The 72,089-nt window shown below is 37.9% G+C and overlaps 1 protein-coding gene across 3 annotated transcripts; it reads left to right on the top strand.

The window, feature by feature from the left end:
• Positions 1-12,753: 12,753 nt before the first annotated feature.
• On the top strand, positions 12,754-44,158 carry LOC149800333 (uncharacterized). 3 transcript variants are annotated; one of them, XM_089959932.1, is made up of 9 exons: positions 12,754-13,605; positions 14,343-14,433; positions 14,985-15,078; positions 17,519-17,656; positions 18,526-18,666; positions 20,962-21,099; positions 21,999-22,139; positions 43,038-43,197; positions 43,608-44,158. In XM_089959932.1, exons 2-8 carry the CDS (start codon positions 14,385-14,387, stop codon positions 43,168-43,170), a joined length of 834 nt encoding a protein of 277 aa, XP_089816058.1. In that variant the 5' UTR covers positions 12,754-13,605; positions 14,343-14,384; the 3' UTR covers positions 43,171-43,197; positions 43,608-44,158. The 3 variants fall into 3 exon arrangements, with proteins under 3 accessions (XP_089816058.1, XP_089816056.1, XP_089816057.1); XM_089959930.1 differs by having other exon boundaries at positions 12,755-13,557; positions 14,336-14,433; XM_089959931.1 differs by having other exon boundaries at positions 12,755-13,605; positions 14,336-14,433.
• The last annotated feature ends 27,931 nt before the right edge of the window (positions 44,159-72,089 follow it).

The raw sequence follows: 72,089 nt of genomic DNA, 5'->3' as shown, positions 1-72,089 counted from the left end.
CTTGCGACAGTCAGCGATGATCGCGTCGAGGATTTTGTTAAATTATCGACGCTGGTAGAAAAAGCTAGGTTGATTTTATCAGAAGCATATGAATCAAGAAAAATTACAAGTTCACGCGTCAGGCAGTTGAAAAAACTGGTCGAAGAGAGCAAGGCCAAGGAAATTTCTGATCCTTGAATCTTCCTGAAGAAATTCCACAAAAAAAAACAAAAATTAAAAAAATATATTAATTTTGAAAATTTCCCTGGATTTTATTTATTTTTTTGGCCCATTTTTCCCTGGCAGACAGAATCGAAGACTCTCACGATCTTACCAGCAGATTGATACTTAATGTTTCACCGCGTATATCAAGCAAATTTCCGTCTTGATTCGTTAGTTTGAAATTTATCCTTGATAATAATCGATTGTGGCATCGCAGATAAAACGGATTTACTGGCTCTTTTATTATCAAATAACCGGGAGAGACGCTAGGTGAAAACGAATACAAGATAAATCCCTGCTGCACCTGATTTGACTCTGACGAATCAACATTATAGCTGCCTTCGACAACATCCGCGTGAAGATAAATCGCGATAACTTCTGTTATATTAACGATACCAGGTGAAATATGCCGTCCTTGCCCCACTCCGTCGTTGTTATGCTGCAAAACCGATTCTGCTTGTAATTTTTTCTTAGTCCACGCATCGTGTAATTTAGGAAATAACTTATCAGTGGTATCAGTGACAAATTTTCTCATTTCATTAACGTTATAACCAGGAAATTTGTAACTTAGCAGTGTCCTCTCGGTTAAGTTATGTCTTTGCATGAATGCCGTAATAATATAACCAATACCAAAAATTGCGCTGTTTTGTATATTTTCCGTCGCTAGGTTGTTAATGAGTTCCATATCAGCGGCTAATTTATTTATTCGCTCTACTGTTATGGTAATTTCGTTACATGAAGTTTGCACGTTAAATATACACTCCTGGAAAAAATGATCTAATAATTTTTTTTGTTTCTCGTATTCGTTAATAATTTCACCAAATAATAATTTGATACTATCCTCGAACAAATCCAGCATATACACAGAACCTGAAAGAAAATCGAGGCTTTCTTTCGTTTTTTCATATTTATCGATGTAGTTCAAGCTGGTTCCGTGATAGTCTTTTTTATCGCTGATAAAATCTTCTTTTTTTGGTTCTGGTGTTATTATCTTCCCAGGTGGAATTTCAGGCCAACCCAATACGGTCCTAATCGACGAATGATAAATATCTACCATGTAAGGCGATGATACCTCGATGATCGATGATAGCGTTGGATCATGTGAGGATATCTTTATTCCTGGAGTAGCATCGCCGGTTATATTTGATATCCTGCTGGTAAATTCCTTATCCAGCTGCTCAATTTCGTAACTGCCTGTTGGTATACTAACAGTGAACCAATCGGGAGATCCATCGGCGCGTTTTTTATTAGCGATAACAAGTGAATTGTTTGACAATAATTTACCAAATGATTTTGATCTGATATTAGGCCAACTGTTGTAGACACGCAATTGTGTTAACGCAATTTCTTTGACGCTGATTGGTGTTGGAAAATTAATACTAAATTCTGGATTAGTTGAACTTAACGATATTAACGTCGTTGTCGGCGGTGTCGTGTTTGTCACGATCTGAGCTAGTTCGGACATTATTGATATTCATTTGTTCCATCTCCGAGTAAATACTTATCATTGCCGAAAATTCTAGATCGGAGATAACGCCATCGTTGAGACTTTCAGAAAGTAACGATGATAATTTCGAATACGCGTCGTTGACCTGGGATAATTTATTTTTGTACAATGATAACTTTTCACTCGTGCACGAAGATATCTTTTTCGCTACGATATTTAGAACGCCAGCGATTGTCGTTGTTGACGAGATTATTATCGTTGCTACGATCGGCGCTATCGTTGTTACCGCGGATAAAATTATTCCCGCGCCGGCAACTACCGCGGATACTGTGTACACAGCGACGTCAATGATAACTAATCTACGCTGGTATTTTTTTATTTTTGTTTGATACTCGTCGAGGAGTTTTTTTAGCGAATCCTGCCATGATCGCGCCTGATTGTAACGGTAATCCGATGCGGTCATTTATTAATCTACGATAACAATTACGGATAATATGGCGTGTGTTCGGATAAAAATTCGAAAATTACAGAATAATACACCGGTCCCATGGTGGTTCTGTCTGGCGGTTCTAGCGTGAATGTTTCCTTAGAATTTTTCTCCATGGCAATAATAAAAAATCCAGGATAGTATTCATTAATACTATAAAATTTGGCTGTTACCCTGAATTTTATCTTGGAAGTATATTGTACTCGATATATGCCACTAAACGGCGCGACAAAAGTATTAAAATTTCTCTCGGGCGTCCATATATCTCCCTTTCTTTCTACCACAAGTGGAATACCATAAATATTATCTTCTGTAATTAATTCCACTGGTGTAAAAATACGCGCAAATCTTTCAATATTTATTGGCGATATTTTTGTGTTGATTTCGTTAATTTTTTTAGTCGCATTGATAAGATCCCCGCTCAATTTTGATACTTCACAGAGGTAAATGAATCCGTCGACCTTTTCATTCACTAATGCGCGTACCGCGTTAATATCATCGTTAATTTTAGTAATATCCTCGTTGATTTTTCTTGTTTTCTCGCTGAGGTCGTTATGTGATGTTCTATCGGCTTTTTCGTTTACGATTTGGCGCACTGCGTTAATATCATCGCTGATGGATTTTGTTTTCTCGTCGTGTGATGTTTTATCGACTTTTTCGTTTACGATTTGGCGCACCGCGTTAATATCATCGTTGATGGATTTTGTTTTCTCGTCGTGTGATGTTTTATCGACTTTTTCGTTTACGATTTGGCGTACCGCGTTAATATCATCGCTGATGGATTTTGTTTTCTCGTCGTGTGATGTTTTATCGACTTTTTCGTTTACGATTTGGCGCACCGCGGAGGTTTCCTCGGATATTTTAGTAACATCTTCGCTGATTTTTTTTGTTTTCTCGTGGAGGTCATCGTGTGATGTTTTATCAACTTTTTCGTTTACGATTTGACGTACCGCGTTAATATCATCGCTGATGGATTTTGTTTTCTCGTCGTGTGATGTTTTATCAACTTTTTGACTTACTAATTCACGCATCACATCAATATCTACGCTGATTTTAGTAATATCCTCGTTGATTTTTCTTGTTTTCTCGCTGAGGTCGTTATGTGATGTTTTATCGGCTTTTTGAAATATTAGTGCACGTGTCGCTTCAATATCTTTGTTGATTTGGGCGATATCCTCATTGATGAATTTTGTTTTCTCGGTAAGATCGTCGTAGGCATCTTGACGCGACAATCCACGTGCCGCTTCAATATCTTTGTTGATTTTGGCAATATCTTCGTTTATTTTCTTTGTTTTCTCGCTGAGATCACTGTATAATACTTTATCGCCTTTCTTATTCATTGTGGTTTTTATTTCGCCAATATCAGCAATAATTTTAGTGATATCATCGTTGATTTTTCCTACCTTATCGCTGAGATCATCGTGTAATTCTTGATCAACTTTTTTCCTTGCTAGCTGATCTGCGACGAATGAAATATCAGTGGATTTTTTTATATTCTCGTCAACTTTTTTAATAAATTTACTCAAGGTATCGTCAAGTTTTTTAAGATCGCTAGTTAGCTTATTTAGTCGTTTTGTAAATTTTTCTTGAGCTTCGTCGTAGGTTGCCTTATCGACTTTTAGCAGCAACGCCGCTGATAATTCTTTGTCGGATTTTTCCACATCTTCGATATTGGCCTTTGATGGCAACTTCGCGATAAGATCAGTGACGTCAGCGATGGATTTTGTTACCGAATCTGACAGGCGAGTAAACTGCTCGATGCGTTCGTTATATTCGTCTCGCTTGATTATATCAGCTATTTTGACATTGCTAGTTTGTAACCGCCCTTCGGTATTTTGAAAAATAGCAATTTCGCCAGGATCTATCTCTGACAATGATAGGAGATTGTTAATATCGCTCTTGGTTGCGAATTTTGATACATCGACGCCTTCTATTTCCTTTTCCTTTTCCTTCCTGAAGAGGGATCTACCGTAAATGTCAACCATGATATTTATCTACGGTATATTCAAATAAAATTTTGTTATAAGGGCCGGATGATTTTGAAATCGCATCGAGGACGTTAATTGACTCTGGGCCGCATATTGGTGGATCTGCTAATGTTTGTGTTGGAAGAGTCGAATACCAAACCGGAAGTTTCAGTTTGACACGTAGTTGATAAATTCTTTCGGTGGTGCTAATCCGTACGAGTCAAAATAAACGACTTCGCGAGGATTAATCGCGTAGGCAACCCAGTGCGTACCAGGGCCGGTATTTTCATCGAGATTTATTATTCCTGTCTCGGTAGGGTTTGGTTTTTCTGGTAGTTGATCTCGCATAAATACGCCTCTGAAAAATTTTATTTTTTTATTCTTTACTTCGCTAAGTAGATCTAAATTTGATAGGGGCGTGTTAATCTTAGGCCGGATCCGTACAAGGGGGTTCGTCCTAGTCTTAGGCCGGATCCGTGATGATATTTTTTTTTACCGTATCGTCCTCCTGTAACTTTTTCTAATAATTTTTTAGCCCCGAATCCACCCAAGGCCGATACTGCGCCTGCTATTAATGGAAACAGGAAAGGAAGAAATCCGCCTACCTTGACCATGTCTCTGATGGCGCCTATGGAGAGACTCACATGAACACCGGAATTCGCTGATTTGGCTCTGGTAAATCGTTCACGTTGACCTCTAGTTAGTGATAGTTTGTTAGGCCCACCGTGAATCTGATTGTTTTTCAAGGTTAATTTCAAACCGCTTCGCTTTGCTGTTGCTGATTGGAGCTTTTTTATCTGACCCGGGGTCAGAGTTACACTGACGTGTTCGTATGGCATATTAATAACCGCTTAATCTAAATTTAGAATTTGTCACATGTTCTCGACAGGAGCATCGATGACTCTCATTCTGCCGCTGATTCCTTCCAAGATCATTGTTCTATCACCGAGAATCACCGCGATGGCTCTTGCATTTCCACCTGTGTTAATTCTGGCTTTGAAATGGATATCGACAACGGATTGTTTTACCAAGTCGAGATGTTCCAAGGAAAAGTAATAGATAGGATAAAATTTATTAAAATCCAGCTGTGATATTTGCAATCCGGTATCGATATTTTGATCGCGACCCATGAAACTTAGCAATCGATGATACGCGCGGGCCGTCGAATAGTTGGCAAAATCAATTGATATTTCCTCTGATGGTTCCTGTTGGCCGTTTATTCTCAGTGAAACGTTTGTTGCCTCGAATTGATCGAATATCATATGACTGTGAAGTTGATCGTATCTGTTTGCGGCTTGAAGAGCAACAAAGATGTGTCTAGGTGCCGAAGCGCCCTGTTGTGACGCAATTCGCCAGGTAAATATTCCGTTGATATTAACATCGCAGGAGTCGGTCATCGTTGTCAACCAGGACATGACGGATTTTCCGCCTTGATTCATGAATGATAATAATTTTTCTTCCTCGATCATCGATGGAACTATCGCTGGCATCCACAAGGTAAATTTGTTTAGGATTACCTTGCCTGCATCACCTGCACCCGCGCCTGCTTCTCGCCAGATGGCTTTGTCATCACCAGTGGCGTCTCGAATGAAAGTTATCGTGTGTTTTGCTCCATAAATAACTTTTCTGAAATGTCTGCAAAATCCAAAAATGTGAGATAGCGGAATTGCACAGGAGAATCTTTGTTCATTGCCAGTCAACATGAATTTCCGCGTGGCAAATCCAAGGTTATAATCGGGATTGGCGTTTATCAATACAGCTTCGACGTCAGCAACATTGGCAGCGTTTACATTTTCGTTCGGTCGTCTGCGCAAATACTGGATATGATCAGCGTGATCAGAATTATCTTTGGCGAACATCATACTAGGACCGGCTGATCTGGTAAAATCATCCGAGTATCTGGCCAGGCCTATTATCGTCGTTGCTAAATCAACGTTACCTGTAATTGACTCTATTTCTCTTCCATCGATCATATAAGTGGCGCTCTTGAATAAAGCCATGATGCCGTTGTTAACGAATCCTACTTTAAAATCTGCTCCATAGGCGATATTATTTGTCCTAACAATTCTCCCAACAACCTCGATATATGCCTCAGATGGAAGAAAATATCTTGTTGTATCGTGGACTTGAATTTCCAAGCGATTATTTGTATTTGGTTCAACTGCATCGTACGAGAAATACTGGAAATCTCGCACGGATGTGTCTCTGCCTACAGGCTCGTCCATGTCGAACACTTCATTTGACACTTGTGCGAACATTTATTATTAAGAATATCATCTAAAACGAAGACCACTACCTGAAATGAAGCTTGTATTAGCAACTTCATTTGCGAGATTTGTCTTAGCAACTTCCTGCGCTAAATTTGTCTTAGCAACTTCCTGCGCTAGATCGTTTATTTTTTTATTTGCTGCGTCGTTTATGACTTTGCTGATTTCGGGTGGCATTTCTCTGGTGCTAGGTAATTTGACGGGTTGTTTTTTGCGCATTAAATTTAATATTTTACTTTTGACAACATTAAAGCCCTTGCTGGCCAAATTACCGATACCAGAAATGGCAGTCTCGCCAATCTTTCCTATTGCTTTTAACCCGAGCTGTTTGACCACGGGTCCGATCTTAGGTATTATTCGCGTAACGAGACTTCCAATGATATCGCCGAATCCATTGCCGTGTATATATTTGTACACGGGCAATCTAGAGTTTACTATGCGGACCTGTTTGGGTCTGCGTTGATGCTTGTGAACAATCATGTTATTTCAATTGTGTTGTTTTAATCGATGAGCTCATCGACAAGTTCCTTATAAATGTGAGAATTAATGATGCCACCGCGGAATAATCGCTGACAAATATCTGAGGCTTCGTTAATTACTTCGCGAGAGTTATTTCCTGCTCGTTTTCCTCCGATTAATACCTCGAGGCGAGATACATCGTTGACAACACTGTCAGGGCAAATGGTATATCCGCTTCCTGTTTTTGGTTTTGTTTCATCTGACGATGGACCTGGCGAATCAGACGACAGTGGTGAATAAACTTGTAGAGGTGAAGGGGGGGAACCCTTAAAAAACCAACCCTCTGCTGGATCAATACCCCATCTTACTTTGGGAGAAAGTACGGGACTCTTCCAGATTGTCGGGTCATACGGTTTTTTAATGTCTTGGTATTCACTGGAGCGGGGGGGGTGATGATTCTGAAGGGAGGTGGAAGGAAGGGGGGGGAAACTTGGGGATTAACGTATCACTCGCCATTGTAGGTGACGGAATTGTCCTTATCTTCATTAATGATTTATATTTACTAACATCCGATAAAAATTTTATAAAATTTTCATCAGAATATTTTATTGGTTTTCCTGAACTACCAAAATAAATTATAGCCAGCCAATCAACTTCTTCGACTTTATCAGCAATATCTTTTTTCAAAAATAATCTTTTATTTTCCAGAGAATTATCCGCAGCCATCTGAATTTTTGAATCATAGTTACTGAGTAAATGCAACAAGTTCTTGTTCAAATAATTATCAGCGGATATTCTAATATCAATTAATCTTGGAGGAAGTTCATATTCTTCCTTCATTCCTATATCTTCGGGAAATTGTTCTTTAGGTTCTGCTGGTTTAACTATCGGTGCCTGTGGTTGAATATCTTCTTTTTTCCTTCTTGATTTTCTCTCTTTTTTCTGAGGTGTAATTTTTTCTTTTGGTCTAGCTCCTAATTCCTCTAGTTGAATTATTGGTTCCTGTGGTTGAATATCCTCTTCCTGTGGTATTACTTTTCTCTTCCGTGTTTTAGCTTTTTCTTCCTTTTCCTGTTGTTTTCTTTCTTTCGCTTTCTTCTTTTCTTCTTTTTCCTGTTGTTTTCTTTCTTTCGCTTGCTCCATATTATATTTTTGTGTATCTCTTGCTGCAGATATATATCTCCTGTAACGCGGATCCGTTGTCTTCCTTATTGATGTTGTTTCTGTGTAAACTTTATATACCATGTCATACCAACTGTCGCGAGTTGCATATTTTTTTTTCCTATTGCAGTCAGAAATGTATTTCGATTGCTAAAATAATCTTCCGCAAATTGGCCAATTTCATCTATATTATACAGTGTCGAGATCGGTTGTGATATTATTTCCCATCCCTCATCGGTGAAATTTTCTCTTAAATTATCGATATTATATTTTCCTTTTATCATTACAGTTTTTCCTCTTCCAGGTTTTCCTTTACTTGCTCCAGAATCAATTGCAAGTTGCCCCTGTTGTGCTGCTGCTATTGCTAATCGATCGGGTAATGTTCGTGATTGTTCCTCAATACCTTTCAACATGGGAAAAATTCCCCTTTTCCTGGTATCTGGATCTTTTTCGTCGCCAAATACAACTTGCTCGATTGTTCCGGTAACTGGCTTCAACCATTTCGATGATACCTCGGAGATTCCATGTTGTACATCTTCGTAACCACGAACATTTCTCTTAAATAATTGTTTTGTCGGGATAAGCTTCTTTAATGCCGCTAATTGCTCTCGCGCTAATCTGGCAGAATGAGGCTCTCCAACTGTACTAGCTTTCGGACTCATATTATTTTCAACTATATTGTTTTAATGCGAGGTAAAATTAGGATCAGCAGCCAAATCCTGACAAACTTCGTCGACACCAGAATAAATTTCCCCCCCCCCTAAAATCTTCGTTTTTTACTTGTCCAGAATCATCGATTTTGCACACAAAAATTGCACTCGGTGACGAATTTACGCAAATTAATTTTCGTAGGAAGGCTTATTTTTGAAATCTGAGGCTTCTACGGAGAAAGTTCTCGTAGGAGGCTTTATTTGGTCTGGAACGTCTGGTCTGTAGAACTTCCCTGCTGCTTATAAAGAGAAAATAATTATAATCTGAACTACGAGTCGTATGGATCCACAGATTGATGGACAGGCAGGTATTTTGATAGCAGGTATTTTGATAGCCCGACATTTATTTCTGAGTAAATGTATGGACCCACGAGGGTGTCACCTTGATGTCTGACATATCAATTAACGATGAACATAACAACTGGACAATGAATAAGCATCCTGCGGTCGCCCATTAATTATGTGAATAATAATAATAATAATAATAATAATGATAATAATGAGGACTTTGTATAGCGCCTAATCTTTAGAAGCTCTAAGCGTTTTACAACATTAGACAACACCTATAACATCAAAAACATATAATATTACAAAAACAAACACCATGAAATTAGAAAAACATTAAAAAAATAAAAAACATGCTGAGAATATTTCAAGTAGGAAACATTATTAGGTCCTTAAGTTTGTTCTTGCAGTCGAAATAAGTGAGCTTTGAGAGCCCTCATGAATGTGATCACTGTGTCTTTGTGTCTAAGTTCAGTGGGCAATTCATTCCACGTTGCTGGGAACTGGTATGCAAACGAACGCTGTCAATATGACTTTGTTTTCATACTTGTAAAAATGAGTATACGATTGACAGAAGAGGAGAGTAAGTATTTTGTTGGTGTGTACACACGGGTGAGGTCGGATAGGTATGTCGGACTAAAGTCCGAAAGTGAAACGTAGCAGAGAACAAATTTTGTGTTGATTCTGAATCGAATGGATAGCCAGTGTAGGGTACAGAGCAGCGGGGAGGTGTGCTCTGCTCGTGGTACTCTAAGTATGATCCGAGCAGCTGTGTTTTGAACTTTTTGAAGTTTCTGAAGTAGATATTGAGATGAACCAATAGCCCAGTCTTGAAAGTACTAATGAACACACAAGTGTTTTAGTGGCATCAACTGAAAGATATTTGCGAATGGAGCTGATGGTTAATGTTCGTTATTAGAGAATGTACCAAAATATGCTGAGAGCACTAACTCGATGAAATTAAATCGTTCATCATGGACTACTAATGTTTACTATCTTTTCATGATCGGCTGATAATGTTTAATTTCCTTTTAATTTTGCAGTAAAAGTGATTCCTCTTTGTCTGTGATGTTACATTGTCTACAGTGTCGGTTGTTTTTTTTAAATCAGTATATTAGTTATTAATTATAACTGACACCTTAGACCTATTGTCCATGATGTCAAATCTTCCGCCGTTTACACATGCAATGTCAATCAATATTGATTGTTGATACTATTGATTGCTAGAACAAATGTCCTCGGTTTTGGGGTTCTATATATGAGTACTCGATATCCGCAAAAAATAGAATATATGCAACTGTGTGCTTCGATTAGATGGTGGGGCCTCGCTGAAAAAATGAAGTTTTGCATAAGTGAACACGCGACTGCAAAGATCTTTTAGTGAATTGGGAAATGATCTAGACGGGATGGGTGGGATGGTATGTGGATGGGATTGTATTTCATCACTAGATCAACTGGGAAGACAGTTTTGTTGTTTATGTGGTTATGCTCTTCACTCATGTTTCAGTAAATATATTTACTTGACGATCCATTTATGTTCCCTTAGTGCGGCAACAAAATTAACAATAACAACAACAAAAACAATATGACACAACTGCTACAAAATCGATACAAAATGTATCATCTTCCATGGTTTGCTATTTATAATCTCTACGCTTTTCATTGTATATTCGAAACCTGCCACCTTTCATACTTTTCCCGGTCCTCATACCCAACAAAAGACCATGACCCGTCAGTCAAAAAACAAAACCCATCATATATATTATGTGTTTATGTGTCTTCCTGTGTTGGCTGAATACATAATGTGTTTATCAAAATGTTCTAGAAACTAAATGTAGTTTATATGTATACAATATAATCTGTATTGTAGGTCGAGATAATATTAGCGGTAAGCCAGGAAGTATTCATAGTACAAGGATCTGTATTTAATACATGGTCATCTTAGTTTCAATATAAATGATATTGTCTAATTTAAACCTGACATAGCAGGACCGATATATACGGTTGACAGGATGATTATATACGTGTTAATGCCCTGTCAAATTAATTAACAGGGATATGCTCTGGCACTATAACAAGAATATTGTTTCGGGTGTGTACATAACCAGCTCTGTCATTAGAAGAAACTGAATCAGTACCATTAGTCTATATCAAGAATGCACAACCCCCGGCCCGCGAACGTGTTCTGTTCGGCCTTCAGGGCAAATTAAAACAACAAGGAAATCTGGCCCGTGAACAGTAATTATATTAAAGAAATTAGTCTTTGCGGCCCTCTAGTGGTCTTAGAAAATGCAATCTGGCCCTTGGCAGAAAAAGGTTGTGCACCCCTGGTCTATATATTAGCCCAATGTGTCTTTACTGTATGATTTGTCAATTAAACTCTTACATATAGAAAAGCTCAAATGTTGAAATGTAAAGACAAATCTGTCAAAGGTTGAATTTATGCATATTTATATACATTTGTCTCCCAAAGGTTGTTTATCTCCACAAATTAAACATTGTGCCACGAAGGTTGCTACTATTCATGAAAGATATACAAAGTCCCTAAACGGTTCTCGTTTTTCATGAATGTTTTGTCTTCGTTTTTTGTTTAAATTTCCTTGTTGAGGACGTACTTTTGGGGACGAAACAATATATTTTTTATAACTTCCGTGTTTATTGAAATATCAGTACGAAATTTTCTACATTGCTTACGGACACTTTTAATGTTATTATGAAATGATGATTATAACAAATATACGCTGTCAGGGCATGTACCCCAATGTTTACATATCTGCACTGGTTACTCAATGTGATGATGGCATTCGTGACTCATATATATATATATATATATATATATATATATATATATATATATATATATATATATATATATAAACGTACTATTTGATTTGATGTCACAATTGTTCTGTAAAATGAATTATATAACTCCTCCAAGTGGTTTGTTGCACCATCCAGCTAATCACAAACGTCTTTGTGAAGAAATGTCCAAAGTGAGAAGCGTTCCTTAGGATTTACGAAGGTGTGATCTGCAGCTATCCCACCTTGCGAAGATTGCATTGGGCAAATACGTCAATACTGTACTGTCTCTGGTAATCTTCCAACCGGAAACTTATCAGAAGATAAAGGAGTATAGAAACATGTCTCTTCATCAACGGTCTGGAGTGCAGAACGAGTGATCCTTCGTACTGGTAACTCTCACCCTCTCTCTCTCTCTCTCTCTCTCTCTGTTCCTTCGAATTCACAATAGTTCACATAAGATTGCTTGATGCTTGGTGTGTAAATGATATCAGATACGAAACATTAAACTTAATTACTCTTCAGAGAAAAGAGCTAACACTGTAACGTTATCAATTAAAATTATTACATAATCAGACTTACGTGACGCCATGCACTTTCATGTCGCCATCAGTATTAAACCATTGGAATCCCATACTGTCTAAGCGTAACGACATTCATTTTTACAGATTCCTTTCTGTTTGTATTTCATACAGGATTTGTATACATGGCAATTAATCCTATACCCGTAAGCATCATAATGATAGTGCACCATATTCTTCGTCTTAAACCCGTTTCGCTTCCTCCGTCAAATGCTTTCGGAGACGACTCTTATTCCGTTGCCAATTATGAAATGCTTGTTCTTTTATGGAATACTATTTTGTTGTATTTAATTATGGCGAAATATAATTAGTTCGTTGATCGTATTAAACCGGCAAGACTAAACTACTTTAATATCATTCAGACATGATGTTGCTTGCGACTACTCTCTAATGTAGATGATTTGTCAGAAAATACATGAGTATGATCATAGGTTTGTTGCACAGATGTGTTTCATGATAACTTATGATGACATTTTCAAGTACTAGATCGATATTTTTGAAAACGTAATTTTTTCCAAAACTTTTCCTTATTCATTATTACCTCTACAGACAAAGAACAAAGTGTTGCTAGGAAACATAAGTAATTTATGTGGCAGTTGTTATTTATTTTAACAATGTTTCAAAGTCCTTTATCTGAACACATGCGCATAAAGACAGTTATAAATAACAAATGACCTAAAAATTAATTGTACTTCTAATAATAATGCCAATATTAGACGCGTTTCTTGTGCCGGAGAAAACGTGTATCCTCTTCAGGAATCATCACAAAAGATAAATGAAATGCGTAACAATAAATTCAATAACTGTTTTTCTATGTTAAATCCGTCATAAAAGCTGAGGGAGAAATTAAATAATTGTTCTTTTTCATATTGATCTCCATAAGTTATGGTGAGTAATTTAAATTGCTTAGTGATACATTTTAAATTTTGTGACATGATTTTCTTAATTCTTTTTTACCCGTAGTGTTGATTGCGTTTTGACAGTTGTACTCGCTTTTCTCTGCACAGGACGAATACATTATTCATGTGTTTATGAAGGGGAATTTCATTTACATGTTGAATGCTAGTTTTATTATAGATTTTGTTCATAATGACATTGTTAATAAATATCTGAAATGATATTTCTTTTCAGTTTTGAAAATTAAACTTAACGCAGTTCTCGAGCAGTATAAATTTGAAAAACTAACAAAGAAGGTAAATTGACGCCTGTTAGGGACAAGGGTTACTGTTTTGTAATGTATGGTGAGTTATTCAAGTCTAGTATTTGTTTACTCAGAAACATGCTTTGTCAGGTAATTGAAAGCTAGTATTTGAACAGTCATCTGCTATTGAACACATGCTATACAGATTACTCTAACAAGTTTGATATTACCGATGATGTAAATAATTTCATAAATGTGCTTTGAAAAGGATCCAAGAAAAATTAGTTAATCAGACAACTGTTATAACGTGAGTACGGACATAATAATTTCAAAGACGAAGTATACAGCATGCAGTCCGTATTCATCGTAGCCTACTAGGCGTTTTAGCTATTGCGTGTGAGAAAGCCTGAATTTTCTCTCACACAGAAAAACACAATACGGAAATTGTCACGTATAGAATTCATTGCAAACACGTCTGGTATTTACAATATTTGCCCCTTATGGTTTATTATGTAACAGGTAATTCGCTAAGTATTGCAGAGTATAAAACTTTGCTGTATTTTTTATTAACACGCTTTAACGTAAATTTATATGAAAATTATAAGAAAAAGATATTACACGAGCATATTGAGTAACATTTGAGAGATACAGTTCATCCATTATTACTTGTGGCTCATATCCTAATCAAAACAATAACCTATAGAATTCTGTAATGTATACCCTGACATTACTATCTCTGGAATAAAATGGACGGTGAAATCAGTACACCTGTTTCAAAGTAAAGTTAAATTGTTTCTACAATTTTTTTAACTGTATGCTTTCCATTGAAGTTTCTAGGTGTGATATACAAGTTTTCTTTAAGAGACAGAAGTAGGCACCATGCGGACTGTATTCTTTGTAACCCTAATAGTCCTTGTGGCACATGCAGGTGAGAACACCTAAAAACTCTCTCTCTCTCTCTCTCTCTCCAAACAAAAAGCTATACGATCAAATATAGTGATTATGTTTACAATTTACATAATGGCAGATATGTTTATGGTCATTTCATTTGACATTGAAGTGACAACTAAAATAGGTTCCATATTATGCGATTGAAAAGTCCAAAAAATACAATCATTTATAAAGCGTCACAAAGTCCTTTTTAATATAAGGACAAACATACACATGACCATAATCATCCTTTTTTTTCTTCTAAAGACTGGCAGTAGATTATATATTTGGATTTTTTATGGATTTGTTATTAGAGTCATAGTTTTCAGGTCCTTTATTTATATTTTCCAAAACTATTTCAGTATTAGTAGAAAAAGAAAAAACATCTTTTGGATTTCACTAATTTTAGAAACATATACCAACTTTCTAAAACATATATTCCTACTCTGAACTATATATTATTGTATGTTGCGCTATTTCAACGCTTAACTCTGCAAGTCTTTTGCAGCAGATAAAAACATATGCACCAAATACGTATTTCATTTCCAGGCGGAAACCCATTTTGTTCTTGCACCAATGAGTACATGCCGGTGTGTGGGAATGACGGTATTACGTATAACAACGAGTGTGAAATGGGGTGCAGGTGATGTCAATACATAGTTAAACTTGTCAATATGTCTAAAAATCGATCTCCAACAAGGCTATATAAAATTTTATACAAGGTAAAATGAGCGTGTTTTCATATTATAACGTAAGAATAGGCCGTATCGACTACTTGGTGTGTCCCTGGGTTATGCACTTCATTCCAACTGCCACGTCACGAAATAACATAATAATGCTGTTTTGTCATAGATAAATCAAACGAAGCCAAACCTATTCTACATATACATGATAAATGAAGTGAAGAGCAATATGTATGATGTCAATGTGTCAGAAGCAAAACTACCTTGACATTTTTTAACTCGAGGAAATTATTGCGACTATAGGATGTTTGAAAAACTAAATATGAAAAGGAATGTTAGTTATTCTAAGTAGTACGTGAACTGTGTATTCAGCTTGATACTAACATTATGTGACTTTAACATTTTTGCATGCTAAATTTGTATATGGTCCTATGCGTTTTGCAGTTGATTTGTAATCATATGATGTAATATGTTCTTGCATTTATACTGATATTCGATATCACCCTTGCGTGTAATTAATTGAAGTGCCTTTTTGTCGATATCATCTCAAAGAAAGTTGCATGTAACACGTTTTCAGAATACATGGAACAAAATTGGCATGAGCTTTGTAAACATCTATATGAGATATTCTAGTCACGCATAGTTTATTTAGTAAATCAGACATGTCTACGAATAAGCTCCAACAGCAGTTAAGAAAAGGGGGAATTACTGCATCTATGCCATGGAATTCAATCCTGTGTGGCATAGATTGTCACCCTATGGAAACGAATACTTTCTCAGTGCAAGTAAGCTTATCAATATTTAGGTCTTGAAAACTGCACGCCGGAATCAAATGTAACTGATCTTCCCACAGAAAATGTAGAAAATATTGCTTGCGAATATAACACAGAACATATGGAGAGAGTAGAAAATCTCTTTCCGTTGGAAGATTAAACAAAAGAATGCATGTTACAGAAAGAGTATTAAAGATGCTATTGTTTCGTATATGGTTCTTGTTATTCTGTTTGTTATAAATGCACTACCACGAAGGATGCCTGAAACAATATATTGGCTGTTTCAATGATTTATTGATTGCACCTTTACTGGTTTTATTATTGTTATCGGATGATTAATGTGGTTATCTGGCTATATATGACAATACAATAAAACGAAACGATGAAATCGTTGGCCATTTGATTTCGTTTCAAGGTTACAAACATTCATAGCCATAATGATTTCAAATTTAGTTTTGCTTCAGATAACCTAATACAACCGGGCATCAATTCGAACAACAAAAGGTCTTAAGTTCATTCTGAAACTAAGCCAATGCATATGTCAATTGCAAGCCAGACTTAAATGTCAGCCAGTCAGACTATGTGATTCTAGAGTGACGTCAGATATACTAATGTAATCCAAGGCTACACTTCTTAAATCTAGATTATACAATCTTGCGTTTACAATATTATTAACTTAAACACATTACATATTTAGCTCAAGACATCCTTACATGCATATTACAAAGAAAACCAACTCTTGTTGTATTTAACGTACGACTAATTTCTTCAAAGATTATTTTGTCATACTGAAAACAAAATGAAAGAATATGAACATTTTCGTAAGGAAGGAACAATAACTCCGGTTGTGTCTGAATTGGTTCGGCTTCCTGACATTAATAACTCTTGATCATATATGTTATGAAAACAATTATTTCACGATTGCTCTGATTTGTTTATCTCCATCCATAGATGATGACAAACCAGCAGCATTAAAAAAGCACATTATACCAGGATCCTTGCTGTAGAGCTTGTACAATTCTGTTCGCCGAGTGGTCTAAAGCGCTCACCGTTACCAAAGATTGCCATCTCACCTCTTTCTGCGTGGGTTCGAATCTCGGGTTCGGCCAAGGTGTGTATGAGAGAACGCTTGCCTATAGCTTCTCGTGGATCGGTGATTCTTTCCAGGGCTTTACTGGGTCCTTCCAAGACCATTCATACTGGCCAAAATGTATAGCCAATCTTGTGCTGACGAATGTACAATAACTACAACAACGGCAATTCTGCTCAACATTTATTTATTTTAGATCCAGTTCTTTGAATTTATCTAAACGTTTAGTAACGTCGACGATTTTGCAAGACTTTCATACCTTGATGTTTTCAATAAAATTTCGTCAAAATACAGTTTAGCGCTTTATGATAGCATGTCCTATAAAATCTCTTTTCTTGTTTCGTTTGGACCAATACACACATCGAATGGACAGTCTGAGTCGAACATCCCTTTACAGTTTCCAGCCATCAACAGACTCGTTTCACAGCATACACTTAAACGAAAATGTTTTCAGTCACAATGCTGAACGAACACTAGATTTATTGTAATCCGTGAGTACATCATTTGTCACGCATAATAATATATTTATATTTTTAGTCGTGTCGAGTTGAACGCTGAAGGAGAGTGCAATATGAAGCGTTCAGATTACCAGGCCTGCATATGTACCATGGAATACAACCCTGTGTGTGGCACTGACGGTCGCACCTATGGAAACAAATGCGCTCTCAAGTGCAAGTAAGCTAACCGATATTTAGTTATTGACAAGTGTTACTAACCATCTCAATTCATCTCAAAGGCGGCTTCTATTTGTAATATCACAGTTCTAGACCTTGTGTAGACAATACACGCCTAATGCACCATTTGCTGAATTTCTATACAACATGTAGCTGACTAACGTTCATGTATTTCATTTGTTCCCATCGTATAAAAATGGTCACATCCTTGCATATCTTAACACAAAATGAAGATAATACTTGGAAATATTATCTGGACATTCGATGGCAAAAGCCAAAGAAATCATTCGTCTACTAGATGTCATGTTGAACTTAAATATTCGAGTAAGACAATGCAAACATTTAAAGAATGGGGGTGGGGTTCCTTACTTATAGCATTTCCGTATTTTAGTCCAAAGGAATGCTTCATGCAAGCTATAACGAAGCTATTTCTCTTGTGGGAGGAACAACATAAAATGAAGCAATAAGGTCAAGCAAGAAAGCAAAATCAAATACCTAATTAGTTTGTTGTTTGTTTTTTTGTACACGCGCCTTTGTACTACCAGAAAAATGCGAAGAAAGAAAGTTCCTACCATCGTTCTCAATAGTTGGATCAGATCGTTGTGCAATTTTGCTTGGAAAATAAAACTAGTTCATATTTTCCAATACATATCGAATTACCCATAATTTTTGTATAATACAAGTATTTCTTACAATTAATTTAACATTGTAGGTGGTTCTGTGCAATATTGATCCATAATACATTGCGCCATACTGCACAATATGAAACCGTGTTTGCGGTGATAAGCGTATATGAATATTAAGCCTAAATGATATAAATCTAGCATACAATGGATGGGTTATAGGATATGTGTTATTTTCCAATCTCAGAGGTGTTCCAATGGCTCACGAAGGTGTATGCAAGGATAAGCTGCACAGTAATGGCTGCGGCTGTAGTTGTCCTAAAATCTACAGGCCTGTGTGTGGAAAAGATGGACAGACGTATGCCAACGAATGTGAAATGAGTTGCTGGTAAGCCTTCAAAAATATTACCTAATTCAATGTAGGGTCGCCGCTTGGAATAGGGACTATATACTTGTTCACAGAGTCATTTGGAGGTAAATATTTTCATATTAATTACAAAAGATCAAACAGTTCAAACAGCGTACTGTCGATGTCTACCGCTCGATGTCACCAACTTAATGCATGTATAAATTTATGCAGACGTTTAAAACCGAACAATCTGATTGAAAATTAAGTCTCGTGTTTAACCTTAACCAAGCAAATGGCCAAAGTCACTAAATGATTTTAAAATGTATGTTATTGATATGGGGGTAATTGCTTGCGTGATGTAACCTATGACTGAAGGAAACATATAATCTTTAAGTCCATAATTGACCAGAATGCATACAAATAGTAATATACCCATCTATATATCTTTCTTTCTACCGATCTTTCTGAAATTTACCTCAGAGAATAATGAATTACGGAATAAGCGGAAGCATACAATAATGTAATGGTTCACTATTGAACGTGTTTGTCTCTGAAAATATACACGTTCTTATTGCACATACATTGTTGCTAATTAAATATGTATCCTGAAAGATGATTGAAGCAATTACTCGATCGTTGATTGATAAGAGTTCATTGATTCCAACAATCACCTAAGACGATTGATGTATATTTGTATCTGGATATGCGTTACGGTTAAATAAGATGCAATTTCTCGTCAGACTAGAAACAGATTCTTAAAACCCGATGTCGTTGTAGAGTTCGAGATATATATATATCTCGAACTCCACAACGACATCGGGTTTTGAAGATCTATTATATATATCGAACTCTACAACATCGGGTTTTAAAGATCTGTTTCCAGTTTGATATATAGCACGGCTTACTGCAGTTAAATCTACAATAGCTCAATTAGCTTAAAATGGAGTCAACTGTACATGTATATATGACCATATTGATATAAAGAGTTGTGTAATCTAAACTTGGAAAGGACAGGTGTCGTGTCTTGAGTATTACAGTTGTTATAACCAATAGTTGCTTCAACGTGTCTCCAATTTGACCAAAATAAATCTTAAAGTCAGTTCTAGACACGGTTCATCGGGTCTGTCAGTTTTAATTCAAATTGTAATTTCAGCCAATCAGGTTAAACGAATCCAGGGTAAAATGTGTGCCCACACGTCAGTTATGCTGGTGAAATCCAAACTTACACCCACCAAAGCTGGGTCATATAACCTTGCCTATAAAATAACTCCTTACATATTTAACTCACTCGACCTCTGCATACTGAGAAGAAAACAAGTTTTACTTATCTTGATCGTGTCTTTAGATACTGTAATGTCGTACTGAGACAAAAAGCAAGAGTAAGAACATTACCAAAAGAAACAAGCTGTGGCTCCGGGTGGGTTTGAGATCGCTCATCCTCCTGATATCAATAAATCTGGATCACGTGTGTCATGCAATCAATTGTTTCAAGGAGTTTCGCATCTGTTTATATTCACCCGTATCTGATTGCACATCAGCCTAATTTGTCCAGTACAGAAAGGACTTTTTGCCAGGATTTTAGCTGTCAGTGTCTGTCAAATTCTGGTCAGCGTTTGTTTGTTAGATTAAGATATTTGAATGTAAACTTTTAGTAATGTTAGGCACAATTGACATTATATCACCGACATACACACGTAAATATAAATACCTGTGTTATTCCATTTTTTGTTTTGAGTAAACTGAGTTTGAAAATTAACCTATTTTACCAACATTTGTCAAATTGACTAGCAAATCGGCGTTTATTTTTTGTAGACATTTAATATCTTTACACCAAGATACCTGTTTGGGTATATTTGTATTCAATTTCTATATCCATTCAACTGTAAGGAAGGGGGGGGGGGGGCTTCTAAAGTTTTCTTATCTTAGTTTTGGTTGCCTTTATCATGACGGAATGGTTTCGCTTTTAATGATTTAGAAAGACATCCATGCCTTTTAATGCCTTGACGATTTTAATCAAACTGCGTCAAAATTCTGTTTATTGCTTTATGAAGTTGTTTACGGTCATTTGGTTGCTTTCTGTGTATTTGCTTCAAAATCAAATAGATGGTCTATGTCCAGCAACACTTTACAATCACCAACCATCAATAGGTTCGTCTCACAACTGGAGAAGTTTGGGATTTTTTATAGAAACTATCGTTAAATATTCTTCTGCTTTCTTCTATGTAAATTACTTATATACGTAAACGTTTTCAGTAGCAATGCTGATTGGAAACGGGACTTTTTGTAATCGATGATGATATTATTTCGAAATCAGAATAATATATTTGTTTTCAGTGGTGTCGAGTTGGATCATAAAGAAAAGTGCAACGCACAGTCGTCAGCTAAGCACGCCTGCCTTTGTACACTGGAACACAGTCCCGTGTGCGGCACGGACGGTAACACCTATGGAAACGAGTGTTTTCTCAAATGCGAGTAAGCTAATCGAAATTTTGTCTTTGACATAACTAATATCACAAATCTTGAACTCGTATAGACAATACAAGCCAACTTCAGCATTTACTGACATTTCCATAAATAGATGTAGCTGATAAACATTAGCGAAATTCATTTCATTATCCTCACCATATACAAAATGGCCAATGGCCAAAGCCTTGTCTAACTTAAAACAAAATTAGTCTAAACATAATAATTGAGAAACATATTACGTGTGAATATCACACCACTGAAAGTTTGTAAATTTGACATGAAAAGCTAATAAAAACATTCATCATTTCCATTTTTGGATCCACAGTCTTCATGCAGGCTCACACGAATATAGTCTCAAGTGGGAAGCCAATAGAAAATACATAATGTCAAACAAAAAGACAAAATCAAATAATAAATTAGTTTTTGCATCATATTAACTATTTTCAAGATTCAGATATTGTTCAAATCCACGTGCAAAATACTGATCAAAATTGTCAAAATGTTTGATAAAATTATCGCCTGAAGTAGGCTTTAAAAGACATCGACAATGTATTGTAGAAACAAGTCCATCTCAATGAGACCTTCTGGTATACGACGGATTAAATAGTCGACGCACAATATATGCGCCTTAACGCCACTAGAAATAAGGAGAATGATTACACGTTTTTCCGCTCCTTCTCAAGACTTTGACACAACGTTGTGCAGTACTGCTAAGAAAACAAACTCGTTAATATGTTCATATATAAATGTAATGTGTGGAACTGATCCATAATGCCTTGCGTCGTACTTCATGACATGATACCACGTTTGCGGTAATAACCGTGATTTAAATATTAAATTGAAAACACATACATCTACCTTAATTTGATCGGATTATTGAATTAATGTTATTTTCCAATCTCCAGACATGTTACAATGGCTTACAGAGGTGCGTGTAAGGATATGAGGAACAGCAATGATTGGGATTGTCTATGTCCTGCAATCTACTCGCCTGTGTGCGGAAATGATGGAAGGACGTATGACAACAAGTGCATAATGGAATGCAAGTAAGCCTTCAAAAATATAAATTAATTCATTGTAAGGATCAAAGCAGCATCTGTAGTAAATTTACCCTGTCCATTATATAGTTTGGTGATATATATATATATATATATATATATATATATATATATATATATATATATATATATATATATATATATATATATATATATATATATATATATATATATATTAACAGCTTGTAAATCGTACTCCTTACATCTATCGCTGGATATAGCGAACATATTTTACGCATAGATTTAAACTGATTTTCAGAACCGATTAAAATCTGATTGAAAGAATTATAGCAAGTGAATAGACGAATACAGTGGCATATCGCAGCTGTCAAACCTGCATGTAGACTGTTTAAACCTAGCAGCAGGGGGGGCGAATCGGACATTTTGTCCAATCGTTATTTTGCTTAATTATTACTTTCTGCAACTCAACGATCTAGTGTCGTCAGCGCCTGGTAAAAAAAAAACGACGACGTCTTTGGGGGATCGTCGCGTCGTCATTTGGTTTAATTAACACCTTCTGCGCGTCGATCCCCAGCGTCGTCAGCGTCCGGTAAGCACATCGACGACCGCGTCGATGTCATTGCCCCCCTCTGCTGCTATGATCTTACAAACAGAGTGATCACTAACTCCTCCTCTTGCAGATCAATTAGGTTATTTGACTGATCGGTAAGTCTGAAATTAATTCTCGTTAAAAACCGATCATGGCATCGCATATAGACCGGATTAATCGGACTCTCAATGATCAAAAATCCCGGAGGGGCTGTTGGTGAAAACGAATAAAGGATATACCCCTGTTGAGCTTGATTTGATTGCTTGGTATCCACCTGGTAACTCCCTTCGATAACATCACACACTAGATTAATCGCTATCACCGATGCAATATTTACGTTGTATGGAGCAATATGCCTACCACCATCTCCGTTATCGTGTCTGAGGATAGTTGATGGGGGGGTGTCCGCGGGTGGATTCTTAGGCCATCCTAGTATGGTTCTTATTGAACTGTTATAAATATCAACCATATACCCCGGTGTGCTTATTTCAATCGTCGATGATAACGTCGGTTCATGAACCGTAATAGCGATTTTTGATTCCTTTCCTGTGATCGATTTTATCCTGCGTTGAAATTCTTTATTGATTTGTTCTATTTGGTATGACCCAGTTGGTATTGTAACCTCCTCCCAGTCTGGGGTCCCATCGGGTTTATTTGTCCGTGCAAAAACCAGCGAGTTATTAGGTTGTTGTCCGTTAAATGCGTCCGCTCGGATATTAGGCCAACTGTGATATACTCGCAATTTTGCCAGCGCTATTTCCTTCACTGGAACCGGCGACGGGAAGTTCACACTGAATTCGGGTTTCGTTGATGTTATCGATATCATATTTGTTTGTACCGGAGTGGTGTTCTCCGCGATCCGCTGAAGTAATTGAGACCCTTCGGGGTTCAGCGACATTATTATTATTCGTTGTTTTTAGTGTCTAATTTTAACAACCAGGTGGTTCCGGCTTCCAGTTGAAAATCCTCGATTTTTGACATCGCGGAGCTATACAACTGGACCATCGTGGAGAATTCAACATCGGATACGAACAAATTATCAATCGACAACGAGATCAACCCGGATAATTTCGAGTATGCGTCGGATACTATTTGATGTTTTACTGTATACTCGTTGAGTTTTTTCTGAAAACACGATGATATCTTCCTAGTGATTGCGTTGGCGACTCCAGCAATTGTTGTCATCGCGGAGATAGCGATTGGAACAGCGATCGGGGCTATCGTGGTCACCGTGGATAAAATAACACCGGTACCGGCTACTATACCCGACACCGAGTACACGACCGCGTCGATGGCGGTTATTTTTCGGCGGTATTTTTTTATTTTTGCACGGTATTGTTCGGAAAGCGTTTTTAAATTCGCGGAGAATTCTTTTGCGGTATCGAATCGATATTGATGTGACGTCGGTGATACCTCTGATTCAACTTCCTTGGTGGTCATTTTTATTTTAAAAGAGCTAGTGTTTTTAATTACTTAGATTCGCTGCAAATTCCACATACCATGTAATGTTTGCCCGGGCTAGATTTCTATCAACGGCATAAATTGTAAACTGTTCAGTTGCGTTCTTGTCTATAATTGTTGATATTGTATTGTTAAACCCGGATGAACTCGACGATAATATATTAAACTGCATCATTGAAACCAGTGTCAATCGATAAATGCCCTTAACAGTTGCGGTGATATTTACTGTATTCTGTGTAGGAGTCCAATCGAATGATCCATGCCGAATTGTGTATACTGTGTTGATGATGTTCTCATGAGGGGTTTTTATTTTTTCGAATTGCTCTGCTACTCTCGGTAGTCCGTCTTTAATCGTTTCAACATCAGTTCTGATTATTCCTACTTCCCGCCAATGCGCGTCTACATTATTTATGATCGTTACAACATTAGTTTTGATTGTTTCTATTTCCCGTGTATTCTCGGTCATACTTTTTTTGTTCGCTGCAACATCAAGTTTGATTGTTCCTATTTCATATGTATGCACGTCTATACCTTTTTTGTTCGCTGCAACATCAGTTTTGATTAATCCTATTCCCCGCCAATACGCGTCTACATTTTTTTTGTTCGCTTCAACATCAGTTTTGATTGTTCCTATTTCCTGTGTATGCGCGTCCACACCCTTTTTGTTCGCTTCAATATCAGTTTTGATTATTCCTATTTCCTGTGTATGCGCGTCTATATTATTTATGATCGTTGTAACATCAGTTTTGATTGTTTCTATTTTCCGTCCATGCGAGTCTACATTATTTATGATCGTTGCAACATTAGCGCCGATTATTTCTATTTCCCGTTCATGCGCGTCTACACCCTTTTTGTTTGTTGCAACATCAGTTTTGATTGTTTCTATTTCCTGTCCATACGCAGTGATATCATTTATAGTTATTGTGATTTCATCCGGCTTGGTATTTTTTTTACCAAGGAATTTATCAAAGTTGTCATCGATCCTGTTAACATTTTTTCGTAACGTGTAAAATTGGCCCGACAGCGTCGTAAACTCCAAAATAGTATTTTTTATTGTTGCAAGATTTGGTTCGAATACTATCGGGTACCCAAAAAATCTATCGATAGTTGTTTTCACATGCCCTTCGAGTTCGATTATTGATCTATTCAACCTTATAACACCGTCTTGGACTAATTCTATCGTATTCTCTATCTGAAATATATATCCACCCGGTTTGATTCGTCCGTCGGCGGTATACAACGCGATGGTGTTCTCGGCGGCATCACGCTGTCGTAATAAAACGTCATTTAGCGACACATTACCGGATTTCAATTTACCCTGGCGGTCTTGAAATACAACTATTTCATCTGGGTCAACACTGGTTAAGTTCAACGTATCAGCGATTTCATCCTCAATTAGTTTTTTTATGTCATCGGTGGCGGGCGTTTCCGTGGGCTTTTTCAGCGCCGAAACCGGTCGTCCCCAGATATCAATCATTATTATTGTAAATGTTATTCTCTAAAATCCGTTGAGCTTCTACGACCCCACTAGTGTATTCGTTTACAACCATATGAGGTGGTTTTCGCGATGATGAAATCGCCGCGAGTACGTTCAATACCTCACGGCCACATATCGGCGGGTCACTCAATTGCTGTGTTGGCAGCGTGGAATAAAAAACCCGGGCTGAACACGCCCGGGATGAACACGCCCGGATATACCGCATGAACTCTTTCGGCGGAGCTAACCCGTATGAATCAAAATAGACGATTGCACGCGGATCAATCGCGTACGCAACCCAATGAGTTCCCGCTCCGGAGGACCCATCGAGGTTAATTATGCCGGTTTCAATATTCCTTGGTGCCGCCGGTAATTGATCCCTCATAAAAACACCTCTGAAGTTTTTTATCGCTAGCGCGTTTGCGGCCTCTATTAAATCAAAATTAGACATTGGAGTCATTGACTCCCGAGTCAATAAACGGTTCCCGGTAGTCTTAGACCCTTTCCCGAATACCATGAATACGGGGTTCCCGGTAGTCTTAGACCCTTTCCGGCCACGGGTCGTTTTTTTTTGTAGCCTTTCCCGGTTGCCTTCTTTAATGCCATTCCTGCCGCGGTACCAACGGCTCCTAACGCCGCCGCCTTAGCCACTGCTGGTGCGGCCGCGGCAATCAACGCTGGAATCGCAGCTAACAGCGGAAATATCCCACCGGTCTTTTCCATGTTTTTAATTGCTGCGGCTGAAAAATCTATTTGAACACCCTTTTTATTCTTCATCGCATCATTGAAATGTTTTATTTGACGCGCCGTCAACGATATCTTATGATTACCACCCGCCATCTGTGACGGCTTCAGCGTTATTGTGGTCCCGCATTGTTTAGCCGACTTTGATCGTAATTTCTTGACTTGACCATCAGTCAACTCTACACTGACGACACTATACGACATTTTATTGTAAACGCGTTTGTGTTTTCAATTACATGTTTTCCACTGGCGCATCAACGATTCTCATTCGTCCACCAACGCCTTCTAGCAGCATTGATTTATCGCTGAGAATGACAGCAACCGCTCTATAATTAACACCACCCGGGGCTATACGAGCTCGGAAGTGTATATCAACGACGGATTGTCTCGTTAAATCAAGATGTTCCAGCGAAAAATAATAAATCGGATACAGGTTTTTAAAATCAAGTTGTGATATTTGCAAACCAGTGTCGACGTTTTGATCACGACCCATATACGACAGCAATCGATGATACACACGTGCGATATGGTTGTCGCCGTAATTAAGATGTATATCCTCGGATGGTTCCTGTTGTCCGTTTATTCTCAGCGAAACATCCCTGACTCCTAATTGATCAAATATCATATGGCTGCGTTCTTGACTACCCAATCGTTCCCTATTCTGCAGCGCTATGAATATATGACGCGGGGCTGAAACACCCTGTTTTGACGCCAGGTGCCATGTAAACGTATCGGCGACGTTATCCTCTTTAGCATCAGTTGTTACCGCTAGCCAACTCAACAACGATTTCCCTCCCTGTTCCATAAATGCTAACAATCGTGCTTCCGTGGTAACTGATGGAGTCAGCACCGGCATCCACAATGCCATTTTAGTTAAAACGACTTTACCGGCAGCGACGCCAGCAGCACGCCATATTGCATTGTTATCATCGCCCCTTCGCGTCAGCGCGATTGTATGCTTAGCCCCATAGACAACTTTTCTGACATTTCTGCAGAATCCAAATATGTGATGGAGTGGAATCGCGCATGAAAACTGTCGGCGTGGTCCTTGCAACATTCCTACTCGTGCTGCGAATCCTAGATTGTAATCATTGTTGGTGCTTTTTATAATATTGAAATTAGCGCCTGGTCTTGCTCTGCGGTCTGGATTGGCTGCTTCAGCCTGTGGGTCAACTGCGGTATCTCTTTCCGCCAGCACGTTAACGTACTGAAGATGATCAGCGTTATTAGTGGTGTCCTTCGAAAACATCATAGATGGGCCCGCCGATCTTGTATAATCATCCGAGTATCTCGCCAACCCAATTATCGTTGTTGCAACATCAACCTCGCGTTCTATTGATTCAATTTCTCGCCCGTCAATAAGATATCTGGCGCTCTCAAATAACGCCATGATACCGTTGTTGACGAAGCCAACTCGAACACGATGGTCATCTGCGTATGGTGCATTATCGGCGGCATTTGTCACGAGTTCTCCCTCGATTTCGATAAACGCTTCACACGGCAAAAAATATTTACTGGTATCTTGGACTTGAAGTTCAATTCGCGATCGTAGGTCGGGTTGCGCTGCATAATAAGAATAAAATTGATAATCACGGACAGAATCATCCCTGCGCACTGGGGCGTCCATATCAAACGCGGGATCAGCGGTACGCGCAAACATTCTATTATTTATCATGTTGATGTTTTCAATTGAAATCCATCAACGTCGTTTTCGTCGTAAATTCTTTGAATTTAAACCACTCCCCGCTATCGCGTTCATGAGCGCGTTGGTTGCCGCATCGGCGGATGGCGAAGTCGCCAACGACGGAGTCGTCGCCAACGACTGAGTCGTCGCCAACGACTCTAGTTTTTCTTCCACGGCGTTATTTATTACTTTACTGACATTTGCAGGCATCACTGTCGTTGATGGCATTACCGGTGGTTTCTGTTTTCTTTTTGAAAATCTCTTGGATTTCACCAACGACATTAGTTTGTCTCGTGCGGCAGAAAACGCCCTTCCGGCAACATCTCCAATGGCACTAATACCCTTATCACGAATAACATCAATAGCCTTCATTCCTAATTGTTTGGCTAACGGCGCTACTTTTGGAGCCATTCTTGTAAATAACCCCGCAATGGTGCTACCGAGACCATCTCCATAGTACGCGCGGTAAATAGGCAATCGCGAGTTTACCACGTAGACGAGTACTGGTTTATCATGGTTGTAGTGTATGATCATCCTTATTAAAAACACCAGTTTTCCAATTAATCATCCACGAGTTCGTCTATGAGCGTTCGATATGCATTAACGTCCATAATACCGCCTGCAAATAACCGCTTGCAAATATCAGCGGCCTCATTGATTATTTCCGGAGAGTTATTTCCGGCTCGTTTTCCTCCGATTAGTACTTCCAGCCGTGATATATCACTGAGAACACTATTAGGACAGGTAACGCCGTAGGATTCTTTACCAACAGAGTATCCTTTTCCTTTTTTTGGTGTTATACTCTTAACTTCCTTGTGGAATGCGTCGTAATCGGATTTACTACGATGTGGTAATGCATCTTTATGTTTACTCGCTAAATACACTATTCTTGCCCAGTCCTTTAACGACTTTATATTTTTCTCGTAACCGCTATTGATATGCTTCTTATCTCGAATGCTCTTAGCAAAATTGTTGGCAGCAAAATTAATTAATTCTTCCCTGCTGCTGAAGCCTCTAATTTCATCTATTGTGCTCTTCTTGAGTACAATACGGGGTATATTCCCCTCTTTTTCTTCCGGTATTTCTTCTTCTGGTGTTTCTTCGGGTATTTCTTCTTCTGGTTCTTTCGCAGTAGCACCTAATTCTTCCTCGTCGGCCATTGTAACATAAGGTTCTTGTGGTTCGGTTATAGCGAGTGGTGGCGGCCTCCGTGTTGTAGCAGCCGCTATTTTTGCAGGAAGTGTTTCTAAGGACCTTTTTGTTTGTTTTGTCTCTGCCGCTATCTTTTCAAGCGCACCAAGAACGGGCACAGTTGCCGCCGTAACATCTTTGGTCGCTTTAGTTACCGGGGCAAATAACTGTTCACTTCCAACAGCAAAATCAGTTTGCATTTGTTGTCGCGTTTGAAGTTTCTCTCTCACTCTGTCTCGTAACGGTATAAACTTTTTAAGCGCTGCTAGCCGCTCTCTGGCTAGCCGAGTAGTAAGTGATTCACCTACCATTATTGTAAATTGATCCGCAATTTTCTAATTTTCCGCCGAGTGTACCATCGGGGGCTCCACGGAGTTTTCGTCTATAATCCTTCTAATGTTTTTGATCTTACTAGAAATCTCCCGGCGTCGTTCATAAACACGTCCGAGTTTTTTTCGTATTATTTCAACGGCAGTGAATAGTCCAATGAATGCATTTGCGTCATTGTGGTACAGGTTCTCATTAATCGTATGTTGTAATCGTTTTATAAAAAAATACTCGCGGGCCAGGGTAAAACGCCCCCGTTTCGACTGTTCGTTAATAATCTCATAATCGGATAATATTTTTTCACTGTCGAGACCATCAGATAATTCAATTCCTTGATTTTTTAATTTTGAAATCTCGGCTAATATATTATTGATGTCTTCGATATTCATTATTCTTATAAAACATCTTGTTTTTAAATAAAAAGAAAAATGAAACCCCGTGTATCAATTCCGAAGGTGTTTAATAATTCGTTAGACGTGACCTCGTCAGCGCCATAGGCGCCGGTGACTTCATCACTCGCTGATTTCTGTTATATATGAAAATCGAATTCTATGCCCGGTCTTTTTTGAGATCGCTGAATTCTGTATTCCTTCTGCAACAAATCGTATTGAGGCGATATAAATGTCAAAATATTTTCCTGCCTCATTCATCGACTGAAATATTTTTTCCTCGTGAGTTGTTGTATCAAATGACTTTACGGGTTTTGCTTTCTTTGGGTATTTACCGGTTTGGCCTTTTTTGGTATTCTGACTTTGCGAGATAGCTTGCAAGTTTGTAAGAGAATTATCAGTCTTATTATTATTAATATGATCAATCACAAGCCCATTTTCGATTAATCCGTTGAATGCTTCAAATACAATCCTGTGAACATAATAGTTTTTTCCTCCTGCAGTAAATTGCAAGTATCCCTGATTACTTACGGTGCCAACTGGTTTCTTCAGTTTGCGGTTTCTAACAATGCCGTCGCGAGATGCCTCGTAATTGACGACCAGGGGATGCGGCTGAAATTCTTGGTCCATTTGTATAATAATACTACTTGTCTAATTTATTATTTGGTTTAATTATGAATCTTTCAACGTAGTCTTGGGGGGTTTTAATGACGAAGTCTGCGGTGGGGTCAATGACGGCGTTTATAATTCGCTTGTCATAATAGCGTTTTAGTTCCCTGTATCGCTTTCCGCCACAATTAATACACAACTGCGATTTTCCTCTTACACCGACGTGACAAACCAAGCACGGCAGGGGGCCAAGAGAACCATTACGAACGCTTTGTAAATGATACCCGCAGAATTCACCTCTACATGATTTATTGCACGGGGTTGTCGACCCAATCATCAACCATTTGCAGTGATTCATTATACTATATTCTTTCATTTAAATACTTGTTTTAATTATATGGATGAGTTTGAGAGATTAGCAGTAATTAAGCCCTGGAAAAATATTAAGTTCAATCTCGATAGAGTCCTCAAGGACACACCAAAAGCGTTAATAAACGATAAAACCCTGTTGAATAAAATACGCGATTGTATCAATGAATTCAAACGTGATGGTGCATCTCATAGTTGGTCAACATTTCGAATTGATGGTGTTGTTGATGCTACCATGAACGACAACCGCGCAGCAATGATAATATCACAACTTGACAGTAAAAGGTATTTCTTCAGAGTAAAATTCATTGTCCGGGTGGAATCAGGCGATTGGATCATACGTGATAAATTTGAACCAGTTTTCAGCGACAAGAAAACAGTCACTGTCAGCCGCGACTCCAAGCCGGGGTTGTTAACCGGAATTGACAGACCATACTATGAACGAGCGTATCCTGAAACAGCAGTTGTTTATGGGATATACCCGTTAAATAAGAAACCTGATATCGGAAAACTGAAACCGATGAAACAGTCAACGGGGATAAATTGTGTAGCAGAACGAATAATAGAGCATTTTACAAATGCATGTCGAGGAAACAAATTGACTGATTTACGACGTAGCAAAATCAACCAGTGGGAACTAACCGTAAAAGAGCGTGGAGCGACCATCAGCGACATAGCGAGATTAGAAACGTCGTTGAGATTTCCAATAACCGTTACAACGATAACCGGTGAAGTATTACACGAATCAAAGTATAAATCAAAGGGAGCCCCAATCAAAATTATTGATCATAACGAACACGCATGGACGCCCGCGATCACAATATTTCCACGGGATAGAACAGTAAAGTATATACCCGAAGAATTCCTGGGAGAACAATTCTCCAGGGATGGTTTTCTCGCGGAGAGGAAACTATTTGATGCTATTGCCTACTTGTGTAAAAACGACCCTGTATCAGTGTGGTTACTTCGCAGCGCTGAAAACGACATGGATACCTTTGATCAGTTTGTAAGACCAAACGGTGAATTATATCGCACTGAAGCATTTCACAACAGGATGAAAAAAACCGCCATAGAATTTGAGGAGCATGATGAACAACTGCTAACAAATTGTTTTACGATTCCATCGGTTGTAGCTCATGTTGCAGCAAGGAAAAATGCGTGGAGACCAACGCGCAAGGAATTTCTACCGGATGTACAATCCAGTTGTTTGGAGTATTATCACGGTGGACTATGGAACACTGGATACAACCGCGACGCTATGATTTCCGTTGATATGGTTGCCTGTTATCCAGCGAGTTTTCTCGGGTATGGATCCGCCGCTGAGTATTTCAAACGATTTGGACACCCCAGACATGAAATGACTCGTGTTGCTATTAATGGACCACTGCCTGATTTTGATTTAACCGGATTCGCTCGCATAGTATCATTTGAATTCGCGGCAGGACTTCATCGCTGTTGCTATATTTGGATCGGTAGGCACATGTCTGAAAAGAAGTGGCTGCCAATAGCGCTGCTACGGTATATGATTGATTGTAGCATGCTTGTATCGTTGATTGTCAGCGACGCGATTATATCATACCGGGCGCAGACTGAAGTCTGGTTACCAGAACCGGAGCGTCTAGATAGCATAATTGACGAGTCCAGAGCACACATTGATGCCGACGAGGAATATATCATCGAATGGTCCAAAAGGATATTCAACCAACGAAACCGCGAGGCAAAAGATCTCGGTAGAAGAATAATCGGTAAGTTCACACAAGGTGGAAAAAACCACGACTACAAACGATATTGCTCACGGCTGATTATAGATGACGCAGAATATGATTTCGTAATCAAGGACGCAGTGGCAAAAAATAGATACGTGAACTGCGAAACAGCTTTCTTGTCCAATGGAACGAGGTTGGGTACAGTTGTTACCTACAGCGATGGAGACAGCCCGGCGTATCCACATTTGAGGGCGTCTATGCTGGGTTACGCCGCTATCAATTTATTCTCGATGATAAATAGATTTCCCGATACCGCGGTTAGAGTAGCCGTTGATTCATTTTATATAGACGTAGCGTATAAGGGAAACGTAGCCGAGTTTACTAGTCCGGATGAGAGTTGGGGTACATGGAGAATTAAAAATGAAATACGACGCGATTATTCCCCGTCAGCGGATGTCACCGTTGAGAACGACTACTTACGCGGTGATAAATTGTCAGAATGGTCTAATGCACCATCGTGTTCTGATCCAATTTGTAGACACAAGACGGTTTATTTAAGCGGCTGTGGCGGGTCAGGAAAGACGACTCGGGCAATTGAATTATTTCGAACGCGGGCAAGTATAATCGTGCTTACACCGACCCATAGACTAGCGCGAGAGATAAAACAACGAAATGTTGACGCCGTTACTTATCACAGCTTTTTTCGATACAGCGGCGGTGAGTGGACTCCTGATCGAATGGGTGAAAAATTTATTCCCGACATTATCATCTGGGATGAGATATGTACTGTTTCGTTAGATACTTTACAAATGTTTCTTGAGTGGTTGCTGCGCGCGAATACAGCGGTAATCATGTGTGGGGACCATGGCCAACCACCACCATTTGTCGGCGAGGGTCCACATGAGTGGTTGAGCGGGTTCGTAGACTATTATGAAGAAACCGATACTGATTACCGAGCACTTGATGAACAACTGCGCGAGGTTAAAAAACTAATCAGATTACAGCCGGATAGAGTTCAGTGTGAAATAATCCGCGAGGTGATTCCGGAAACGCCGTTGAATGAATTCTGGGAAACATGGAGACCAAACGATTTGATTGTAGCGAGTAGAAAGATAGTCAGAGACACACTTCAGCGGAAGTTGTTTGCGTTGCATAAGGAAAAGTTTCCAACGCGTCCAGTGCCGTTATGTTATAGACCCGCGGACACACGGCGGCAGAACATTGAAGTTGAAATCCCGGGCCCGACAGCGTCAGGGACAAAAAAACAAATTCTCGTGCTGAATGATATTGTGCTCGTTGATATCAGCGTCGTCGAGGACGCGCTACGTGCTGATAAATCCCCGTGGACGCTAGGATACGCAACAACAATACATTCCTCGCAGGGACTAACCATCACGGACACAATTGTTTGGATAGTTGATAATCGCATCGAATGGTCGAATCTAGTCTATCTTGCAGTGTCCAGAGTACGAAGGATAAATCAGCTTCGAAGAATTGTTATTGACGGAGCCGGTGACGGAGTCACTGACGAAGCCGGCGACAAAGTCACCATCGATGCAAGCGTCATTGATAGAAAACTCTCGGGTTACCGCCAACAGGATAAAAAAAAACAGCGGCGTTTTGATATTGATGCCGAATTAATAATCTCGCTACGACAACAACAGAATAATCACTGCGCGAGTTGCAATTGTATAATGAGTTGGCGTTATTCGGATAAAGACACTCGCCAATTTACCGTGGATAGGATCGATAACAGTCTCGGTCATGTCAAAAACAATGTGAGGTTGACCTGTCTTGAGTGCAATAGACGCAACGGCGCTAGTTAAGACCACGTGGGGGCAATTGAGTATCGTTAGGTATCACTTGTAGTTGCTCGCGTGTAAATCCGCGCTGAGGAGCAGTTGAATCCAGTCTATAGATCGGTGGTCTACCAGTTGATCGTGTTATCGTTGATATGTTATGTGTGGTAACACTCCAAATAGGATCGGTAGCCCTTTTTTTTACCGCCTTCAAGCTCTCCTGGTTCATATAGATATCTAACAGTGACATCGCCAAGAATCGGCTTAGAAACGCTATTTATTTTTGATTTTCCGGGTATATACTCGTATTTAATCGCGTCGCTGGGCTTCATGTTGATTGCTCGGGTAATCTCGTTATTTAACGCTGCAATTACACCTGGCAACCTTTTAACCCATTCACGAGATCGTTTTTCTTGGATGAATTCCTTCGCGTATTGATATCCAAATAACCGTTCAGCGAGAGTCCGATTGAATCGTTCAACAATTGCCTGATCACGATGTAGCGCAGTATGACCTCGTCGTATCGCGACGCTATGATGTTTCAGCGTTGATAAAACAGCGCCGCGAAATTCACTACCGGGATCAACTTGTAATAGATTTGGCCAGCGCAGAGGACCTCTTCGATAAATTCGCCCAAACGCATCGGCTACTTCAGTTGCTGACTTTGTTTTTAACGGCTCCGCTTGTTTGTATCGACTCGCAACATCAACTACGGTTAGCGCGTATTTGTAACCGTTGTCATGCGGCAGAAATAGTATATCAGCCTGATGAACTTCATTAGGTACGCTGACATCAAAGCGCGAGAAGTTGATTTGTTTAGGCGGTGGTAGATAGATTTGCCATATAGCCTGTTTGGATAACCAATTAGCCGCAGTGGTCTTTGTTACCTTTGCAGCGCTTGCAAGCTTACCAATTGCGGCCTTCCCCTTCCAGTATCCTCTCGGAGAATAATAGATGGAATCCATCGTTTTTCTTGGATGATTGTTATTAATTACCAGCGCCAATCATTAATTTACCTTTCATAGCCGATTTTACCAACCATGAGGCCAATTTTTCTTTGACGGATTTATCAGGAATAGCATTTAGCGCGTGAATTAATTTTACATCCGCGATATGACGCTGTTGCAGATCGCTACTTTTGTAAGCAACATCATGAGCATGACACGCCTTATCGATAGCGTTTATTGGATACTCACCGGGTTTGGGCTGATTTTGATCATCGAGTCTAATATCTAATCGTGTTCCGGGGCCACAGTAGTTATATCCTGGGAGGTGTTTTTCTCCTGGATACTTTGCCCACGGTGTTCCGGGGAGTTTTGCCAATTTGGCTGCGATGTCACCTCCTCGCTTTTTTTTAAAACATCTCCGGGTCTAATAGAAATAAATCTAAATTTCTTTGTACCGCATTGTACACACTTGCCAGTAAGCGCCGATCTATTATTTCTTGTTGTAACGGTTGTCATATCATTTGTGCCAGTACGCACTCTACACTTTACACAATATAGATCCATAATTTATGTATAGAGATATGAATATAATTGATTTTTCGGCGACTAAAACAAGAGAACCAGTTAAGCATGTTGCAGCGTTACCAAACTCGATCCGGATGATTATCATCGGACCATCTGGATCCGGCAAGACGCAATTGTTACTCAATTTAATAATGAGATGGATGAAGTGGGATAAGTTGTATTTGGTTGCTCCTAGCGTAGATGATCAACGATGCTACGAGGTGTTGAAAGATTTCAACGAGAATGCATCAGCGATCGCTAAAAAAAATGTTATTGAGTTTATTACGGATATCAATGATGCACCGGGTATTGATGATATTGATGGCGACGTTAACAATCTAGTCGTGTACGATGATGTTATGTTAGACAATCAAAAAAACCCAGCTAGAATATTTTCCAGAGGCAGGCATAAAAACACTGACGTGATATATGTCACTCAACGATACACTCAGATTCCAAAAGTAATTAGAGACAACTGTAATATTCTTGCTGTGTTCAACGGCGTTGATACACACACGCTACGAAATATTTGGCAGACATGGTGTGGCGGTGACATGGACTTTAATACTTTTCGAAACTTTTTTAGTCATGCTCAGTCGACCCCACATGGATTCGTAACGATAAATTTACATGATCCTCGGACACGATATCGTATCGGACTTGACCAAATATTCGGTTAGTTGTAAATAATTTTCATTGTAAATAACCACTTAGCAGCAGAGGGGGTAATGACATCGACGCGGTCGTCGATGTGCTTACCGGACGCTGACGACGCTGGGGATCGACGCGCAGAAGGTGTTAATTAAACCAAATGACGACGCGACGATCCCCCAAAGACGTCGTCGTTTTTTTTTTACCAGGCGCTGACGACACTAGATCGTTGAGTTGCAGAAAGTAATAATTAAGCAAAATAACGATTGGACAAAATGTCCGATTCGCCCCCCCTGCTGCTAACCTTGACAGAGAAGACAATTGAAAAACTTATTATACAATGCATAATATAGAAAAAGTATTAAAGATGTTATTGTCTGATATATGGCTGTCGTCACTGTATCTATTATATTTTCATCGCCCTAAAGGATGCCTGAAACAATAATTTGGTTGATTGACTCTACGTTCATTGATTAAAACATTGTCTTCAGAAGGTGAATAGGGATGATCTGGTTATATATTATGATGGAAGAAGAAAAACCTTTTCAAGCTGGCTTACCATATATATATATATATATATAGAGAGAGAGAGAGAGAGAGAGAGAGACAGACAGACAGACAGACAGACAGACAGACAGCAAAACACAGCATATTAAATAACTCTTGAAATCATGCTGAAATAAAGAAATATGCAGATTAGAATATAAAGAGACATGTGTTTTGTAATAAGTCTTAATTCTTACAGGCACAATAATCAATAACCTGTAGTTTACTCTTCCCTATGAGAAGCTAATAATTCTGGTACCAATTTGACCAACACAAGTCTTAAAGACAATTTAAGACTTAATACATTGGATCGAACAAATACAAGTCAGACGCAAATGTCAACCAGACACTGTACTCAGTTTTAGAGTAAATTGGATGTGCAAACGTTAGTTATGCTAGTTCCATATCAATTCAGCTGTTATGAAAAGGTGTCGTTTATTGATTTTCCTTTTCTGTCTTCGTTTTCGTGGCCATCTTTCGTGGTGCAACAGCGTCAAGTATAAAAGAAATTGAAAGGGCTTCATGGCTTGATGTTTGCAATCAAAATATTTCCGTCAAATTCTATTTTGCTCTTTCTGAGAAGAAGTCCTTTAAAATCATTTTTCTTTTTTCTTCATAATTGCTATATGCATCAAATGAACAGTTTCAATCTAACATCCCTTCACTGACACAATTATCCATTGTAGGGATTGTCGCATATATACACGCAATAAACTGACAACGAACAGTGCGAAACTAGTATCTAGCTAACCCGAGCGCTTTCGATCCTCTAAAGAGCATTTTTCAAAGGCAAATACAAAACATAGCCAAGACAAACAAATAAAACAGAAAAACGGTAATGTTGGCGAAACTTTACGTGGATGTTTCTACAGGAATTCAACCTTTTAACTCTAGCATGCGTCAAATAGTTTATTTCAGCTTGCTGCTGATACTGGAATATATTTGTATTGACTCTTTACTAGTTTCGCACTGTTCGTTGTCAGTTTATTGCATTTGCCTTAATCAATCCCTGACACACGTGATCCCTTGCTTGGATACAGTGCACATGAAAAGATTGTTATTCGGTTATTCGCCATATGATTTGTATTCTTTATATATATATATATATATATATATATATATATATATATATATATATATATATATATATATATATATATAAGAATTATGACATTTACTTTTCTGTGTCCAAATAATGTCTCTCATACAAGCTCAGATGGACCCGCCACTTTTTTTGTTGAGGGACATCATAAAATCAAAGCTAAGATCAATGTATAGAACAAACTCAAATCACAGACTTGTCGTTTTGATTATCAGGTCAACCATAGGTTAATTGCAGTCATTATTTTGAATTCACGATTACATTCGTGATCAATCTTATCAACAGCTGTGATAATGTGTATTAAGCTTTGAACGAAATAAACAATACTATATAATGAGCAACATACAGATGACACTTTCTGCTCCATCGAAATTTAACCATTATACCATAATACCTGCGTCACCGTAAGAAAGGAACAAAAACAAAACAATGTTCTACAGGGTTTATTTCCAGAGTTTGGTCAGTGTTGTGCAGTACTGCTTAGAAAGAAAAAAAAACTGTTCGTAGTTTTCAATACAAATCAAATCACACATAATTATAATCTACACAAACCCTTTTAGTTTCTCTGTCGTAGTTATGTTGGCCGTATTTCACGGTGGATTGATATCAAATGTGCAAATTTCGGACGACTTTTTGACTTTCATGAAAACAGAGTTTAGCTCTTTATGAGAGGAAGTAGTTTAGGATCACTATTTTCTTTCGAAGTCAAACCAATGTTCACTGTCACCAATAATCAACATGCTCCTCTCACTACACATGTATTTGAGATTTTCAGACATTATCTTTGTACGTCGTTCTGCTTTCTGCCATCCAAGTTACTTCAATACGCAAGTGTTTCCAGTGGTAAATCTTGGACGAAGAGGGACTTAACTCTAATTAATTATGGTATCATTTGTTACGCAGAGGAATATATTTATGTCTTCGGTGGTGTCGGTTTGGATCATGATGGAATACAATCTCGTGTGTGGCACTGACCTTCACACATATGGAAACGAATACATTCTCAAGTGAAAGTAAACAAATTACAGTTTACGTTTAGAAACATCATGCGAATCATTTATATTCCTCTATTAGACCAGTACGCGTTTCGAATGCCACAAAGCTATGCTGCATGTAGAAAATACAATCCTAAATCAACTACAACTGAAACCCCCACAACTAGATGTAGTTGTTACACTTTTGTGCTGTTCGTTTGTTCCAGTCATATACAAAATGACTAAACATTTACCTTTGACATAAACATATGAACATAATACATGAACACTTGATATAATGGAACCTATGTAAATTCCAGGGCAAACACTAACGAAGACATTCGTTACCCACGTGTCATGCTGAGGTAAACTACAAGCGTAACAAAAAGCAATGAGAAAATGTAATGCGTTTACTTCGGAGTTCATGAAGATGCCTAATGTAAGCTTGTATGAATAGTGTGTTTCTTCCCTTTGAAAAAAGGTAAACAAATCAATAAAATGAAACACACACTAAAATTTCATGTTATATTATTCATCCCTATGGATGAATGCTATACAACTTTTCATTCATTTGATTTCATATTGTTCGATATAATTTTTTAGTATATGCTCATTTTTTCCCCGTTAACATTGCATTGTCAGAATCGCTCAGTATTACCCGATACTGAACTCGCACGCCAATACACATATAGCATTCACGTGCATAAAGGAACTACTTTCTATTGTAAACAAACAATGGCCGCAGATGCCAGCACCTTTGATTTATTTACAAATCATGTACACTAGCGTAGTAGGCGTTTTACGTTGTGGTTGTTTAAATTTGTTTCTGAATGAATTAAAACAGATGTTTCGTGGACTGCCACACACCAGGTGCTTTGGTACATTCTGCGTTAAATTTGCTGATACAATGTTTCTGATTTAGGCTAGCTGCAGTACACAACAGACGCAAGAAATGGTCCTTATAAATAACATACAAGTGACAGGTCATGTACTGTCTTCTTTAGCTGGTGATAAGAACGGCAAAAAATATACTTAAGTTTTACATTCTGAATTTCCTCAAAATGTACTTTCTTAGTTCTGCAATTCAGAATTACGTGAGCCATGTCAAAGGTTCTTAATCTCGATTACACATTTCAAAATTGTACTGTAATTTCGATGACAAGTTCATTTACATCCTCCTTACTGCACTCAAAATGAAATAAGCATTAAATTCTATAGCGTCTTTTCGATAATTGCAATTGAAAGACTTTCTATTTTTCCCACATTATAATTTCAAACATTCAATGACAGGAACAGAAACACATTTGCAGATGTCAAAACGCTTCTCCCTGACTTCTTCAATCCCATTTATTTAATGTTGAATTGTCCCATATAAATTCAGTCCATAATCAAAGACTTTCGTAAAATCGAAAACAATACCAACATCTATTCATTCCAGATCAAATGGAAAAGCTGATATTGATTCAAAAATGGAACGTATCATATACTATGTTTCTCATGGAACCCAGTCCACGATCACTGTGTATTTCCGATTAAACATCTTCATCTGATGGTCAAGGAACTACTAAGCATGTCTCACGTCTCCCAATCTGTTGAAGCATCCCTCGAGAAACATTTACTTTCTCCCCTTATCGATAGTGGCATCCGGGACATACTTATCCCTTCACAGTATTACAACTCCGCCCCCCCCCCCAAAAAAAAACCTGATAAAAGTACACTAACTCAACAGTGATTACTAATATACGGGACATGTGTAACACCAATTAAATGTAATACGTTATGCTTATTCATACCACAATTTTCATCAGAACTACTGTACCAGATTAATATTACCAGATTATTCTTATATACTAATGTATGTCTGACAAGAAAAACCTCACCGGGTGATAGGAACTCGAATATTACTCATCATTTAATCCATGCAACATCACTAAATTCAACTCATCGGTTCAGGTATTAAACAATCACTAACTTTAGACAAACTAAACCATAACCAATATCATGGCATTACGTGACATAGGCCTGACTTACTTTATAATAAATTCCCAAGCATTCAATATACAACACAATTTTATCACATAAAACGAATAGGACGAAATAATAAATTTTCGTTCGCACACCGCGCATTACCATGAAATGCACAAAATTCCCTGACTGTAAGAGGAATTTATTTCTTGGCATTTGAATGTTTCCGAATTTACATCAAATAAGAGTGCATCGGAAATGTACCGTGGGCATTTCTTTCTTGATAGCAAAACAGTTTATTGTTGTCCTATATGGAACGCCGTCTTCCCCACACGATAGACTATACATGGCGTCCAGGATAACAAGCGAAAAACAAAAACCGGAAAGCCCAACCGAACTAAGGAAGATATTGAGAAATTTTCTTGCATACTCACGTTGTTTGAGCCCGAGACTCGAACCCACACCGACAGACACAATGGTTTCTGATAGGCAGAACAAGTTATTTTCATGAATATTTGAGATGTCAATGAAACGTCATAGCCTCACAGATTGCCTTAGGTTCTTTCGTTGTACTTAAGGCTTATTTTTGTGACATTGGCAACAGAATAGTAAGGGGACGTCCATTAATTATGTCAACACTTTTTAGGCAATTTTTACACCCACCCCCTCCACTCCTTGTCAACAACTGTCAAACTTTCAGTGACCCCCCCCCCCCAGCAATTTTACAACACATGCAAATTGGGGGGGGGGGGTCATTCGCCTGAAATGAACAAGAGTCTGTTATCAAAGTCTACAATATTTGTAAAGGCATTAATGTTACTGCATCTGGTAGAAGAAGTTGTATGCTTGTGTCGGCTACATAATTTATTTTTGTATTATGTTAAAGATAACTTTATAATAGTCAAGCTCTCAAGTTTCCTAGACTCATTTATCCATCCTTGGAGTGATAGCTCATGGACTTCAATATATATAGCATCTATACATATAACATAGATGCTATTTAATAGAAGTCCATGGATAGCTATACTATTTAGATGTCTATGGCTCAGTGCAGTCTTTGAATTTAGTAACAGCTTCCCTTAAAAATATGTCTACAGTCTACACTCTACATTGAATAAAAACAAAATATGATGATGCAAGACTATGACGTCTTGGCAAGAGTTCAACCGGTTTAGGATTAAACTGGTGGGATGTTGATGGGCGAGCGTGTGCCATACCAACGCACCGACTAAATTCCTATTATTTGATTTATTAAATTTATTGTAAAAAATAACATTGTTGACGTGAATTTATCTTGAACTCCCCCCTCCCCCATGTCACCAATTGTCAAACTTCTTCAAACACCCCCCCCCCCCATTTTGTTGACATAATTAATGGACGACCCCTAAGCACTCATTTATTTAAAATACTCAACCTAAAACCACTAAGGCGGATGCATTCTTTATACTATTACTAAATATGCTCAATAGTAACATTAACATACGGTAAGCATCAATGTTCAATTGCAGACAAGTACGAATTTAAGTTGTCTTACATGCAGCAGATATAACTCTTCTGCGAGTACTGCACACACCACTCTTTTGTAAATGGAATCAATACTTCACTTAGGACATTCCATATAACCTGGAAAACATCTGAGAACATTATAATGATCAGCCTTTGGGGTCACCAGCAAGATATTTATAACACATCAAGTTATCCATACATCAAAACCAATAGTACATATTAGCATTAGAAGGTATAACCTCCATCGCCCCTTACCAAATAATCACTTACTGTCATCTGACATGCATCCAACAAGGCACAAATACCTATGTTGCATACATTTCAGTGCAATCGAGATGTCACACGGGGGTAAATGCGGGAATACTGGCCGCGCTATCAAGGAGGCTAAATCGCTCACTGCATCTGCAGATTCATCTGCCAACATGGAAGCCGTCAAGAAGGAATCCATATCGAAATAACACCATCATGGACTGTATGCAAGTATTGTGAGCCTCGCTCTTTTATATATTGGAAATCGTGCCTCTTTTGTAAAAATAGTCGTATGTATGTATGTATGTGACTCAAATATGGCAGTCTCCATCTCCATTAGCCTTTATTAAAGTTCATCGAGCATGTTTCGATATGTTGAACAGCTTTTGAAATTTGTAGTAATGACTGGCATATCTGACGACAAAATCGACATTTATCATTAATGCTTGCTATTGTTGTGGTGTAGATTAGAAACTGAAATTAATAAATGTTGAACACGAAAGTCCACGCCTGAAGGATGGCATGTGATGCACATGCAATGAATGACATCTGTTGATTGTAAAATTATATATGCAATGTATCTACCAAACACAGAATGTCACGAACATTTAAAATTCAGTCTTTCACAAATCTTGTATTATTTCAGACACGTGAAAGTGACTCATTGTCTAAACGAGAAGCAACCACGTATCCTTAGAGAAACAACCAAACTACTTCATTGCAGCATGTACTCCTTTCCAAGATTCTTATTAAGATCCCTCAGCGCGCTTCCAATATGGCTTAGTAACGCTACCGATTAACAAACTAATCTCTGATAGGACTTTGTTTATTAATAATCGTGTTCAATTTACTTACATTTTAGTCCTTCTGATTATTAAAGGTTTTGACTATAATCAGTGAAAATGTTTAAGTTTGCTATTATCTTTATGTATTGTTGATTGTATACAGTGTCTATTCTATTTCACATATCATAGTGCTGGATTTTGATAAGCTTTACAAATACAATCAATAGACAGTTTGATTGAATGTGTACATTTGTGATTTTTAACATTAAATTTTAACAAAATACAGTAGGCCGGGTATGAACGAGTCGATGGATTGATGCCAAGATTTTACACGAGCACAATCTGAATTATGAATCCTTTACTGAAATTAATTTTTTCCTACTAAATAATGTCTGATAAGTCGGACCAAACATTTCGTCTTCATTGTTATTTTTCGACCTTTTCCTATTGGTCTATACAATACTGACTTACCTGATTCTATATTCTCAAACATTGTCGATCCCATTGTGCAAGTTCAAGCCCCAACATCGTCTTGGATGATGATTGTGTTATTTAGACTTTACCAGAACAAAATTTCCTAAAATACTGAATTTCTTTATTTCTATAAATCAGGTCTTTTTTTTAATTTGCAACCAGTTTAAGTTTTCGGGCTCGCAGATATACTTGGCGTCTTGTGTCTCAAGAGTTTCGAGATTAGTGTGCCCGTTTCCTCAAAGATGTATTCGTAAGAAGAATCATTACCTCAATCTCAGATTCCCTAACGGCCAAATAAATATGCTTGTTTCCTGTCGGCCGACCGTCCCTGTGTTTCGTTGCCGACCGTAGCAGTTCCACACCCCCAGGTAAAAGAAAAAATTCTTAAAATGCCCCGAAACAGATTTAAATTTATTTGTGCATCTACGTGTGCTGGTAAAGCCCATTACTTGAAGTGCTTTGTATATATTATATATATATATATATATATATATATATATATATATATATATATATATATATATATATATATATATATATATATATATATATATATATATATATATATATAATGTTTGAAAACCTACCTACTCTCACGTCTCTCCTCGTGGACGGCGACGGATTCAGAAATGGTCCGTCTTGTCATCAGCTTTTGGTTCACTTGAGTATATACTATTGTATTATGAGGGAACGATCTTGTTTTAAGTGTGCATTTAATGAGCAGAGGCGTCAGATGAAGGTAACATTATTTAAAGGCACAATAGTGCAGAGTGTCTAATTTTGTGAATGTTACAGATCATGTAACTAGTGAAATGTGTCGACTTATAAGCTGAAATAATTCAAAATGACCTAGAGTTTGAGAAGATTAAATTGGGCAATTGATAAATAAACGAGAGAAAATGAATTTTTGTGGGGGCCCGCTTTAATTGAAACTTGTAGGTCACGAACTGTTACGGAAGCCTCACGTGACCACAGAAACGTATACGTCATCTTCGTCCAGTGGGCGGGTTATGAGTCACGTGGTTGCAATTTAAATATCTACTATAAACAAAAATGGCGGACACACGTGAGAGTCAAAAACGTAAAGGTCGCCCGCGCTTGTCGCTTTCCGAGAAGAAACGTCGAAAAACTGTCTGAGAAACCGAACGGGACTTATCAAGGATTCGTCTTGGGGACCAGTTTTTTTCGATGGAGAGCATTGATGTAAGACTTAGGACTGGCATCAGACACTGAAATGGCGAAGTTGTTGTTGGACAGGTAAGCTAATGTCTGTGTTATATGGTGATACACATTAGTTTCCCCAGAATCAAGTGCCTGTGATGTCTATGTATAAGTGTTCTCCATTTTTCAATATCTTGTTCCTACTGTATGTTTGAAAGCACACTGTTTTATTAATACAATGTTTGCACAAGGACTAGCTTTGCAATATGCCCAAAATAGATGTGATCGGCTGATCAATATTTCGGTGACTGCATTGTGTGAATTGTATGTTGAGGTGGAATAATATTATTTTTTTTATAACAGCGTGCTCATAAAGGTCATTTTGTACATCTGTCAATTATCTTCGTGAGACAGGTTTTTTTTTTTAAATTCGGCGTTAGCATTATTTATATCATATATATCCTTCTCTCTCTCTCTCTCTCTCTCTCTCTCTCTCTCTCTCTCTCTCACACACACACACACACCCCTTAGATTAATATGACATGCACATTACTTGCATAAAAGTTTAATAACCTTATCATGTAAACTTGATGGAACAAATAATAAGATTTTATTGTACATCTTTCAACTACTAGTAAATCTATTATAAAGCACTGCATTGACTAGAATTACAAAAGGATCTCTAATCATGATAAGAAAGGATGTAGTGCTACCAGAATATATGGCTGGCAGATTGTTATCAGTTAAAGTTTTGAGCTGCAGTCAAGTTAGTTTTATTGATGTGAATTTTTTTTAGATCTATTATTATGTATTCTTACTTAAATGAAGTATTTCAGTTCTAAGTGTTTAACACAGTGCACAAAGAAACAGATTTAAAACATAACTTATAATAAAAATGAACATTTAATTCATATTTTAAGTTACAGAGAATATAGCAAAAGATGAACCCAAGCATACAGAACCGATGGCCAGTACATTTTCATGCTACACATCAACACCTGGCCAAGTGCTTTTGCAACATACTGAGAGAATGAAGACACCTTCAGTATCTGAAGTATTTGCTATTGAATCAGGAAGGTAAAAATGACAAATTTCTTGCAGATTTTTTTTGTGTGCGGGTGGGGGTTGTCTTACAATTGTCATTCTGCTGAAAACAATGATGTAACAAATGCAATGCTGATAAATGACATTATTATAACTGCCAGCAGGTTGAGTTTCCACTTCATGCTTTTCTTAGTTTGAGTTCGGAAAAAAACCTTGAATTTCGCTTTCTCAAAATGGGTTGGGTATTTCAACTGTGCCACTTGATGCATAGAAAAAGGCATAATTTGAACTGTCATTGTTTTGGTTATGCAAAAAAGTTCCAGTATACTGTGCTGGCTAACCCAATCATCACAGCTGTTTCCCCCCCCCCACTCAATACTTAGAGGAATAGTGATTGTATATTGAAATTGTGTCTACATACCTCATATGCTTTCTTAATGCCATTTCCCATTTATACATGTATCTATGTCCCACATGCAGTTCTTGCTAACACCCTCTTCCCATCTATCCACTTAACTCATAATGAATGCACATAAGACATTTAATTTAAAAACAAAATACTGAGATAACAGTTGAAGTTTGTTTTTGGAAACCACTGGCAGTTCATTAGAACTTTATTCAGGACTGGTGATATAACTTATTTGGGATTTAATTTACAATACTGTAAGTTCTTTTTAAATTTCATTTTTTATTCTTGGGAATTAAATGACTTGTTGGTTTTCACTCTTTACTGTTACAAAACTTTTGGAATTGAAAAGCTGTTTCTGTTTTGATGATTGCTCTTCATGCATTTTTAACTTTATTTTATCTACCTACTTTTCAAGGTTGCCAAACAAATGGATAACATGGCTTTATTACAATGGTCCCAAGACATGAACCAGTTTTGGTTTTCATGCTAGCAGATATGGACAATTTTTTGTGAGTTTTCAGTCCTTTTATTTGAACATATATGTAAACATTTGCTATTGTATATTTTTGTATGAAATCAAAATTACAGTGCATAATCCTTATCTTCTGATTTCTTTTAATGTATTTTTTATCCATATATGTTTATCACCAAATTTTCTAAGTATGTAGTTTATTAATAGTAATTTATTTGAAATGTCAGAGTAATGTGGAATATTGAAGGAACAATGATCTGAGGAAAATTTTAATCCTGCTATGTTAACTATTAGCCAGTTCTACAATGTAGCTTTCGCTTTATGATATAAATCAAGTTGTCTTATTAATATGGGGTCACCATGACAAAAGAGACCAGCTTTAGGTGCTAAAGGTATTGATTGTGGCATTCTTTCAGAGCATCTTGAGGAGTGTCCTAAATCACATCACCAATACACATGAGTAGATCCTCTCACATGGCCAAGACATTAATAAATGTCTTCATGAACCTTACCTGGAGAATGAAGAGCTGACAAAGCCTTGGCTTGATGAAGATGATCCCAAGAAGGAAGCCAAAGTGCTGAAAAACTTGGCACAGGTGCTCTTGGACCAAAGGTTCCTAAACAGTGGAGTATTACTTAAATTTCAGGTATGCCATTTCAGGATTGCAACAATTGCATGGTATTTAAAAGAAAAATGTGAAGACCACTTTGAATATTTTTATTCTCAACTAAATAATAAATTACTGTATATATTTACCATTTGAAGATCTGAATAAGTTAGAATTCATAAGATGTGTGCACATGATACATGTATAGTGACTCTCCTTCTCAAGTCTTTGGTAATTTCAAGTATAATACATGCACATCAGGTATAAACAATTCCATGACACTCTATCAATAAACACTTCAGTAAAGATTTTATGTATGCAAAAATTACCAATAGTAATGATTATTTAGTAATTGTATTAATCTGTTAGCAGACTACAAATAACACATGTTACAAGATACATGTTTTTGATAATTGCAGAAGCACTGCTGAGCTTGAAGTTTTTCATCAGCAGATCATGATGTACAGTGCCAAGAGATTTTCATACATCCCTCCTGTGTACAGGATTAGGAATCAGCTAGCCGCTTTGGATCACAATATCCATAGTGGCTGAGGTGTAATGAGAAACAAAGAAGGGGAGATAGTGTAAGCTTGTTTCACTACAGGACATTAGAAATAATTTTATATATTGATTGTGTATTATGATCCCTGCCTGGAGATCAGATGAATGGAGTATTATTCACATGTACAACTCATGAAAACTTTGTATTAGATACAAATCATTTTGCAACAATCGGCACACATTTATATTTGTGGTAAGGAATCTTAATATTTTCATGCATACAGATCTTGTAATTAGTATTGTTATCATTCTAGTGTATATTTATTTTGATTTGAGCAATGCAAGTCTAATAATTAGATTCAGTAATATGTATAGCACTTTCCCAGGGGACTGACACACTTTATTAAGGATATATGGGGTTTATGGAATATCCTCAGGATTTTTGGGGTAGATGCTGTCATCATGATGATTACTAGCTAATACCTGTTCATGAAAACATGTTGCTTTCTGAAGGAATGGGCAAAAATGCATCCTGTCTCACATAGTATTTTGTGGATAGAACAAATGAGAATTAAAACAACCCCTCAACAACTCCTTCTTGGGAACTGATCTTGAGGCTCTAATATTGGGTAAAAAAGTTAATATGGGTTAGCATGGGGATGCTTGTCACACATGTTAAGAAAATAAAATTTTCTTTAAAACAGGCATCGATGTTACAACAGAAAAAGCGGCAGATGGTCTGTCTACCCTTGCAAGGAAAAGAAAACATCCCCACATCAGGGAGCTTATAAAGAAAGCCCTCATCTGTCAACTTGAGGGAAAGCAGGGTATGCAGAGGAGAAGAGAACTAAAGGAAGATGATCCCAGGAGAATTTGTAGAAACCTGGTACCTCAAGAACCACCATCAACTCTAGTTTTGGTGTGGTGAAGAAGATCTCTCGATTTTAGTTATGTAAAATATGAAACAGTGTCTGATATATAGAGGTGTCAGCAAAATCAAGAATCAAATATTCTATGCTGAAAGTGACATGATCGTTTAAACATGATGATCCAAGAACACGAGACACGCTAAAGAATTAATTCTACAGATTTCCACTCGAATGATTACAAATAAAGTTACACTACACGAGGCATCATACATTTAAGATGTAAAAAGACAAGCCGTTTGATCAAAATGTATATTCAGTTCGAAATACGTTTCTTACAATATGCATCGACAAGACATTGTAGTGATAATACACATGTGCTCCGCATGAATGAACGTTCAAATCGCGTCTGCCTAAATAAGTCTTACATATCTGTGAATTTAAACTGGGACATTTTAAGCGTAACAATTACGTATAACTAATATGGTCATTCATAATTGCATGAAATAGCTCACTTCATGAACAATATATATGTTACGATGGTGCAGTGGACCAGAAATGCCATGCTGTAAACATGCTAAAGATGACGCTGTTGACCTAAGCCAGATGTACGTGCATCACACTACCTACCCTAATTTTAAAATAGTGCGATAGGAAACATATATATTTGTTTTGGTCTAATCTGATTCACTCTGGATGGTATATCAAGTAGCGATTAGGAGAACAAACTTAAAGAATTTGTCTAGAGTTCTATGATTTTTACATTGTTATCAACTCAGTTTTAAACATAAAGAATTTGATGCAGTTACAGTTTGTAGGGGGCAAAATCATGCACGTAAACTGTTAACTTGTTCTATATATTGGACAATCAGGTGATCCATGAGAATAATATAGCAACAAGCTATTTTCAAGCAACGTAAAGACCAGCAGCAGGGAGAGCGAACAGAGTCTAATAGGTTCACCTGTATTTTCACAAAATACAACTTCCTGGGGGATCGCAAAAAAATTGTTTTAAAAAAAATGCGCGATCGTCGGTGACGCGTTGAGAGCGTCGCCCTCCCAGCTGCTCTGAATTAAAAATTGCTATACCAAATAATGGTACACTCGGAATCCTACACAGCTAGACTAGCCAGAGAGCGAGAAGAAGCACTTAAAAAACATATCCCCGTAAAAGAGGATTTCAAAAAAAATGTGCAATCGCGACAGGAAGCACAAGTTGAGTACGCAGCGGAAACGGAACAGTTGTTTAAACCTATTATCGCGGTTACTGGAGACGTTTTAACTGCTATCAGGGACCTAAAAAGGAACCAGGTGAGAAACAAGAAAGTTTTATTCAAGTATTAAAAGAAACTGCTGAAAAAATGGCTGTGGTTCAGCCTCAACCTGAAGGTGTTGTTGGGGAACCTGAAAGGATAAAAAAGGTAAAAAAGGGAGTTGATTTTAGGGAGAAATTTACTGAGAGGGGTATAGCAGCAATAAAGGGGCTTCCAGGGGTGAAACCTGTTGACATAATTAAGCTTGGTATATTTGCTGCTAATAGTTTTAGTTCAAGAAGAGATTTTTTAAAATCTCAATATGTCAAAACTACAGGTCGTGATGAATGGTTTGATTGGGTGTTTAAAATAAACCAAAATAATGATTGATTAAACAAAGAAGGATTGCTTTATCGGACATATTCATCAGGAATAACAGAATATGGCAAAATGATGCAAAAACAAAAAAAACAGAAAGGAAAAGAAAAATCTTCTGCTATTATCACTGTTCCGCACAGTGAGGTTTCTTTTACACCTGAAGAAGAAGAAGAAAAAAGTGAGAAAAAACAGGAGGAAGATTCCTCCTATCGACTTCCTCGGCCACTGCAGCAAACAGAGCAAGAACAATTTTGGGGTGATTTATCAAGGGATCCCGCAGAGATGTTTGACGAATTATCCGTAAAAAGACTTCAAGGAGGGTCAAAAGATTTTTTAGTCCCTATTGCTTTGAATTACAAAACTCATCTTTATTTAAAACCCGAATATCGTGGAAAAGTAACACCTGAGCAGTGGCATGCTGCGATATATTTCACTTCTGAAGGATTACCTATCAACCTAACCGATTCCAGATGCTTGAAATTTATGAAAAATGTCGAAGAAGGACGACAACGACGATCTGAAGATCCACCCAGCACTACTACAAAAAAAGGCGAGGGTTTAGGAGGTGGTATTATTCCCTGCCCTGATAGTGTCTTCAATGACGTTTCGCGGTTAGAAGTTCTCATAGGAGGAAAACGAGCCGGAAACAACTCACCAGAAATAATTAATGAACCAGCTGATATTTGTCGGCGATTGTTTCACGGTGGTGTCATAAATGCTGGTATTTATCGAGAACTCGTTGACGAACTCGTTGATGATTACAGCGATTAAACAATAGTAAATAGCATAACATGGTCATATATAACAGACATACACCTGTGCAGATCAGAGCAGTAAACTCACGATTACCAATCTACAGAGCAGCTTAAGGAGACGGACTTGGTGATGTAACTCAACGATTATTTGCAGGGTTAGCACCAAAATTAGGTCCTCTTGCAAAACAATTATCGATGAAAGCCATTAACGTGGTTAGTGAAAAAGCTCCTGGTGCAATTGTTGTTGCTGCTTGTAAGGCGCTCTCGGCAATCAAAGAAAGACTAGCGCTATTAATAAGACGAAAATCAGTACCGGTGAAATTACCGAGTACCGAAATTATGCCCGCGGAGGTCAGTAAGGTGATAAATCAAGCTGCAAATCTGAGACTAGCAGCGTTAGAATCTGACGCACAAAAAAAATATAACAGCGATTTTGATAGCAGGAAGTGGACTTCGTGCTCGACGAAGATAATCACCATTTGGAAATACACGCAATAGTATGAAATGTTCAAACGCATATCCGACACAGCATTTAACATGGATGAGCCGGTCGAGCGAGATTACTCAGTGTGTGATTATCAATTTTATTCCTATGATGCAAAAATCCCAAATCAACGAGGGCGTATCGAACTTCAAGTTCATGATACAAGTAGATATTTTTTGCCTCATGAGGCTTTTATTGAAATAGAAGGTACACTTATGAAGAGGGATAATACCAACTACGGTGCTGATGCTAGAGTTAGTTTTGTCAAGAACGGGATCATGGCATTGTTTAGCAGCGCCACCCACATGATTGATGGAAAAAATATCGAATCGATTCAAAGTGCTGTTGATATTGCTACAACAATAATTGGTCTAGCAAGATACTCTGACGACTACATGAGATCGGCTGGCCCATCAATGATGTTTGCTAAGGATATCACTGACAACGCTAGCTATAATCAATATATCAAGTTACTTGCCCCAGTAGCTGTTGGAAATGTTGATCAAGTAGAAGCTGATAACCCCGACCGTGAAGCTAAACCAGCTAATCCTTTTGAAATTATAAAAAGCGCTTCCGGGACTTATAACTTAGGATTTGCAACACGCCGAGAAATGCTGTCAGGAGATAATAGAAGTTTTTCGTGTGCGATTCCACTAACTCATATCTTTGGATTTTGCAGAGATTTTAGAAGGGTTATCTTTGGAGTTAAACAGACAGTTGTGCTTCAGGGAAAAGAAAATGATAATGATGCGATCTGGCGAGGAGCTGGTGTTGTCGGTGCTGATGCTGCTGCTGATGCTGCTTTTGCTGGCAAAGTAGAGATAACAAAACTTTCACTGTGGATGCCGGTATTAACTCCATCGATCACGGAAGAACCCCGATTACTTTCTTTTATGAATCAGGGTGGTAAATCATTGTTATCGTGGTTAACCGTGACCACAGATTCCGCTCAAATTTCTTCCGCGGGTTTGTTTACTTCCCGCTGGAGCATCTCGATTTATCCAAGCAGTCTGTCGTTGATATATACTTTCGAACTCATATCGGCGCCTTACCAATAGTCACGGCTGGTCCGCCAGCCACTTATGATCCCTGCAAAGCAATCGCGGTCTTACTCAGTAACAAAGCAATGTTACTTGAAGGTATCAGTGGTCGAATGAGAATCACTGATGCACCAGTGGAAAACAAGTAGTCGAAAACAAGTAGACAATTATATCAATCGCGTTTATTATAAAATATCATATAGTCACGTTAATGTCACTTTGACTTCTGGTCAGATAAAGAAATTACAATCAAAAAACGCAAAAGTATGTGGGGCGGCAATAACACTAAAAAACGATCAAATTGTTAATGGCGGTCCAAACAAGTTATCGCTGACTAAAACCCAACTAAAACGTTTTAATAAAACGAAGCAAGCAAAAACTGGAGTTCAACTTGATTTCGCTCCAAAAGCTATCAAGGATATGGTTAAAACCGGTGGTATAATTCCTCTTCTCGCAGCAATACCAGCACTGATAGCTGCTGCTGCCCCAGCTGTCGCTAAAGCAGCCGCGTTGGGAGCTGTTGGAACAGCTATCGGAATGGCATTAAAGAAAGCAACTGGAAAAGGATACAAAAAAGGACGGGGTCTCAGACTTCCAGGAACTCCGCCTTCATGGTACCCAAAACGGTACTGAAAACGCTGGTTTTCTACCGATGTAAAATTTTTATTTCCTCGATGCTGCTAAACAATTAAATATAAAAAATTTCAAAGGTCTTTTCATGCGAGATCAATTACCACAACAACCGAATAATCCAGAAACCGGAATTATTAATCTCGATAATAGTGATGGTCCAGGAACTCACTGGGTTGCTTACGCGATCGATCCACGTGGAATTATCTATTTCGATTCGTATGGGTTAGCACCGCCAGTTGAATTCCTTAAATATGTGCAAAGTACTCCAATAGTGCAAAGAACTCCAATGTGGTATTCAACACTACCAACACAAACACTAACCGATCCACCGATATGTGGCCGTGAAGTATTAAATGTTCTCACCGCGATATCAAAATCAACCAAACCGCCTCACAAAGTCGTGCACGAGTATACGGCGGGTCGATTTAAACAATCCTTAAGAGAATAATGGTAGATATTTACGGAAGATCTCTCATCGAAGCAAAGATAAAAAAAAACGCGGTGAGGTAGATTTATCAAAATATGCGACCAAGGATGAAATTGACAATCTTTTAACTTTAACCGGGATAGACCCAGATGAGGTTATTTTTCAGGACCGATACGGAAAACTAAAAACCAGTAATATCAAATGGAATGGCATAGTTCACTGGGTTCTTGGAGCTACCGCGGATAACATCCCTGTGTTTACTGACAGCGGAAAAATCAGAGACTCAAGTGTATCGTTTACAACCATCAGAGATCAAATCTCAGCAAGTGTGACTAATCGCTTAAAAAATACCGGTGACACAATGACAGGTGAACTCAACATGAACTAAAACAAAATAGTAGCTGTAACAACTCCAACATCCGACAAAGATGCTGCAAACAAATTATATGTCGACACCGTAGACAGTAAATTATCCAAGCTGCGGACTGAGTATGACGTTCACGTGGGCGCTTTTGGAAGATTTCGTAGAAACCATCAAAGAACCGCAGAAGAATTCTTTGGTACTCCGCTCACCGTTGACATAAAACTTTCTGATATCAAAACCAACACTGACACGATCAAACAAACACCATAACATATCGAAACCAACATTGACACGATCGAAAAAACACAGCAGGTTATTGTAAGTGGGATTCCTGATATCGTTAATAAAACCAGTTCGGTTAAAATCCCACCTGGAGTTACCCCCGGGCATATCACCAACATAGTATACACGGTATCATCTGGGTTCGCAACATGGTCTAAACAAAATAATACTATCAAATATATCGCAGCAGATACTAGCGTGTACAGGTTTTCTGTGTTCAGTGCTGCAAAATTTGAGATATTTACAAAGTATCCCTGGCGACATTCCACCGATAAGTTTTCCGGGTTTGTGACTGTAATATTAAACAAGGGAACCGAAGAGAAATTTATACTGGAAGCAGCTGATAAGAAATTAACCGCAACATCTTACTGGTGGTGTTTGGAATTCGTAGCTGAAACACCTGAATTGGTTACTGCGTAAGATAATAAATGACTCTCTTGAAGAAGTCAACGACAACAGCATCAACGACAACATTGGATGCGCAACAGTATAGATACGATGAAGTACGCGAACGGCAATCAGCGTTAAAAACCGTCATCAACAAATACAACCTACAAGTAAAAAAATAAAAACGACAAGCGGTCATCCTGGATGCGCTAGTATACTCAGTATCCGCGTTAGTTGCATCCACTGGAGTAGTATTATCAGCTTTAACACCAGTAACAATATTAGTAACAATCGTCTCTTCATCAACTGCAATCGCAGGGGTTTTTAATATAATCGCGAAAAAAATCCTCGTGCACGAGCACAAAATTGCACAGTTATGTTATACAACTAAACACAGCCACAGCCGCATACTCAAAATTATCGTCGTTGATATCATCAAGCATTGATGACACAATAATATCAGATTCCGAATTCGCGTTAATGGTTAAGATATACGAAGACTGCACCCGCTATTTAAAAACAACAAAGATAAATAATGATGGAATTACTTCATCGAGCTCTGCTCGACATAGTCGAAAATACAAGCCCAAATAGAATTTCGATGATAACGGTAAGTTCGACTAACCCTGAATTTAGTATTAATTTTCCAACTGCAATTCCCGTGAAAGAAATCGCACTAGCACAATTACGAGTATATCACAGTTGGCCCAATATCAGATAAAAATCGTTTGGTGGATTACCAGCGAATAATTCGTTTGTGTTTGTACATAAAAACCGACCCGATGGTACACCCGACTGGAATGTCATTGGGATACTAACTGGATCTTCTCAAATCGAAGAAATCGATGAGGAATTACAACGTCGAATAAAAAATATCACAGGAAAAAAATCCAAGATTAAAATGACTGTTCATGAACCAACCCTGTCTTCTGCGATTGAAATAAGCACCCCAGACTACGCCGTAGATATACATCAGAGTTCGATCAGAACAGTGTTAGGATGGCCTGAAATACCACCACCGACACCACCAATACCACCAGAACCAAAAAAGTCTGATTATATCATGAATAAGAAGTCATATCACGGATTTCAACCATTATACGAGGGGTTTTTATACGATTTACAACAGGGAACGTCAGGTAGTATATTTGAACTTCACGATTATGGTTTCCAATGGTCCTTTGCTTATGAATACGATCAACAGGGAAGAAAGTATTATAAAATTGGCATGAATGTGATCGATCGATACTTTATGGTTGCTGATCGGGATCATCAAGCACAACGGCGGCGACTACGACAAAATTTTCAGGAGCATCTTTTCGGTGTAACTGGTTCACGCAGCGAAATCATTAAACAAATTGAGAGATTAAATCAGATTATATTCGATGTGGAATATTTTAACGAGCGATTAATTCAGGCGATAATCGATCATGTTGACAGCGATAAAAATAATTCTAAACAACAATTTTTAACTGCATACGCGCTGACAGAAGCTGCGCTGCCGAATTTTAAATTTCCCGGGTATAATGCCCCTAACAAAAAAAATCGGTCAATGATGTCATTGATGAATATTTTCCTGATATACTCGCTGCGTGGAGAAAAACACTACCACCAGCAACTATCCTCAGGCACAACAATGACTCGGAAGGGACAGGTAGACATGTATCCCCGGGTATCGTAAATATAACCCCTGTGGTCGCGGTCAATCTTGTGTGTGATGTAATCGATGGCAGCTACAGCACGGACACAACAGTATCAAATCAAGCCCAGCAAGGATTTGTTCTTTATTCATTCACCCCGAAAGACCCACCTGGATATCTGATTGTGCAAGAGCCGATCAATCAGGTTTATTTGCAGTGTTATAATCCACAGTTATCAAGAATAAGTTTCAAATTAACAGACCAATCTAACCACCTTCTGGATTTAAGACACGAAACTCTACATATTAATCTGCTTCTGAAATCTTAAGGATTTTGTCTTAAGACTTTCATCCTAAAGATTTCCAATCTTCAAACAGTCAGGGTGCTCAGAATTATAAGAAATTTATTTTTTTACTGAAAAACTGTCAAATTTCTCAATTCCACAGGGTAATTACCCTAACAGAATCATGAAAATTGTCCGATTTTATTGCAAAAAGAGGGTACTTTACCCTCCTGAAACCAATGAAAATTATCCGATTTTGTTACAAAAAGCGGGTTATATACCTGAAAATCAGCGAAAATGCTGATTTTCCATGCACAATAAAATCCCTTAATAACAAAAATATTTTTTATGTGACAGGGACTTTTTGTTGATTTTGCCTGATTCAATGAAAATTGTTCGATTTTATAACAAAAAGAGGGTACTTTACCCTCCTGAAATCAATAAAAATCGTCCGATTTTATTGCAAAAAGCGGGCAATACACCTGAAAAATCAACGAAAAATCAGCATTTTCCCAGCAATAAAAATCCCCTTAATAACAATAATATTCATTATCTGACAGGGATTTTTTACTGAAAAACTATCAAATTTGTTAATTCTGCAGGGTTAATATCCTTTCAGAATCATGAAAATCATCCGCTGCACAAATTCAGTAAAAAAAATATACTTGTGAAGAATTTTATTCCTGACAGACCCTGATTACTAATTAAATCAAACGAGTATCATATATGTACCAGCATGTGAAAGTTTTTATTCACGACAAGCAAACACTTGAAAAATACATCAGGGAGGTGTTTATGCAGTCGTCGGTCAGCACAGTTAATTTGGTTATTGATGTATTCGGTAATGAAGACTTTTTATTAACGCAGGGACAGTTAGATGAACTGCAGCAAAAACGTATCTGTGTGATCACATGTGATAGAGATCAGATCTTAAATTACGCGCACTCTTGCATTACACATAGTCAACTTCAGGAAAATTATTTAACCCTGTGGATCAAATTGATCCAAATCCAGATACAGATGATACAAGTGAAAATAACTTATCGGATTGATGCAGGTCAGATTGATATGGGTAAAAAAATTGTGGGTAAAATATTATTTTTTTCTGTCAGTGCAGCGAGACTGACTCTACTTTCGATTTCATTTCCACGTACCTGACTTCATTTCCCAGTAATTTCATCCTTGATTTCATCAAGGGGATCTAACTCACGATCTGACAATTTTTCTCAACTGTCTTACACGCGTACTAATTACTTTCCTGGCTTCATATTCCTCGGATAGCGCTAACCTGATTTTTTCGATTGCACGGAAGAGAGGCACAAATTCATCTATTTGCTGTTCTTATATTGTAGCCAGTGATTTATACAACGCTGTCTGGATTCTCTTTATAAATTTAGACTGAGCAGGTAAAATATACCGACCTTCCAATTTAGCCTCATATAGTGCTTCAAAATCAGACATGATTTTTTCAGGATTTAAGTCATCAGATATATTAATTTTATTTTCTTGTAATTTTTTAATAGCAACAATTACTTCATTGATATTTTCGTAGTTCATATTTATATAATTATACATTTAAAAGAAAAAAATAAACAGTTGTCTTGATGAGCGGTTATCAATCATGGGTCTTGCACTGGCCTGTGTGTCTCCACGAAGGTCCTTTCAGACTTTAAGTCCCAAGATTTTATCTTCGGAGACTTTTGTCTTACATATCGCTTTTTTTTGTCGATTTTCGGCATCTCTTCGTGATTAATGCAGGTCAAATTGCAGATTGCAGGTCGCATTCTTTCTGAATGTTTTCACATGGGACCCATGTGACGTAGAGCTTTCTGCATCCAAGGCAACTGTTTATTTTGGGGGGCGTATTCACAAACATACCTCCAGCGAATTCTCTAAGCGAAATCGAGGCGAAATGTTAGAGTATTCAGAAGGCTGTCTGTGTTTTCATGTACATACCCCCCTGAATTAAATCCCAGGGGTGATAAAACGTCACCCCCACGATTTAACGTGGAGGAGGATATGTACATGGGGCCCTTGCTGGGTTCCCCCACCATAAAACCATATTTATCGGTACCGTCGACACAATTTGTCCGTGACGAGATTCGATCTGAAGACAGTGATAAGTCACAGGGACGAAATTCGGCTGAGCTAACCACTGCGCCACGGTCGCAATCTGAAGATATAAGATTTATAAAACATCATATAGGTAACTATTGACAGAGCTGCAGCTGAATTCTGTTCTGAACGATTTTAAGTTCTGAACTAGATTTTAAGTTCTGATTTAGATTTTAAGTTCTGATTTTGTGAAAATAACATTTACTTGTACTGACAATCAAACGCGGAAGTGATAATAGACTGCTACTAGTGTGTATACAATAAGACGGTTACAATTGCCTGTGCACAGTTCTGCCCGCCACTGTATAATGTATTTACAGGTAATAATATGTGTATTGTGCAATCACCTGAAACATTTACCTGGACTGACAAACGCAAGGTGAAAATAAACTGTGTCAAAAAAAAAACTATATAGTTCTGCTCGATGGATAATGTATTTACAGGTAATAACCTTGACTTGGGATAACTGCATCATTGACTTTTACACAGCCGCTGCAGAGTTATCTCCGTTATCTGCATCTACATAACGAAATAAAATCCAACTATTAACTTTGTATGAAAACGTTGATTTGTATATTTCATCTGCAACACGTAGGACTGATATCGAGTGAATACCGAAAAACTTGCCAGCCGCGTACATTGACTTCAATATTTTTTCCTCACTGGTGCTTATGTTGAAAGATCTGACAATTCTGGGAATTTTTACAAATTTACCAGTACCTTCTCGTGCAGAATTGTTCCTCTGTGAGATGGCTTGTAGGTTAGGTAAATGTTTATTAAGAATTTGTCCGTCAACGTCATCGATCACAAGACCGTCTTCGATCACTCCATTAAATACCTCAAATACAAATCGATGATTATAATAACTTTTTTCCCAGCGGTAAATCTAAGATATCCAAAATTATCAGCAAAACCAACTGGTTTTTTCAACCTGCAATGTCTAACTATTCTATTACGTGACGCTTCGTAATTCTTGATCATAGGCTGTTGGACAAATTCTTGGTTCATTATAATAATATCATTTGTCTAACTTATATTTGTCTGAGAACTTAGTTATATAATCGCGCTCGCATTTCAGCATATCATTTTTTTTGTTTTGTTATAATATCGCTTAAGTTTGCGGTATCGCTTACCCCCGCAATTTGCACATAATTGTCTTTTATCTCTGACCCCAACACCACATTGCAGACTTGGTATTTGTCCTGAACCACCTCTCCGGATATTTTGGGAATGTTCTCCGCAGAATTCCTTTCTGAAGGATTTATTACAAACATTCACAGACCCTATTTTGAACCACTTGCAATGGTTCATTATAAATATATATATATATATATATATATATATATATTATTTAAATGTTTGCCTTCAATATAATATGGAGGAGTTTGAGAGATTTTCTGCAATCAAGAACAGGAACGCTTCTAGATTTGATCTCGAAAGACTAACCCCTGATGCGCGAAGGCTAGCCCTGACTGATCTGTTTGATATTATCAGAGATGCCAAAAACGAATTTCGTAATGATGGAGCATCTCACGTGTGGTCCACATTCAAAATTATACCCAACATTGACAAAGTGAATGTCGACGAAGTCAAAGACGCTAAAATGAGCGATGCACGAGCAAAAAAAAAATTATCGATTACCTCAATCAGAAATACCATTTCAGAATAAAGTTTATTCTGCAGGCAAATTCCGGTACGTGGATTGACCGTGACAAACGTGACCCTGTCCATGCTGGTGGAAAAACCGCTCTGTTAAGTAAAGATTCCAAACCAGGAATGCTGACTGGGATTGACAGACCATATTACGCTCGAGCGTATCCTATAACAGCGGTCATTTATGGAATTTATCCGATAGAAAAACCTAACATAAATGATCTCGCTCCGATGAGATTTAAACGGTTTAACTGATCTGCGACGTGAAAAAATAAACAAATGGGCCGAGTCAGTTAAAGATACAGGAGCGTCAATAAACGATGTCGCTGAGTTATCGAGTAAATTAAATTTTCCAATGATAGTAAAAACATTAACGGGGAGGTTTTATATAAATCAGATAGTAAATCAAGAGAAGCGCTAACTGAAATTATTGACCATAACTCTCACGCTTGGACCAATGCAGTCACAATATTTCCACGAAATCGTGTTTTGAGATATTACTCGTCAGAGAGCTTTAGGAATGGAATATTTGATGCTATCAGCCGAATAAGCAAAAACGACCCTGTGTCAGTATGGTTGTTTAAAAGTTCTGAAGAAGGCGAGTATGATCAATTTGTAAGACCTAATGGCGAATTATATCGTAAAGAATCTCTCCACAAAGAAATGAGAAAACTCGCAGAGAAATATTCAGAAAATACTGAGCAGTTATTAATCAATTGTTTTACAGTCCCGTCAATTGCTGCTCATGTCGCGAGAGAAAGAAATTCATGGAGACCAACACACGCTGAGTTCCTTGAAGCTGTCCAGAATAGTTGTATCGAATACGGACACGGTGGTTTGTGGAACACCAAGTATAATATCAGCGAGATGATTTCCGTGGACATGACCGCGTGTTATCCTGGAAGTTTTCTTGGGATGGGCGAGTGTGCTGGATATTTTGCGAGATTTGGTCATCCTTGTCATGAGATGGTAAGAGTATCGATTAATGGTCCATTACCCGATTTTGATCTGACAGGATTTGCTCGTGTAACGTCGTTTGAATTCACTATGAATCTTCATCCGTGCTGTTATGTTTGGTTTGGCAGACATTTTTCGGAGAAACGTTGGGCGCCAATAATGTTATTACGATATATGCTTGACAGTAAAATATTGATATCGTTGACGGTCAGTGAAACAATTATATCGTACCGAAAACAAACTTCAGTCTCACAAACTTCAGTCTCGAAGAATGTGCACGAGAATATCCGGACCTGTCCACGGATGTCATTGTTAATATTTTTAAGATTAAACTCAACAACAGTGAAAAAACAGCAAAAGATCTCGGTAGAAGAATAATCGGTAAATTTACTTAAGGTGGTGCATATGATCATAAACGACATCACTCACGACTGATTATGGATGATGCTGAATTGGATTTTATAATTAATGATGCCACTGCGAGAGATATACTTTGTAATCGGGAAGATGCTTACTTGTCTGACGGAACAAAGTTGGGCACAATTCTTAGTTACATCGAAGGACAATCGCCTCAGTACACCCATTTAAGATCTTCAATGCTAGCTTATGTTTCTATAAATTTACTATCGATGATAAATAGATTTCCTGACACTGCAGTTAGAGTTACTACGGATTCATTTTATATCGATAAAAATATCCAGAATTACTGGCTCGTTTCACAAGAAGTGATGACTCATGGAGTTCATGGAGTTCGTGGAGAATAAAAAACGAAATGTTACATTGTTATTGTGAATCCGCTGATATTGCGGTTAAAGATGTTATTGTAAATCCGAATTATCAGAAATGTCGAATGCACCAACTGTGTATGATCCAGTATCCAGACACAAAACCGTTTATTTGAACGGGGCGGGTGGATCTGGTAAGACAACTCGAGTAATCGAATTATTTCGACAGCTAACACCAACACACAGACTTGCCAGGGAGATGAAACAACGAGGAGTTAATTCTAGTACTTATCACAGCTTTCTCTAATACAGCGGTGGTGTGTGCACTCCAGATCGAATGGGAGAGAAATATATTCCAAAAGTTATTATCTGGGATGAAATATGTACGGTACCGTTAGAAACATTGCTTATTAACAAAAAATACAGCAGTGGTTATGTGCGGCGATCACGGTCAGCCACCTCCGTTTGTTGGACAATCTCCACACGATTGGTTAAAGAATTTTGTTGATTATTACGAAGTAGTGACTGATGATCACAGATCTCTTGATGCAGAATTAAAAGAATTTAAGAAACTAATCAGACTGCAACCGAATAAAATTCAATGTGAAATTATGCGCGAGGTGATTTCAGAAACTTCTTTGAACGACTTTTGGAAAACGTGGAGACCAAACGATTTGATAGTGGCAAGTAGAAAGATAGTCAGAGACACACTTCAACGGCAGTTATTTCAATTACACAAGAAAAAATTCCCAACACTGCTAGTGCCATTGTTATAGACCAGCTGATACGCGGTTACAGAATATCGACATTGGTATACCAGGACAGACCGAGAAACAGAATTTAGTATTAAATGATATTGTTGCAGTTGATGTCAATGTTGTTGAAGATGCACTGCGCGCCGATAAATCCCCGTGGACGCTAGGATACGCAATGACGATTCATTCTTCTCAAGGATTAACTATTATTGATACAGTTGTTTGGATCGTTGATCAAATCGAGTGGTCAAACTTAGTTTACTTGGCTGTGTCCAGAGTCAGAAGAATATCTCAACTGCGAAGGATTATCTTGGACGAGTCAATGGCTGATGAAATTAATAAAGAAAACAACAGTGATATAATAAGAAAAAAGTTAGCTGGTTATAAACAAAGCAAAAAAAATAATCCAGAATTTGACCTTGATGTTGAATTTATCATGACATTGAAGCAACAGCAGAATAATCACTGTAATTCTGTAATGTTATGGCAGTATTCGAATCAACACCCAAGACAATTTACCGTAGATAGAAAAGATAATCGTCTTGGTCATACACGAGAAAATGTGATGCTGACCTGTCTTGGGTGTAATCGAAGTCGTGGTGCTAGTTAAGTGATTTGGGTGGTAATTGTGTGTCTTCTGGAATTACTTGTAATTGTTCAAGTGTAAACCAACGTTGAGGAACAATTGAATCCAGCCTGTAGATTGCTGGTCTACCAGTAGATCTAGTTATGTTAGATATATTGTGTGTAGTGATACTCCAAATGGGATCAGTCGCTCTTTTTTTACCACCTTCAAGTTCACCTGGTTCATATAAATATCTCACAGTGACATCACCCAATATTGGTTGTGCTGAAAAATCACGTCGTATGGGTATATGTTTTTTGGTAATTGCGTTAATAGGTTTCATATTGGTTGTTCGAGTAATTTCATTATTTAATGCAGCTATCACGCTTGGTAATATTACGACCCATTCGCGTAATCTTTTATCTTGATTGAATTCCTTCGCGTACTGATATCCAAATAACCGCTCAGCAAGAGTTCGATTAAATCGCTCAACAATTGCCTGATCACGGTGAATTTCAGTATGTCCTCGTCTGATGGTAACGTTATGTTGTTTCATCAACGATGATACTGCACCTTGAAATTCTTTGCCAGGATCAACTTGTAATAGATTTGGCCATCGCAGACCACCTCGTTGATAAATTCGTTCAAAAGCATTGGCTACTTCAGATGCTGTTTTAGTCGTTAAAGGCTCCGCATCTTTGTATCTACTTGCAACATCAACTACAGTTAACGCGTACTTGTATGTTATTTGACGTCTTCGGATTTTAATGGTATCATGTGGCAGAAATAATATATCAGCCTGGTGAACTTCATTTGGCACACTGACATTGAAATGCGCAAAGTGAATTTGTTTAGGCGGTGGTTGGTAAATTTGCCATATTGCCTGTTTGGATAACCAATTTTTAGCAGTAACTCGCGTAACTTTTGCTGCTTCAGCGAGTTTACTGATTGCTGCGCTACCCCTCCAGTATCCTTTTGGCGAATAATAAATCGACTCCATTATAATTAATTACCAGCACCTAACGCTAATTTACCTTTCATCACAGATTTTATTAACCAGCTGGCTAATTTTTCCTTGAAAGATTTATCAGTCATGGAATTTAACGCGTGAATTAATTTCACATCTGCAAGATGTCTATGATGCCGATCTTTACTTTTATAAGCTACATCATGCGCATGACACGCTTTATCAATAGCGTTTATCGGATACTCACCTGGTTTTGGTTGATCTTGATCATCAAGTCTGATATCAAGTCTGGTTCCAGGGCCGCAGTAACTATATCCTGGAAGATGTTTTTTCTCCTGGATATTTAGCCCACGGAGTCTCGGCTAGTTTTGTTAATTTTGCTGCAATATCACCTCCGTGTTGCTTTTTTTTTACTTGATTTTGACTTTGACTTTGACTTTGGTTTTGACTTTGGCTTTGGTTTTACACATGACTTGTTAGTGGTGATAAATTTAAATTTTTTTGTACCGCATCGCTCACACTTGCCCGTAACCGCAGATCTATTATTTTTTGTTGTAATGGTTGTTATATCACTTGTTGACGTGCGCGCCCTGCATTTCACACAATATAAATCCACATTCTTTTTGTATATTTTCTAATGGAAATCACTGATTTTTCTGCTACAAAACGACGAGAACCAGTTAAGCATCACGCAGCGCTGCCAAATTCTGTTGGTATGATTATTATAGGTCCATCTGGAAGTGGCAAGACGCAGTTGTTACTTAATTTAATAATGAAGTGGATGAAGTGGGACAAGTTGTATTTGGTAGCTCCATCTGTGGACGATCAGCGTTGTTATGATGTAATAAAAGATTATAATGAAAGCGCAAAATTGTTAAATGAGAGCGGAGATGATGTTGTTGAATTTATAACTGACATTAATGAAGCACCAGGTATCGATTCCATTGATGGGTCAATTAACAATTTGGTCGTATATGATGACGTAATTTTGGACAAGCAATCAAACCCTGCTCGGATATTTTCCAGAGGTAGACATAAAAACACGGATGTCATTTATGTAACCCAGCGGTATACCCAAATTCCTAAAGTGATCAGGGATAACTGTAATAGTCTTACTGTCTTTAACGGAGTTGATACTCACACGTTACGAAATATAGATCAAACCTGGTGTAACGGTAATATAGACATAAATAAACTTAAAAATTTCTTTAGTCATGCTAAAATAACCCCACACGGATTTGTAACAATAAATTTACATGATGCTCGAACACGGTATCGAATCGGGTTAGATAAAATTTTTAATTGAGCAGCAGGGAGGGCGACGCTCTCGACGCGTCACCGACACTATCGCGTATTTTTTTTTAACGATTTTTGCGATCCCCCAGGAGGTCTTAATTTGCGAAAATACAGGTGAACCAATTAGAGTCTGTTCGCCCTCCCTGCTGCTAGACCTCATTAATGACTTTTCACGTCTGAGTTCTTCACGGGTGATGCTCCATGAACTAGGAAGGATATGAGTTCCAAAACTTGTTTTTTTTTTTTTTAATGATACATAGCAGACGTCTGTGTTTATCAAAAAGACTACACCCTTCTGAAGTGGCCAGTCAAATGACGCAAAAAATACTCGGCGTGATTTATAAACATGCAGTACTGCATTAAATATTCAGAATGACCATGAGGCTAGTTTTCTGGAACTTTAATTAGTCAAAAGAAACTATTTTTATTTACCCGTCTTTGATATAATTAATCGATTTAGTACATGAACTTTTTGAGCATTGTAGAGCATGACTCCCTTCCTCTCTCCTCAATATATCTATCCAACAGCATCTACAATACATCAGGAAGCTCAAGTGAAATTTACGAAAGGAACAGAACAGTCATTCAAAACCAATTGTCGAACCAACCAAAACAAAATATTTTCAGCCACTGAGGCAACACTAGAATGTCTCGAGGCATCACCCACGGATTTTGCTGGTCGTCTTTAACCCACTCCACCAACACATGAACCTCTTCAACCAGAAGCCTAAGTTCAGCCACCTAAGCAACCTCTTCAACCAAAAGTTAAAAGTTAGAACTAAGATAATATATTAATTTAATGCGGGAGTTATTGCCGCTATTATGGATCAAAAACAAATACAATACTTAATATTGTCATGTTTCGATGGGGTGACAGAGAAAAGTATTCACAACCCGAATATATTGTAATACGCGAAAGGAGTCTCTTTACCAAGAAATTCAACCCTGGGGTGAATCCCGCTAAAGGTCATTTGTTTCCCCTTGATTTCAAGGACTTCTATACAACAACGGTTGTAACTGGAAATTCCAACGAGTCCAGACTATAACTAATTTTCCTCTAAGTAATATATGACCACAAATCTCGCAATTTCACCATTGCCCGGCTTTCTCACAACTGCATGGTTTCTCCTCGTTTCATTTCCGTAACGTAGCGCCAATATTTCACGCCTTGAAAATATACAACGCAACCACCAAATACAGGGAAGTATTTTTCCAAGCAACGTTAGGTCCGTCAAATGATGACTTTAAGCCTTCTTTCGCCTATAACCCTACAACATAATTACCATGATAGTAACAATAAAGGGTGCCTCCAAATGCCGAAACAATCCCTTCTCAATTACTTGATTCTACAATTTACCAGTACCCAATCATAAATACTGCATATGGAGTCAAACAGTCAATCGACACAAGTGGATGTTAATAGATACCATCTGGATACAGAGACACTTATGCAGCTCTGACCTTAACTCACTAAAAAGAAACCGTTGTCACAAAATTGTGTACGAGTTATATCAATATGTATATGTTGCCAAAATGTACTCGGGTTTCGTTGCCGCGTACAGCGTCACCCGAGGGTGGTATATTTTTTCATCTCTAGTTATTTCGAAATCTTTAGCGAAACTCAGACCATGCTGCACGAGCAAATTGCCTGCAGCGAGAAACCTAAGGACCTAGCTGTGCATATGACACAGCTAGTGTAGATATAGAGCAAATTCTCTATAACCAAATTACATTACGCCAGGTCTTGTCAGGAAGCTTACCCCTTTACGGAAGCAAATCTCAAGCTGTAGAGGGAATGAAATTTTCTTTATTACTATTCATTTATATGACATAATTGTTTTCATTCTTTAGATGTTTTAGAACCTTAATTAATGTTTCAAAAAGACTTATATCAGCAAACATATTCATTGAATGCACTAGCTAACAAGCAGGAAACATATATTTATTCTAAATTCTACAGAGAGTCAATACATAGGTTATACAACGCCATATTAGAAATACTTGAGTCTGGTTCGAGTTAGCTATTTGTTGTAACTGAACAGACAAATTGATATTTAATTATACGCTGCATACATTGAACGATTAATGTAATGGGTAACGAATTCATGTGCGCGCATGCCTTGTATATGGTTTGATGTGGAGACACCAGCTGTAGAGCTGCTTTATACATGCCTGCCATGCCTTATACATTGTTTGATGTGGAGTCACAGAACTCTCTGGGGTTTCGTGTGACGTATACGCTGTGTTTTGGTGACGTTGTATCGGAAGAGTGGACTGGTTTTCTCGTCGCGAGGGACCAGGGCTTCGCGACCATCGGGTCTGTGATTTGAGGGCTCTCGAGGGATCCTTCAACAGGCTGAGAGGAGCGGACCATGCGTGGGTGCTTCTCTGGCCATTGACTAGAGCGCGTGGAACTGGAGCTAACATCTTGGTCGTCAAATGGGCGCCACGATAGTTATTGTGTTCCATGTTATTTCCACAATTGCATTTCATAATTTCATTCATTCCAAGTGTGATATCGTTATGTGAACGATCGATAGGTTCATAATTTCATTCATTCCTATTGCTATATCGTTATGTGAACGATCGATAGGTTCGTAATTTCATTCATTCCTATTGCTATATCGTTATGTGAACGATCGATAGGTTCATAATTTCATTCATTCCTATCGTTATATGAACGATCGATAGGTTCATAATTTCATTCATTCCTATTCCTATTTCAATATCGGTTTATGATCGATAGGTTCATAATTTCATTCATTCCTATTCCTATTTTAATATCGGTTTACGATCAATAGGTTCATAATTTCATTCATTCTTATCGTTATGTGAACGATCGATAGGTTCGTAATTTCATTCATTCCTATTGCTGTATCGTTATGTGAACGATCGATAGGTTCTTAATTTACGCTGCTTTTCAATATCGTTTTATGATCGATACGTTCAAATTTACCCGCTTTTCTAAATCGTTATTTGAACGATACATACATAATTACATTCTTTTCTAAATCGTTATTTGAACAATACATTCATAATTACATTCTTTTCTAAATCGTTATTTGAACGATACATTCATACTTACAGTCTTTTCTAAATCGTTATTTGAGCGATGCATTCATAATTACATTCTTTTCTAAATCGTTATTTGAATGATACATTCAAGACTCTTTATACTGGGGTGTAGATCACTTTTATTTTGTTGATCGGTGATAGGAACCATACGTGAAGTTTGTTTTCAAATTCCATTTGTTAAATTAATGTTGAGTTTTTTCTCGTTGAGTTAATTGTTGTTGATAGTTCCATATTAGGAACTTTATAATTTTTCTTATCTTTTTGTTTATAATGGTGTCAGATTTGTTAATATTTAAATTGCGTTTATAAATAAACATCTTGTAAACGCAGTTCTTTTTGGTGTCTTCCCTAATCCAGTCCCAACCCGGCTTCATCCTGTGACAACCATGCCATATGAAATCTCACCAACACTGCACTCCGTGATATTTGCTCCTAGTAATTGGCTAATTATTTGGACTGAGGACTATCTTCCCAGCAACGTCTTCCCACAATCAAACAAGTAATCACAAAAATCTAAAGAAAAAATCCTTTAAAGGCGCATACTCCAAAAAGGTATTACAATATTAAAACTCTAAAAGCTGGTGATCAGGTTAAAATGTATATCTCGTTGCTTGTAATTCTCTGATCAGATCTGTGGAAGCTAATAATAATTTTGAAATCTTTAACCAGGCAGTAAAGGAACATAATGCAACAGTAAAACAGAAAAGGAAAAAAAACAGGAAGAAATGAAACGTAAACTTGAAGAAACAAAATAAAGGAGAAATTCAGGCATAAAAACTAGTAACGAAAAAGGAAAAGGCAGAATTTGAAGTAAGGTCACTCCAGCAGGACACTCTGGAACCATATTCACAATCATATCATGAATCGTCATCTGAAGAAGCAGCCGAGAGTGGCCTTGACACTCGCGATGTGCAAGCATATCGTGGTCGTAAAAAATAAAATATAATCTCTGAATCGGCGGTGATTCAGGTTAAACTTTGTCCCAATAACGTCATCGCTGATGTTGACTAAACTAAAACATTTATTGGTGGAAGGTCATCAATGAAGCAGCTGATATCTGTCTGCATACTATACACAGGTGGCGTCATAGGCAGCAGCATTTATCGGGAAATTATTGATGATCATCATGGCGATTGGTTAATTACATCAGCAATAATATTAGCATGATTATACGTTATCCCCAACGTGGGCCATTAATAGTCAGGGTGATAAACCACGAACATCAGTATATAAGTCCACTACATAGATGGATTTGGCGATGTTGTTCAAGGTTTCTTCGGAATGATAGCCCCAAAAGCGATCCCGACTGAAAATTATTTGAATGAAAGACACTGACGTTATTTGTGATACAGCTATTAGAGATGTTGGTTATGCCGCTGTTGTAAAGCATTCTCAGCCGTCAAGGACATACTCGCGCGATTAATTAGACTAAAACCGCAGCCGAAGTCAGTAAAACTACCCAGCACCGAAGTGATGCCAGCAAGTTTCAGTAAAATAATAACTTCAGCTGTAAACGAGTGGTCAAAATAATTAGCTGGCGTGCCGTCACTGACAAAACATCAAGCCGCCGAGAAAGAAAAATATATAACCGCAAGTCTGATAGCGGAAAGTAGCCTGGCTCGACTTCGCTTTACACAATAAATAATAAAATAAAATGTCAAGGGTGCATCTCACCCCACATTTGATATGGACGCGCCAGTCTCCAAAGATGAATTTGTTCGCAATTATGAGTATTATTCTTATGATTTACGTGTGCCTGACGCACGTGGACGAATCGAACTACAAGTTCAAGAAACAAGTAGATATTTCCTGCCCGTTAAGGCATTCATTAAGATCGAATGGAAACTTTTGAAAGCAGATGATACAGCATGTGGAATTGGAGATCGATTTGGTTTTGTTAACAATAGCAATAGGGAAGTTTAAGGCGAGCATTATTAAAGTGGGTCGATATTCTCCTGCGAGTTTCAGGTGCAATTACCGATAACATCCAGGTATTTACTGATAGTGGGAAGTCAGACTCAGACGTAAAATAAATCACGGCGATCAGAAACGAGATCAATCAACATATTGCTAAAACCGGCGATACAATGACCGGTGAACTCAATTTGAACGGAAATAGAATTGAGAGAACCAGCATCAGACGATACTATACAATTTTACGGTGAACAGGATCTGCACTGATCATTGTTAATTTGTGAAAGGTCACTTCCCCGGAAAATCCCTAAGTGCCAAGCAACAAGGTTCATAGAGTGACCAAGCGAACTTACTTGACTATGTCAGGTATTTTGTGTCAGGATCAATTAACCACGATAGTTACAATTACCAATTTGACTGTCAACGCTATATTCAGAATCGTCTCAGCCAAGCTTGGCTGTCTCCTATATATATATAATTTCGTCCGTGGCGTTCATCGAACATAGGAACGTTTCGCGTTACTCGTAAACATATCAATCACTGGACTATGGACACTTGTTAAAGAAATAAATTTCAATATACACCGAATTTATCTTTTAGATTGCAGGCCTGCCCTTAGACCTTACCAAATTTGAAATTTTAAGTGTGATTACACTCCAGATAGCATCAGTACTCTTTTTTGTCATCTTCAAGTTCACCAGCTGCATAAAAATACTATGCTTTTAGGTTGCTACCCAGCACTGGTCTCGCTGGCAAGTCGCGAGGCTCAGCATAGGTGTACTTTGCGATTGCATCGACGGGTTTCGAAGCAATTTCACTGTTGACTTGCTTTCTTACAAAGTGGCTATTATGCTTGGTAG

This window comes from Sinohyriopsis cumingii, chromosome 5 (genome assembly GCF_028554795.1).
Source record: "Sinohyriopsis cumingii isolate HCF-2022 chromosome 5, ASM2855479v2, whole genome shotgun sequence".
In the NCBI taxonomy this organism is placed as follows: domain Eukaryota; kingdom Metazoa; phylum Mollusca; class Bivalvia; order Unionida; family Unionidae; genus Sinohyriopsis; species Sinohyriopsis cumingii.
Note: the sequence above shows the minus strand (reverse complement) of the source record. Positions and strands in the feature narration are given on the sequence as shown.

Coding starts and splice junctions, on each gene's coding strand:
- LOC149800333 (XM_089959932.1), top strand. CDS start 14,385: ATGCGGACTGTATTCTTTGTAACCCTAATAGTCCTTGTGGCACATGCA. Junction 14,434..14,984: donor AGTCCTTGTGGCACATGCAG/GTGAGAACACCT, acceptor TTTCATTTCCAG/GCGGAAACCCATTTTGTTCT. Junction 15,079..17,518: donor GAGTGTGAAATGGGGTGCAG/GTGATGTCAATA, acceptor TTATATTTTTAG/TCGTGTCGAGTTGAACGCTG.